At 34.0% G+C, this 72089-nt stretch overlaps 2 protein-coding genes across 5 annotated transcripts; both read left to right on the top strand.

Moving 5' to 3' along the window:
- The first annotated feature begins 7404 nt into the window (after window positions 1–7404).
- On the top strand, window positions 7405–12829 carry LOC114416847 (serine/threonine-protein kinase STY13-like). Of its 3 annotated transcripts, XM_028381891.1 has the most exons (8): window positions 7405–7630; window positions 7728–7773; window positions 8004–8259; window positions 8894–9026; window positions 9245–9440; window positions 10320–10444; window positions 11835–11993; window positions 12392–12829. In XM_028381891.1, exons 3-8 carry the CDS (start codon window positions 8045–8047, stop codon window positions 12677–12679), a joined length of 1116 nt encoding a protein of 371 aa, XP_028237692.1. In that variant the 5' UTR covers window positions 7405–7630; window positions 7728–7773; window positions 8004–8044; the 3' UTR covers window positions 12680–12829. The 3 variants fall into 3 exon arrangements, with proteins under 3 accessions (XP_028237692.1, XP_028237685.1, XP_028237701.1); XM_028381884.1 differs by having other exon boundaries at window positions 7405–7773; XM_028381900.1 differs by lacking the exon at window positions 7728–7773.
- Window positions 12830–33396: 20567 nt separating this feature from the next.
- Window positions 33397–40049, top strand: LOC114416867 (MACPF domain-containing protein CAD1-like). 2 transcript variants are annotated; one of them, XM_028381910.1, is made up of 7 exons: window positions 33397–34183; window positions 35039–35277; window positions 35362–35557; window positions 35661–35747; window positions 37555–37738; window positions 37854–38017; window positions 39083–40049. In XM_028381910.1, the coding sequence occupies exons 1-7, from the start codon at window positions 33926–33928 to the stop codon at window positions 39707–39709; spliced, it is 1755 nt and encodes a 584-aa protein (XP_028237711.1). In that variant the 5' UTR covers window positions 33397–33925; the 3' UTR covers window positions 39710–40049. The 2 variants fall into 2 exon arrangements, with proteins under 2 accessions (XP_028237711.1, XP_028237718.1); XM_028381917.1 differs by having other exon boundaries at window positions 33398–34183; window positions 35661–35738.
- The last annotated feature ends 32040 nt before the right edge of the window (window positions 40050–72089 follow it).

Below are 72089 nucleotides of genomic sequence, written 5' to 3' on the forward strand. Positions count from 1 at the left end.
TATTTTAGCTCTACAAAGGGATTTGGGAGAGAAAATATGTGGGGGACCAAAGTTAGAATATACTAATAGATGCAGGTGTAAATTGGAATAATTATAAATAAAGAAAAATCATTAACATTACATCAAAGATTAGCCCTGATAGGCTAAGTTCTCATCATTTCCATCTTCTGAATTTACTTCTATAATATTATTGGGTTCTCTAATTTTTCTGTCTTTAATTAATCGATTTAAATTCTTGTTTTTCTCATAATCTTTTCAAGTCAATTTTCTGTAACTTATTTTATTAATAAACTATTCATCCACCTAAGTACAAACAAAGTCTCTGTGGATTCGACACTCAGACTTCAGTTTTAACTTTACTACTTGGGACGAATTGGTAAACTTGCCAATATATCAACATGAATGCATCAAGGTGCTCCTCTAGATCTGATGTGCCATCATATCTTTTGATGTTTAATGGTTTTTAGGTTATGGGCAGAGGTATATCCATGATTCCATTCACTAACAGGTGTAGTATGACAGCATCATTGTTTAGAGTGAGAGATATGAATCTTGAATGAACTGGTGTTTCTTCTCTTGGATTGTGAGATGAGTATTGAGTACGAGCATGGTTGTGTCCAGTTTCACCATAAGTAGGTATATGATAAGATGGGGAATGTAGGGGTGTTGGTGGTGGTGGTTGTGGTTGAGTGGCAAGTCATTCTCTAAAGGTTGCATTCTCGAATCATAATTGTTGCAATTCTACATCATGTTTTTGTCTCATTGATTCTAAATCAACTTCATTTTTCTTATATAACTACTCCATTTGTGCTTTGATTTCTTGCATTATTGAGGTTTCCGCCATTGTTGATCTCACAAACGAACTATGATCATTTCTCATTGTAGTAACCATCTAGTTTCTGCAGCTGAAGGAAAATTTTTCCTTGGTCCCTCGGTGGGTGTCAAATGTTCTTACCAAGTCCACTAGCCGAGTAGCCCGATCTTTTCCTTCGTCTAGTGTTGGTATGATCTTTGATCTCCTTGTTTCGATGCAGTGGGGGTAACTGTAAAAGGGACTTTGACAAACAAGTTAGTTAAGTCTAAGGTGTTTATATGTATAGAAATGAGTAAAAATGTACCTTCTATATGGTTTAACCAAGTATATATGAAGTAAAGGAGGAGGTTACCTATCGACAATTGCTCCTTACCATTTTATCCCATACCTCCTTAGTAGAGATCATGTTTGGTCATGTTTGAGTATAGGACATATAACCGAGTACATATACACACACATACGCAAGCGCACACACACATACACACGTATTTTAAGAACAATTATAGTTATAATATGTTAATTAGGGACCAATCCATGTTTCTAGTTATGGGAGCAATTGGCCCACTAAGTAATTTTTTTACTTATGAATGTAAAAAATAAAAGAGAAAATAAATTAGTACTAATTTTATCCATTTTATCTTTTTTTTATCGGTAAGAATCAAATATAATGTTAGGAGATTTATTAACTCATGCATTATGCTCAATCAAGTGTGCTCAATCAAGTGAACTAAATCCGCCTGACATATTAGTTTTATCTTTTAAAATTTGTAGAAGCTTAGTTTTATAATATTTTTTATGATGAGATTGTGTATTGTAAAAGCTTATATTATTTTTTGTCAGTAAAGATATTATAAACTATTTATTTGCCCTCATTAAAGAAAATTTTTGGATCTATCACTATTGCTAATATACTCCATTTGGAAAACAAGTGAATATATGTTAATAAATCCCACAAGTATTTCTGTCGTGCACACTTTTTTTTTAGAATGAGTATTTTAACAAGTTATACATGAATATATTTTAAGATTAGTTATAGTTATAATTTACTCACATACTCTTTTTAAAAAACAAGTAACTGAACATTAGCAAACCTATATATAGAAAAGGCGATCAAGTAATTCTAAATTCTCATCATCAAAAGTTATTAAGCCAATTTTCATTATGAAAAAAAAATATTTACCTTATTTATTTATTTTATATTCTTTTTAAACTCAAATAACTATTCTACATAATTGTCCTTGTTTTATTTGATGTATAGATTATTATTAAACTTTCTTTAAGATTCCAATTTAATTTGATCAGCAAAGAATGCGAATAAAAAGCATTCTTAAGAATAGCACAAATGTATAAGGAGCAATGCATAACATCTAAATTAAGAATGCGTATTATTAAGTCATAAGGCGTACGTGTTTGAACTTGATTTTGAAAACTCAATGGACTTGCGCTTGGAAGCTAGTATTAATTTGTCCCTAATTAAGATAGGCATAAATAAGTTTTTGGTTATTGTAAGTGAGTGTTTTTTTTCTTTTTATCTGTGTAAGTTATTTTTAAAATTTTAATTTTTGTAAGTTTATGTCTTTTCATTTTTTATTCTGTAAGATATTTTGTTCATTTTTTATTCTCTAAGTTTAATTTTTTTTAAATTATCATCCTTATAAATGCAAACTTATGATTATAAATTAAAAAAATAAAATCTTACAGAGATCAAAATAAAAAAAAACCCCAGTAATTAAAATTAAAAAAAATAACTTTCAGAGATAAAAAAAAAAAAAAAAAAGCACTGCTTACATAGACCAAAACATATTTAATCCGTTAAGATATTATGAATTGTTCCTTACATTTGTGTTCTTCTGCTTTACATGATTAGAATAGTGCATGCTTCTACGCAATAACCGTAGCCTTCTGATTTCTTCTATGTTAATTGTATGGTAGGGTTTGGTGCTCAGCTACATAATTTCGAGCTGCAGGTTTCTTAACCACCTCAAACTTATACGTTGATTGGTTGCCAATATGTTAACACAGACAAGAAGAATGGTCCCTCAACTATTAAATATAATTGTGAAATTGAAAATCATGTTTCTGGACGTTAACTTATTGAAAGCCATTACACAAAAGTCACAAATTATTGATAAAGAAAACCATATACTTTTCTTTAGAAAAGAGTTCGTTAAACTTGTGTTTCGGGTTATAGTGCATGCATTGAATTGAATAGATCAAGAAAACAATTGAAAGTGATATGAAAATGAACAGTGCATTTTAGAAAGGATGATTCCGATATAATCACTAATTCAATTGTTATGTATTTTTCATCATATTATTGAGACAAAGTAACTATAATATAGTTGATGATTAATATTTATCAAAAAATTTAACTAATAGGAGCACACTTATAGACTTACCTAGATAGGAGGGGTGGGGTCGGGAAAGGCTTCCCTTGTTTTGTTTTTTTTAATCTAAATTTTTTAATATATACAATATATAATATTTTAATAATAAATTAATTACTTTTATTTGAAGAGTTTGATTATAAGAATAATAATATTTAAAGTGTGTTTGTTTCCTGGATTAAAAGCCTATTCACAAGAAATGTAAACATGAGAATATAACATTTATATGTTTTATTACAAGTTTTGAAAATTTATTCCCAAAGTATTATTGATTTTTAGGAATGTAGTAACTTTCTTTTTATTGTGTTTTTCTGTACTTTTATTCTCATGAAGAGAAATGGGATATTCTTATTGGAAATATAAAAAATATTCATTTAATACATGTGTAACTTTTATTTTTACTTTTTTTAGTTAAATTATTTTGAATCTTAACAAATAATCTCTGAAATAATATATGTAACAAAAAAACATCTTAAATATACTCAAAAATAACATTCCTAGTTATCATATTCCTAAAAATATAAATATGATTTTTGTAAATATAATATCATTCTATGAAACAAATGTCTCCTTGAGTATTAGTTATCTATTTTATTTTTTTTATTTTACTTTGTGACAAAATATTTATCTCTTTTTTATAGTACTCATTGTGAAAATAATAACATTTTTCCTCCTTTAAGACAAATATACTTCTTTTTTATCGTCTTCATTGTAAAAATAATTATCTTTCTTTTTTAAATCAAAATATTCAAGTGTTATTTATTTCTTTTTTAAATATTTTTTCCTTTTCTAATCTATTTTCAAGATATAAATATTTATATTTACAATCAAATGACTTTATTATCCATGTAAAAAAAGGTACCAAAAAAATGACTTCATTATCCTTCTTTATTGATTTAATAATAATTGATTTGAAAAATTAAATGGTATTTGCACTCAAAAAATATAACATTGAGACAAATAATTATTACTCCCTCCCCTGGTTTATTATAATTGTCGTGTAAGCAACGACAAAGCTTTGTAGGAGTGGAAGGGGGCATGGCCCCCCAAGACTTTTTTATAGTTTTATTATATATATTAAAAATATTTGTGTTAATTATTTTTAATAAAAAAGTATAATATTAAAAATTATCTATATTATATAATTTTTTAATAATATTTTCTAATACTAATAATTATTAATTTTAACTTTTAAACTATTTTTTAAAGTTTCTTAGTTATTAATTATTAAGTATTTTAAATCATTGAATAAACATAGAATAACACTTTAATTGAAAGTAATTTTTAGTTAATTTCTTTAATATTATTTTCTTATAGATATTTTTACATTAATACTAAGTTTTTGCTTTTGATAACATTAGTACTTATTGAACTATATGAATCAATTGTATTTTTATAATATATGTTTGTTTTATTTTTCAAACTTACTTTTTATTACTTTTATATTCTCATTTTGTATAGAAAAGTTTATATGATATAACTTAAACTTATAAATTTTCTTATTATTGGGCTTTTTCTTGTAATTTTTTTATGTAAATTTAATTTGTTTATAATTTTTATGATCTTCTGAAAAGTTTTGTCTTCAGGTTTTGCTATGATTTTGGAAAAAAAAATATGACCATTTTTTAAAATTTCTTGAAAATCCATTGAAAATTTTCAAATATTATGTCTATTCTCATATAAACTTTATTATATAGAAAATAACTTAATTTGTCTTGCAGATTTTTTTTTTAAAAATTAAACATAAATTCTTCATTTTTCATTTAGTAGTATAAAAGTAATAAATTCACAAAAATAGTTTAGCATTAATTCTTGTTAAACAACTGAAGAGTGTTATTTACTTCAAAAAAGAATGTGAAGAGTGTTATTAATAAAATAGAAAAAAATGTACTGATATCATAAAAATAATTAAATATGAAAAATAAATGTTTACAAAATATCAGTAAAACTTTAAAAATACCCATAATAGATAATATTACAAAAAATATTATTACACTTAATTTATATATTGTAAGCTTAATTATTTTGGTGCTTCTAAATTGTTTCGTCAAGATCTTCCAGTGCGGGTAAGAAGAAAAAATAAGTTCCAAAATAATTATTATTTTAAATTTTTAATGTAATATTAATTATCTTTTTCAGTTACATCTCTTATAATGTTAATGATAAACAACAAAAAGTAAAAATGAATTAATGATGATAAGGTTAATTTTATAAAATTATTTTATTTTATCTATTTATTAGTTTTTTTTATTTATATAAAATAACCTAAAACGACAATTATAATGGGAGACAAATGGAGTAATATAGGATACATACCTAATTTAGTTCGTGAAATTGTGAGTCGATGACAAATTGGTTCCTAGAAGATGAAAAATCTAAATTTAGTATTTGAATGTATAAAAAGTGCAACAAAGGATCTTGTTGTTAGGTTGATGAAACTATTTTATTATTAAGTTATAATGTTCAAGGATCAATTTTATAATAAGTTGTATTCTTTGATAACTAATTTTAGGGGTGTTTGTAGGCCGATTTGGACTGGTTTTGGCAAAATTCAAGACTCAACTCAATCAAATTTCATCGATTTGGTTCGGTTTGATTTTCACAATTTTTTTAAACCCAACCCAACCCATTCATGAACGGTTTGATTCAGTTTGGACCAATAAATTACTTATTTAAATTTTATTTTTTTCCTTAGAATTACTATTTTATATCATGATTCATTCACATATACAATATAATTAACACAATATTATCAAATGTTTGAAAATAGTAAAATTGTTTCATTTAATATCACTAACCTAATATTCTAAAATAGACTAATACAAGTTAAAACAAAATATTATTCGATGAGACTTACTCTGAATCAAACTTATTTCTTACAAACTAATTTCTTGTAATAAGCTTTAGTATAACCAAATTTGTTGCAACCAAATTTAGTGAAACAAATAAACAAAATATGATATAGTAATATTATAAACATGACTGCAAAAATAAATATGAAAAACAATGAAACAAATAACATATACTTAAAAGTAATACCTTAAGAAGTTATAACACTAGTAGTTCAGTTCGATTTTAATCGAATCTATAAATAACAATATTTAAAATCAAATCAAACAATTTTAAAATTTTTGATCGATTCAGTTCGATTTTGATCGAATTTATAAATTTAAACATGTGATCTAACCCGTGAACATCCCTAACTAATTTGACATTAAGTTATAAAATTTGAATCATTAATTCGAATTTATAAAATTTAAATCTGTATCCGTGAATGTCCCTAATTAATCTAACATTAAGTTGTAAAGTTTAAAAACTGACTTCTACATGATTTGTAAGATCAATATGTCGCATTTTTTATATATTCTAAACTTAAATTCAAATTTTTTTATCTTTTAAGAATCACCATTTATTTACACTTTTAAAAACAAAAATGGATATAAATATACAACATTGTGGTTCAAGTTTCCAAAAGTTTGAAATAATTTTATTTTATTTAATGCATTCAAACCCGCACGTGGCAAAATTTTGTGGATAAGAAGCTCGGAGCCGTGTAAGCCGACCTGAGCCGGCCTAACGGTGATGTCTGTCTCCACACTGACTCCACACCAACAGCGTCCAAATCGGCAACGTCACTTTCTCATGTCCACGTGTTTTTCTGTCATACGATAATGCCTCATTATTTAATTACACTTTCATTTTTCCTTTGTTTTTATTTAATTATTTATTTTTTCTTAAATTATTTTAAATGATTTAATTTGATCTTCAAATTTTTTAAAAGTTTAATTTAATCTTTAAATTTTTTAAAATTTAAACCAAATTAATTTATTTTTAAGAATTTAAAAATCAAAGCTTTTAAAAATGATCAAAATGACTTGTTTGATAATTTTTTAATTTGGTTTAAAAAATAAAATAAAGGAAAAAAACTTTTTTAAAAAACAAATGACTGAAATGAACGAAAGATAAAAAATAAAACATCATATTGAATTTTTTAAGATAAAGAATAAAAAACAAAAAAATAAGATAAAAACTTTAAATTAAATTTTTTAAATATTTAAAAATTAAATTAAATCATTTAAAATAATTCAGGAGTAACTTGATAATTAAGCTTTTTGTTTATTTTTCCAAATACATAAATGAAAAACGAACACTTGACATTTTTTGATACACTTTGAAGTTGAACCCTCTCTCGTCGGAAGAAAGAAGGAACATGTCCTCTTCGGAGAGAGAAAGTGAAAAACGAAAACGACCCCGTTTTAGATAGAGAAAGTAAACTAAAAAAAATTGCTGCTTACTTTTTTTTTCCTACTTTTTTATGCTGGTTTTGGTGACTTGGGGTGGTTTAGAAGAGTTTTAAAAACATAAACTGGGAGGCGAAATTTTGTGGGGTGTGTGTCAATTTTCTCAGGAAATTTTGTTTGCGTCTGTTGTAAGTTACTTTCTTCTTCTTTTTTTTTTTCTTTCCTCATTTTTTTTAAAAAAATTGTTTGATGGGTTTCTTTGGATGAACTTCAAACGGTGGCCAGCTTCTCAATGAAGCAAAGGTTTGAAAGAGGGGAACATGCTACATGGGTGAGCACAATATATGAAAAAGATTTGGTTTTTAATGTTTTTTGAAGGTGGGGGTGGCAGTGCATGATTGATTTTGGATGAAGGGGATTGTTAGCTGTTAGAAGAAAATTTTGGTTTTTTACTTTTTTTCCTTTTACTTTGGAGTTGTTGTTTATGTTGGAAGGAAGATTCAGGGGAGGTGGGTTTATTTTTTGTTTTAAGAGTTTTTTTTTCTTTCTAATTCTTGGTAGGTATTGAAATGAGGGACTTGGTTATAGTTTAAGGGTGCAGCATGAGTTACAGAGAAAGAAACAAAGGGAAAGGAGAAGAGAAGGAATATGAGAACAGTACTACTAGAGGATTGGATTCAAAATCAGTGAGTCACAACAATGGTTCAATAGAAGAGGAGCTGCTAACAATTGATGAGAATCTTCTGATTGACCCCAAACTGTTGTTTATTGGGTCAAAAATTGGAGAGGGGGCTCATGGGAGGGTTTATGAAGGAAGGTCAGTGAGGCAAAGCTTAGAATGTATTGTGTACCTTTAAATTTTCAATTTTTATATTTTATTTATTTATTTATTTGTCAGTTTATGTCAACAAAACATTTGCTCAGAAGAGCAGTTAAAGATGATCATTTTTCTTGCATGGAATCCGCAGCAGTAGTGGGACAATTGTGTAGGATTTTCACTATTATGTATTAACCTGTAATTCATAACTGTATAATGATATCTACTGGAATTATTGTATTCAGATGGTGAATAACAGCTGAAAAGTCAATGCTTGCTTTGGTTTAACTCATAGAGTGTTTGATCTCACATCCTAAATGTGGGTTTTCATGTCTACTGAGAAGCAAATAGTTACAGCTTCCTCATTTTGTAGCATAATTGCCGTGATTTCTAGTTTTGTAATGAGTTTCCAAACACGCGTTAAGTTCCAAACAAACATGGAGATTTTACTAAAGAACTTCTAACTCTGAACATTTTACTTTTGTTCCAATGATATCATTATTTGTGGTTACTGTTAAAAAGATTATATTGCTATTGAGTGGTCGATTCAACTGTATAATTTTGTATATACCCCTAGTGGTTTGCTGGCAGCTAGAGTCCTGGTTTATGTAGTTGTAGGTTAATAATTTTCCAGGTATAGAGATCAGATTGTTGCGATTAAAGTTCTGCATCGTGGGGGTACTTTGGAAGAAAGAGTTGCCCTTGAGAATCGTTTTGCTCGGGAAGTTAATATGATGTCTCGTGTCCACCATGAGAATCTGGTGAAGGTGAGTAGAGGCTTTGTTTGTGATATGTCTGCAATTTTCTTATTATCTATATCTGTATCTTCTTAGTATCATTTGTTTCACAAATGACATATATATGTATAGTATAGTTTGAAGTTTGAAGTATAAATGTTATGGTATTTTGGCATTTATGCTATTATAGGACTAATGAATGCCTATTATTGAAGATAAAGCTTTTATTTATTTATTTATTTTTGCAGTTTATTGGAGCTTGTAAGGATCCTCTCATGGTGATTGTTACAGAGATGTTACCCGGGTTGTCGCTGCGAAAATATCTGACCACCATACGCCCTAAACAATTGGACCCTTATGTGGCTATAAAGTTTGCCCTTGATATTGCTCGAGCCATGGATTGGTTACATGCCAACGGAATCATACACAGAGATCTGAAACCCGGTTGGTACCTTTTATGTGCATATAGTGCATTATTATCTGTAATGTTTTTTATCAGCTTAATCTTTGTTGTATATAACTGATTATCTGTAATGGCTAAATTTTATTTAATGTTTGTTGTTTTATTATGGATTGCAAGGATTTGGTTCAATTATGTTGCTCTGCTATATGTTGGTCTTTCTATTCAATACTGGAGGGCATTGTGAACTTTGTCCTGTAGTTCTTTTTTTTCCTTGTGTCTATACTCTCTGTTCATATAATGAAGCAATATTTTAAATTGTTACTCTTGGTACTTGAAAGTTAGTCATTCTTGTTATTGCAGGAACAGAAGAAAATTCCTCTTATTTAAACATCAGGATTTGCTTTAGGAAAATTCATACCTGAAAGTTGTTATCAATAGTATATATAAATCTGTCCAGCCACCAAACAAGTTCTACATGTCAACAACTACACTCTCACTTTTTACTTTTTATTTTATTGCATTTTAAAAAGCAATTCCTGTTTGCTTTTCCTGCCCGTGAATAGCTTGGGCACAGTATTCTAGTTTTTTATAGTGGTGGCAGTATGCCCTATATATTATCTGGTTGCTGCTTCTGTCCTGTAATGCTTTTTTTAAAGCCAAATTTCGTTCAAAGTTTTTAACTTTTTGTGAAACTTGTTTACTATCCTCTCTGCAAATCATGAAAAGGAAAGGAAACTTTTAACTTCATGTGAAAATACATACATTACCATGTATTTCTGGGTTGGAGCTTTTGCTCTATATGACAGTTAATCATAATAGTTTTTGACATTAATGTTTTAAGTTTGAAATATATGTCTATACTGATTGTTTCTAGTAGTCTGACTCACTTGAACAATTGTTTTCAAATTTTTACCATGTAGACAATCTGCTGCTCACAGAAAACCAGAAGTCAGTTAAACTTGCTGATTTTGGTCTGGCAAGAGAAGAATCTGTGACTGAAATGATGACTGCAGAGACTGGAACTTACCGTTGGATGGCACCTGAGGTGTGTTGTGCTGTGTGAATATGATTTTATCATTCCATTGACAATTATCCAAAAAATTTCACTGAAGGGTCAAATAAAGCTTGTATTTATTTGGTGCTTATTATCTTATCTCATCATTACTATTAGTGTAAAGTGATAATTTATTGTACTAATGTGATATCAGACAGTAAAGTTGTGCCTTGGTGACTTGTTGGTCATGGGTTCGAATCCGGAAACAGCCTCTTTGCATATGCAAGAGTAAGGCTGCGTACAACATCCCTCCCCCATACCTTCGCATAGCGAAGAGCCTCTGAGCAATGGGGTACGAAGTTTTAATGTGATATCAGACAGATTAGTGGCAGTCTTACTTTAAATCACCACTCATCAGGTTGCAGAGACCTGAACTAATATGCAGGACACTAGAAACTGGCAATGATATGCACAAGCAGTATTTCAGTTTAGATGTGTGGGGTTTTCCAGAGACATGGACTGAGCAGTTTATCAGTCTTTATTTGAAAGAGTTCATGTAGTTCCTCCTGAATTATATATAAACACTACATTGCATCGAAGTGGATGTTGACAGTAATCAGTAGAGTAATTATAGTTTTTTCATTTATTTAGTTGAGTCCATTCCACTGTTACCAACTTGTTTCTTTTAAATTTCTTTCAAGGAAAGAGCTCTTAAATCAAGTAAGTTCTTTCTCTAGCCATAAAAAATACATTTATCAAATTGGAATTAAATGTCCTGCTGTTAGTACGTACTTAGGATCCTTCAAAAGCATATATTTGTTCAATAAAATATATTTGGTAGTCTTTACTTTTGTGATTCAGTCCATTATGAGATGTATTCTGGATTCCTGTGTCATAGGCCTGTTACAAATGTCTATAGCAGAAGAGTCAAAGTTAGGCCCAACTATTGAGAGATTTGGCACAATAAAATTATTCCATTTTGTGTTACATTTTATATAGAGTTGTCAGTCGGCTAACTAACTCAACTGCTCAGTAACAAACTAAACTAACTAGAATTCAGTAGTTATTTTATCCTAACACCAACAGCAGTAGCATGTTGGTGTATGAGAGGTGGAATTCAGTTACGGAAGAGGATGAAATCCTAACAGAATCATGAAGGTGGCGCAGAGGCAGTGGATGGGAGGATGAGGGGATTTGGGAATCCAAGGGAAGTAAGGGAGAGTAACAGACCATAAGAAGATGGAGTGAGAGAAGGGAGGGGTTAAGGAAAAATTAGTAAAGGATTTGGGAGGGTGAGCTGTGCTAGTTGTGTAATGAGCTTGGCTCCCCCAGCTTCTTTTTTTTATATATAATAATATTTACATATTCCCAATTCCAACACTGACATGTAGGCAAGTTTATATTTGTAAAGATATGTTTTTGATAGCTTGTGTATTTACAGTTATACAGTACTGTGACATTGTGTCAAGGTGAGAAAAAGCATTACAACAATAAGGTTGATGTCTACAGCTTTGGAATTGTGTTGTGGGAGCTACTAACAAACCGCATGCCTTTTGAAGGAATGTCGAATTTGCAGGCTGCTTATGCTGCTGCATTTAAGGTATATAATTTGACATAACATGGTCATCATTTCAATTGACTGGTTGTCAAGTTTATGCAAATTAGAAATTCTTCCATGGATTTCTCTATTGTGATACGTGGATCACCATAATGGATTATGCCTCATTATAACTTGTGTCATTTATGCCCTGTTGTTGAAGGATTAAAGTTTTATCGTTTTTGGAACTTCTGACAAGATATTACAATGATGGAAAAAGTAGCCAAATTTTTTGGCACAAAGTCATCAAAATTTGTTATTCCATTGTCCATATTTATATAAAGAATACCCTTTTTCTGTATTTCTCTTTATTTTTTTTGTTGAATTCTGTATTTCTCTTTATAATCATATGGTATTGGATTTGTTGATAATCATAACATGGTTTACATTTGAGTTTGCAGCAAGAGAGGCCTAACCTTCCTGATGATATATCTCCTGACCTTGCCTTTATCATACAATCATGCTGGGTTGAAGATCCTAACATGAGACCAAGCTTCAGTCAGATTATCCGCTTGCTCAATGAGTTTCACTTTACACTCCAACAACCATCCCCTTCAATGCCGCTAGAACCTGAGAACGAACCTGAGGCTATAACAAGTAACGGTACCATAACTGACTTTTCTACCCGAAATAAAGTAAAGTTTTCGTTTATTCGGCACTTGTTTTCTTCCAAGAGGACCAAAAGCTAACTGTGAGAGTTGGAAATTTTTTTAAAAAATTCCTTTTGCTGTAAATAAAAGAGTTCTCATAGCAGCTTTTACAAGTAATCATTTAAGGTGTAGAATGATGTTGATAAACTTTTTGAAAGAGTAAGGAAATAGAAAGGTTTGTTTATATTATGCACTTGAGCTTGTTGTGTAAGAACAAGTTGGTTTAGATATTTGCCTCCATTCTAAGACATGTTTTTAATTACTGTGAAGCATTTCATTGTATATAGTAGTTGTATCCAAGGAGTGTTCATTAATTTGTTTGTGTTAATTGACTGAATGTCAATTTTAAAACTTATATGATTATAGTATATATGATGATGATGCACGTTGCTTCTTTGATTTGGATGTTACTGGTTTATTAAGTATACTAGAGTTTTAAGGAACATTAGTCTTTTGCAATTTTACCCATAACTAGAAAATTTTTATTTTCTGTTGATGTGGGTGGATGTTGGCTGAAGGTGAAGCTCTGAAAACGATTTGAAAATTATAGTATGAAAATGTTGAAAAAATATTGTTGAGGTCTTTTGTCACCTTGCTAATTCTCGAGAACATTTTAAAAATACATTAATCGCCATGAATTCTGTATAATCTAATTTATGCAAAATTGTCATGTCATGAATTATGCTTTCGAATTATATCTTTTAATCATTTATCCGTATATTTAAGTATGTATACATATGGATCGAGAAGCTTTTGTACCGCATTGTTAATGGTGTATGATTGGATATTAGTTGGAGGAGTTTAAAAATATTGTTTACTGTAATACATTTTTCTTAAATGAAAAAGTAATATATATTTTTTATTTTCTATTGTTTTCCTTAGAATTTATAAATGTAACTTCTAATTAAAAATATAAATGGTAGTAGAGAGCTGTTAGCATTACCAGTGTTTTTTCATTTGTGGATTATTGGTTTATATATATATATATATAATATTATTTTCAATATATTAGTTTATATTTCATTGTTACTTTTTTCAAATATTTGAATCTTTAAATAAATTCAACATCTTTTTATAATACTGATATTCTTGAAGTGTAATTCGTCTTTTTCTCAGGAAAAATAAAAGAGATGTTTGCACAAGTGTTGAATTGATAAAAAAATTATTATTTTTAGTTAGATATTTGTTGCATACTCTTTCAACATTCTTGACACTAATAGAAAGACTTCTCATATTTTACTGATTTTATTGTTAAAAGTTTTTACGAACGAGGATATTAGAACACATAGGTAAAAGTAATTGAAAAAAAGAAAAATGATTCTCATTTCTTTTAGCTCATTGTACAATGTACAATATATACAATAACAGATCCAATATTAGTCACAGAGCTTAGACAGAATTATAACAGAAAAAAGAAATTGATTATCAATAACAACTTAACCAACTAATCATGATGGACTAATCAAGCTAAGCTAACTATGGTATAATCCTAACTAAAGTTGGTTGTAATACTCCCCCACAAGTTAGATGCATAGATGTCTAGAAGGCCTAACTTGGACAAAAACACGAAGAATTTGTAGTGAGACACGGTCTTGGTGAAGATGTCAGCAATCTGTTGATGAGTAGGTAAGTATATCAGCTTGATAAAATCAGAGTGTACATATTGCCTTATGAAATGAAAATCAATATCTATGTGCGTAGACCTATCATTTGAAGTTGGATTTTCAGCCAATGCAATAGCCGATTTATTGTCACACATGATCATTGTGGAACCAAGAGTAATCTGGAACACACGAAGAAGTTGTTGCAGCCACAATAACTCATTGGTAAGAGAAGCTAAAGCTCTATACTCAGCCTTTGCTGAGGACCTTGCAACAGTGGGTTGCTTTTTTGACTTCCAACATATGAGAGATGAGCCCAAGTAGATACAAAAACCAGTTGTTGACCTTCTAGTATCCTTGCAATTGCCCCAGTCAGAGTTTACATAAGTTGTGACAGTGGAATTGTTGTTTGCAGAAAAGAACAAACCTTGGGCAGGAGTTGCTTTGAGGTATTGAAGGACTTGAGCTTGAAGGTGAGGTGTCCTTGGAGCTTGCATAAACTGACTAAGTCTGTTTATGGGAAAAATAATATCTGGCCTTGAGATAATCAAATACATTAACCTTCCCAGTAGTCTTCTGAATTGAGTAGGGTCTTCAAGAACTTCACCTGCATTGGCATCCAATTGAAGACCAGGATCCATTGAAATTTTTGCAGGTTTACAATTGGTGAAACCAATATCTTCTAACAACTCTAGGGTGTATTTCCTTTGGTTCAAGTGAATGCCTTTTACAGACTTAGTTATTTCCAAACCAAGAAAATACTTTAGATCACCTAGGACCTTGAGTTTGAACAACCCTTGCAACTGTACAGTGACTTCTGTAATTAGAGATTTGTTTGGGCCAGCTATGATGATGTCGTCCACATAGACTAACAGGAGAATCAGAGAATCATTGCTCCCTTTAGAAAACAGAGAGCCATCTGCAATAGATTGATTGAATCCTAGCTCGATGATGGAATTGGAAAATTTCTGGAACCACTGCCTTGATGCTTGCCTCAAGCCATACAAGGACTTGTGTAACTTGCACACTTGATGCTCCCCCTTTCCAGGATAACCTAAGGGTAGGTCCATGTACACTTCTTGAAATAAATCCCTATTTAAGAAGGCATTGTTGATGTCAAGTTGTGTGAGATTCCATTGTTTCTGAGCTATTATGGCAAGCAATAACCTGATTGTAGTCAACTTTGCTACAGGTGAAAAAGTGTCAACAAAGTCTACACCCAACTGCTGTGTGTAACCCTTGGCAACTAGACGTGCCTTATGCTTGTCTAGACTAACATTTGAATTTGTTCTTATACAACCACCTGCAGCCTATTTGCTTGCCTGGAGGTAAAGTGACAATGGACCAAGTCTTGTTCTCTTCCAAGGCTTTTATTTCCTCATTCATAGCATTCCTCCATTGAGGATACTTCACAGCTTGGTGATAGTATTTTGGTTCATAATGTTGGTCAATATTGCATATGAATGTTTCATAAGGAGTGGATAAAGAAGAGAAACTCATATAGTCAGACATAGGGTAGGTAGTTTGATGTATGTAAGCATCTAAGTAGGAGGGGGGATTAGATACACAAGTTGATCTTCTAAGGACAGTATCAGGTTGTGTCAGAGTGGCTGGTTCATTTTTCTGACTAGGCTCATTTGGTTCATTTGCAAGAACAGTGGGTTCAACTGCAGGAATTGGTTCATTTTCTGCAGTGACAGAAGGTTCACCTGCAGTGGATACAGGCTCTGTTTGAGGGTCAATTGTGTGTGTTTCAACTGTGAGTGTTTCAAGAGGTTTGGGCAAGACAATGTGCTCAAAGGGATCCTCAATGGTTGCTGGTTCACTAGCAGATGTGAAGGGAAATTTTTGTTCAACAAAAACAACATCTCTTGATATAATAAACTTCCTGTTAACTATGTTATACAGTTTATACCCCTTATAACCAAGAGGATATCCTAGAAAGACAGTAGGAAATGCTCTAGGTGAGAATTTGTTTCCCTGATGAAATGGTACAACAGCATAACACAGGCAGCCAAAGACTCTAAGGTATTCATATGGTGGTTGTTTTTTTGTAGAAAATCTCATATGGTGAACAACCTTTAAGAGCAGGAGTATGCACTTTATTAATTAGAAAAACTACAGTGTTTATACATTCTCCCCAAAAACAAATTGGAGCCTTTGATTGAAACAATAGTGACCTAGCAACATTCAACAAATGTTGATGCTTTCTTTCCACCACTGAATTTTGCTCAAGCCTATAAGGGCAACTGAACTGATGTAGTGTCCCTTGTTCACTTAGAAAGTCATCAAGTTTTAGTTCTTTGGCATTGTCAGATCTCAGTTGCTTTATAAGCTTGTCAAAACTTGTTTTAACAAAAACAAAGAAATTCTTGATCAACTGAGTAGCCTCATACTTATTTTTCATTAAATATAACCATGTAAACCTAGAACTATCATCAACAATAGTCAAAAAGTAATGTTTTCCATCATGAGTAGCATGTTGATATGGTCCCCAAGTGTCTACATGTATGAGATCAAATGGGGACTCAAAATAATGGTTATTTGAAATAAAAGAGAGCCTTCTAAATTTGGACAGGGGGCAGATCATGCAATCTTTAGAACTATGAGATGTCAAATGCAATGAATTTTTATTTGCAAAAAGTTTCAAAATCTTGTCAGATACATGTCCCAAATGGGAATGCCACAAAGATTGTTCACTAAGAACATTACAACTTGTAACTACATTATTACAATTTGAAGAATGTGAATTCACAAGAGCGCGTGAGGTGGCAAATGTGAGTGTGTGCTCTGTATAGAGAAGAAACAGATCAAGATGGAGATCACCTCTGCCAATCGTCTTGTGTGTTTGAGTGTCCTGGAAAATAACAAAGGTGTCTTCAAACAACACACCAATTTTAAATTGGGAGTGATCTTAGGCACAAAAATCAGATTGACATGAAAAGAGGGAATATAAAGGACATTATGCAAAACAATGCGAGAATTTATCCTAACAGAACCAGTTCCAACCACTTGAACTCTAGTTCCATTTGGTTGTTTTTCAAGAATTTGAAGTTAAAGAGAAATTCAGGAAAACAAGTAATGTGAGATGTTGCTCCAGAATCAACAATCCAAGCATTAGGTGCTTGGAAAGGGGAATTTAAAGTAGAGTTTGACATGCCTATGGTTTCAATACCTACAGTGTCAGAGGGGTCTTGCTGAGAGGCACCAGGCAACTGTGCCATTTGAGCTTGAAGGAGGGCAAGAATGTTATTCACTGCAGCTTGAAGGAGAGCAACTGTGCCATTCTGGCATTGTTGTTGAGACCAAGATTGACTTTGTTCTCTTGATACAACTTCAAGAATGTTATTCACTGCAGCTGAAGTATTCCTAGATTTCTTGAAGCTTAGAGGGTATCCATGGATCTTGAAGCATTTTTCCCTTGTGTGTCCATGGATGTTGCAATGAGAGCAGAACGGTCTATCCTTGCGAGTAGGTTTTCCTTTGGCATTGGATTGGGTTACAACACAAGCCATTTTAGCAGGAGGAGCAGAATTTGGTTGAACACCAACAAGCCTCTGAGTTTCATCTTGAAGCAATAATGAGAAGGTCTCATCAATATCCAGAATCGGTTTCATCAACAAGATTTGACCTCTAGCATGGGCAAAACTCTCGTTGACACCCATCAGAAATGACATGACAAATTCCTCTTTGATGGAAGCAAGAAGTGGAGCAACCCCGCCACAATTACAACTGTGATTGGCCTTGAGTTCACCTAGCTCAGCCCAAAGCCCTTTGAATCGCGTGAAGTAGATGTTGATTGAGTCCATTCCTTGAACACAATTGAGTAATCTTTTCCGCAATTGGAAGATTCTGGGTCCGTTCTTGATGTTGAAACGTTTCTCAAGATCGTTCCAGATGTTGGATGCAGAGGTTGAGTAAATGACACTCGCGCTAATTTCCTTGGTGAGTGAATTCAAGATCCACGATGCAACAATGTTGTCGTTTATTTTCCACATGTGAAGCTTTGTAGTATCACTGGAATCAGGAATTGGAATGCTGCCATCGACGAAGCCCAACTTGTTCCGACCATCGAGAGCCAAAATCATAGAGCGTCGCCTTGTGAGATAGTTCAAGCCGTCGAGGGACTTGGAAACGAGCACCAATCCTGGGTGATCCGTGTGGTGGATGTAGAATGGATCCGTGGTGTCGACCGGAGAAGGAGGAGTCATCGCCGGAGTTGAGCGAGAGGTGGTGGGCGTTACGAGGTTTTCTTCTTCCGATACCATATTAGAACAAATAGGTAAAAGCAATTGAAAAGAAGAAAAATGATCCTCATTCCTTTTAGCTCATTGTACAATGTACAATATATACAATAACAAATCCAATATTAGCCACAAAGCTTAAACAAAATTATAACAAAAAAAAGAAACTAATTATCAATAACAACTTAACCAACTAATCATGATGGACTAATCAAGCTAAGCTAACTATGGTATAATCCTAACTAAAGTTGGTTGTAATAGAGGACGTGCTAGAGAGATAGAGTTCCATCCTTCGGGGGCTAAATAATGACATTTCCTTCGGGGTTGGGACACTCTTTTATGAATTACAATATGGCTATGCTTTCCTATATTATGACACGAATCTGAGAAAACGAAAGAAAATGTTTTGTAGAATGAATCTCTGGGCACGATCCAATAAAAAATGAATTGAAAATTATATTGGAAATAATATTATACTAAAATTAAAAAGGTTATTACAGAATTAGTTATAAAGATATAATTATATATACCAATTTTTTAGTGAAATGAAAAAAAAATATTATAATGATAATAATATCTTATTTTAGTTGCAAGGTATTTAGAGAAAAAAAACATTTCAACAACACAATTTTATAGAAGAAAAATTATTTAAAACAAAGTAATTGAAGTTATAATAAAATATAATATTAAAAATATAATTTATTGTTTATTTGATTTTATGATATTATATTATTAGCTTAAATATACTGTCTATCCTTATAATTTGTCCATTTTTTATTTATTTTGGTCCTTGAATTTTTTCTTTTAAGAATGTCCCTAAAATATTGGTTTATTGGTCACTATTAGACTTTTCTATAAAAAATTGCTAACGTGGTTAACAATTATTGATTTCATCGAGTGTCTTGTCAATCAAAATGTTAAGTCATCAATGTCATGTTATGCAACAAAGCTAACATGTAAGTCATATCATCATATGTCAAATGTTACTATAGATAAAAAGCAAATAAAAATATAAGTTACAGAAAGTAAAAAAAATTATAATTTATAAGGGCTAAAAGAAAAAGAGAATATAATTTAGGGGTGAAAATAAGTAAAGTCAAGTCAGGATTTGCTAAGCCTAAACATAGCAAGGTTCGTACTTCGTAGTGATGAATTTGAGTATGACCTATTGTCGCAACTTATCTTTCGGCAAGGGTGTGAGGTGAAAAGCCAAATGAGCGTCTTCTCATGAAGAAAACGCGTGGGAGTCGTCACCAACGTTTATTCGAGGAAAACATTAGAAAAAAACCAAAAAAGGGGTCTGCGGATTTTAAAAATGAGGGCTCGGGAGTTGTTTACGCGCGGGCAAGGTATTAACACCCCACACGTCCATTACAAGGGACGACAATCTTTAATCGAGTGTGCAAAACATGACTTCAAAATTGTGTATTTTCCCTTTTTATGTTTTTTAATTTTTTGGTGTCGACAAGGGTGTTGTCCTTGCTCCTACGTATCCTCAGGTGCGATGAGGAACTCAGACCTACGTAGTTCTTTAAGTCTGAAAGTTTGTGTGTTACACTGACTTTATGTTTTTTTTGAAAGATTTGATTTTAATTGCGAACAAAAGTCGTTTAAGACCTTGGACCTCGAAACGGTGTTTTAAATTATAAAAGTGAAGAGAATCGTTAAGGCGTTGGACCTTGAAATGATCTCAACTGATATTTGATAAAAAGAAATTAGTTATGAGTTGGTTTTATCTTGATTTTGTTTATTAACCTTCAATCTTTTTTAAAGAGAACTTGTGGCACTAATGATCGGTTAAAACTTACTTTACAAAAGAAAAGCGATTATCGATGATAGAAGAAGGAGATGAAGATGCACAAAACAAGAAAGAGGACCCCTAAGGATCCATAGATTGTATTCAAATCCTTAAAACAAAAACTAACCGGATGACAAACGAAGAACGATGTAGAAGTTGATTATGGTCGCAATTCGGTAGCACCTCAACCTCATTTTTCTCTTCTTTCTTCTTCTTCTCTCTGATTTCTCTCAATTCTGGACCCCCTGGACCTTTCACTTAGCCTCCCTCATGCCTATTTATAGCAAAAGAGGGGACTTGGTTGATCAGCAGCTCGCCCAAGCGAGCTGTTGCTTCAACTTGAAGTAACCTTGCTCGCCTAGGCGAGCTGGTTACTTCACCCCTAGGTCTTTTGGGGGCCCAAGCGAGCCAGAGGCTAGCTTGGGCGAGTCAGGTTTCAGAAAAAGACTTAAAATGACCCTTTTGCCCTCCTTTTTTGGTATCTTTTGCATTTTTTATCAAAACATTGAATGATCGCCTGTTTTGTACTGTAAGTGATGTTCAACACCATAAGTCGACTAGTAAGGATCAAAAGATCAACAAACAATAGTCCTTGGACGAAATTAGGGTATGACACCTATTTACCTAGTCTAACCTATTTTGAAGGTCTAACCTAAAAGCCCATTTTTGTGGCTTGGTCTATTTGGATGTTTTATTATGATAGTGGTCATATTTTTTATTTCTCTAAATTTTCATTGTACAACCAATTCTTAGTTTCATTCTTAAATAATCATCACACCATCACTCATGGGTATCATCCAAAAAAATAGTAATAAGACCATAATGCTCATTGTCGCGATATGCTTAGTACTAGATCACCATTCATGTCTACACCACACAATTAACATGACTTAATAACCCATGGAAGCCACTAGTGAAATCCAAACACCACCCACCAAGATAGGTTCATAGAATTGCAATATTGAGTTGCAGTGGTGGTGACAAAGAGAAAATGCCCTGCAAGATTGTATGAAATTTATTCATTTTTTAGATGGAGTTGTGTGTGGTTCAGTTGCCTAATCAAATACATGTTGACATTGATTATAAGAGCCAAGAAGGGTGGAGGTTTTCTTAATTTTCTACTTCAAAAGGAATAGGTGGAAGTTGGACAGGAAGAAGGGGAAAGGATAAGGAATGAAAGAAAAAGGAAGGTTTCTTAACTAATTGGTTTAAGGACCAAGCCTGACCTAGAACTTGTCATAAGCAGCTACTTAGGTCAAGCTTAGCCTATTAGACTACTTAGGTTTATAGGGACAAAAATAGGTCAAGCAACTTGTTAAGGGTCGAACCTTCAAACAAGCTCGGCCAGTTAAGTAGATTTTTAGGCTATCAATTCTTCAAATAGGTAAAATTGAGTCATAAAAAATGGTCTATGACAAGTAAACAATTCATACTTAGGCTTACCCAAAGTCTAGCCTAGTCTGTCTTGTTTTCATCTCAAATGCCTATATTTAAGTTTTTTTTTTTATAAAAAAATAAGTTTATTTTATATTTATGCATTTATTTTATATTTACTATTTAATTTAATACTTAAATGTCTTTTTCATTCTTGCAAATATGTTACTTTTCCTATAAGTCCAGCAAGTTATATTTTTTGGTCTCTCTAAATTATATTTTTTTATTTGTAGTCTCTCTAAATTAATATTTTTTAATTAAACTCCTTGATAATGTGATATGCCTTATGATGCAACACTATTGATTTAACATAATCTAAAGATATGACATTGATTACATGACATTTTGGCTAGAATAGCATTGTCATATGTCATCATTTACTAATATGAAATTTGTTTATGTCAATAACCCTTGGTTATGTTACCATTTTTTTACGAAAAGGATTAACATGGACAAAAAATTATATTCTGTGTGTTTTTTTTTTAAAGAAATAAGGATCAATATATAATAATAAATAAATTATAAAGATCAAAATATATTTAAGTTTATATTATTTATTCAGTAATAATAAACACATGTATTTTTTTTGTTCTCCACATATTTAAGTTACATATAATATATTTATGTAAAAAAAAAAACTTAGTGTCTTAATGGTTCTTGTGTGTATTTGAGCTGCGAAAAACTAATGGAGGGATTTGATTATTGTCAAATCACCTAAATATTTAACATTGATGCAATTAAAACATAGGAATCAAAATTAGATAATTGTGATATTTGGAGGAGAAAATTATAATTAATTCTAAATTTATGAAAAAGAAAATTAACAATTTTTTGATAATACTGAACTTAAATTTAATTGTCTATACATTTAAAAAAAGATTAAATTATTGACTAAAATTGTTATGAATAATCTATTTGTGATTGTCTATATCTTTTATTATCTTTTATAATCTTTCCTTATTTATATTTATCGTTTGTAACTTTCTTGTTATTTTTTGTATCTATAAATAGGCTACTCCTATAAGAAAGAAAATACACAATTCTCAAACTTTTGTATTCTGTTTTGAGTTATATTTTATTTAACACATTATTAGCATAATTGTGTAACGACCTGCCTCATCGCTACGATATCCTTAACTCTAAAACGCGTAATTTTAATTTTTAAATGAAATTTCCATTAATTTGATAATGAAAATGATAGTAAATTTTTCGCGATATACATTCATCAAACAACGTACAAACACTTAAATAAACACACACACACACATACATACATACATACATACATACATATATATATATATATATATATATATATATATATATATATGTATGTATGTATATCTTAAACCATTATGTACCATTCACATGACAAAAAATAATTTAGTTTTTACATGTATCTAAATCCGAGATTTACATGCCCAAATAAAAAACAATCGTGGAACCACTATGGAGAAGTCGATAACAAAATACAACTCTCTTCCAAAATAATTCCAATGTCATCACATCAGCTTGACGGCTCTCACTGTAACATCCCAATTTTTCGTAAATAAATTTAAAAATATTTTTAGAAAAAAATAAATAAATAAATAAATATAGAGCAAATAATAGGCTGAGTACCCTAGGTATAAATAGTTATGTTAAGTCAGCTGCCTCCTTTTGGCCTCATTTTCGTTTTTCCCCTTCTCCTCTCAAAACCCTTTCTTTTTCCCACAGCCCATCAAACCAGTCTCAGAAAAACGACGATCTCGAACCCGTTCACCGTTGGATCGTCGTGAAATTTGAGTATCATGTTCGCAACACAATTCCGAGCATTCTCACCGTTGGGAATTTCGATATCATGTTTGAACTGAGAGAAACACCCTTCGCATTGTAGTTTTTTTCTTTCCCGCAGAAACCCAGAGCTGTCTTGGTAAAACTACGATCCCGGTTTCGTTAACCGTTGGATTATTGTGAAATTTGGATATGTTGTTCGAAATTCAGTTCCGCACGCTTCCACCGTTGGGATTTGTGAGATAATATTCGTGGAGGGAGAAAAAGGAATCACATGAAGACAGCACAAGTGGAGGTTTCAATCTCTTCTCCGTCTCTCTGACGTTTGAGAATTCTATCGGAGCAGTCGGATGAATAATTGAAAGAATTTCCGGGAACCGCTAGAGATGTTGCTATCGCTGGCTGAAGACACGTGAGCCCGCTTAGAGGTAAGGGATGAGTTATTCACAGTTGGGGATTAGTGAGAACATGTGTAGGGATCCTTAGAGGATTAAATTGGGGTTTTATTTTGAGATGTTTATTAAATTGCAATTTTTCCTTTATGATTATAAATAAAATATTGATGTCCTAATGAAAATTGCTTGATAAATTGTGCTCTTGATATTTGTATATTTCGACCTATGATTTTGATATAATTGTGTAATATTAGTTAAGGGGTTTTAGTCCTAATGTTGTGATAGTGTTTTATATAAATTGTTATATTGAGGATATGAAATGATGATTCAAATTGTGAGTATGTGATGAATTGTAGAAGAATATGTTGCTTTGAGATTATAATATTGTTATTGAGATTGAGTATAAGTGTAAAGTTGAACATGTGTTAATTTGTGAGATACGTGTAAACATGTGATGGTGGATTGTCACACTATGAGAAGTGAAATTGTGAATGAGTTCTAGTTGTGGATAAGTGTGTAGTTAACACTTGATGTGAAATTACTTGTGTTGTAAGCTATGAATTGTACAATAACCCGACCAGTGTTATCTTGAGAAAAGCGTTGATGCGTAGTGTTAAAGAGAAAATGTAGGTTTCCTATTTAGGAGCCAGTGTTAAATCATAGTGCGATTGTGTTGAACGTGTTTAAAACACGAGTGTAAGGTCGTGGGTATTGTATAATTCATGAGCAGTGTCTGCATGCAAAAATTATTTTAGGGGTTGGACCTGAATCAGGAGGGAGAGGCCCTGACGGACTCTTTGGAGTGTAGGCCTTGGGGGTCACCGGGTTTGAGTGCTCCTTTAAGCCTATGCTGATCTCATATGGTTGGAGCATTCTCGCAAAACATCGTGACCCTGACTGGTCTCCCTATGATCTTACTTAGTGAGAGTGACCTGACAAGCCCATTGTGTGGTGTGTCTTGTTATGTACTCCTAAGCGCCCCAGGGTGGTTTTTCACTGACATGGTACCACATTGCATATAGGCTTGAGTCTTAGCATAACTGTCGCATACGCTTGCTAATTGTTTATTATGAAATTGATGTGTTATTATGTCTTGATCGGAGTGTGTGATTTCTGTGTATAGTGATTGATGATTGAAAGGTGTAATTGATGGATGAAAAGTGTGATTGATGAATGACAAAGTGATGAAATAATGTGAGATATGCTAAGTAAATTGTATTTGGCTACTATATGTTGTGTTGTTTCTCTCTAGTAGTTAGCAATGTGATAACTCACTCCCGGTTTGCTGTTTGTGTTTGGATCCTGTGATGATCTTGAACTTTGTGTTCGGGGGAGCAGATGAATAGGTGGATGACTATGAAGAACCTCATGCTAGAGGACACGGGAATACAACGCTCTGATAGGATGTGACATTAGGATATAGGTTCTATATTAATTGTTTGAAGACCTTGTTGAGTCGAGAATACTTTATTATTTATTTGGACAAGTTTGAATATGATGTAGAAGAAAATGAATGTGAGCCTTTTTCTCCTTTGAAAGACTTGTTTAAAAAAAATGTTTTAAAAATACTTTTAATTAATATTTGAATTTTTTTTTATTCCTTATTAGTATATATGTGAGGGGTAGAGGGTGTCACACTCACAAAAAGAATCTCCCTTTATGTCATCTACAACTGTTCATCAGCTCCCACAAATGAAGGTTTGCGATCATCATAGGTATCAACCACACGGTACAAAATTGTAAGGGTGAGTTTATTATAAAAAAAACTAACAATTATTAAATGACCATAAGTAGCAAGAGAAACAATAATAAGTATCATGATCATACACAATTATCCATCAATTTAACATACACTTAACAACTATTTATCAACTTTTCCACAATTCCAATCAATCATGCTCAGTATGATGCATGCATCCAACCTCAAATCTCAAATGCAATATGGCATCATTTGTCAGGAAATAGGCTGAGTGTGTCCACCTGACACTCACACTCAGGAAAACTAGACAGCAAGTGTCAAGGTCACCCTGTCGTGTGTAAGAAACTCCCCCCTCCCCCCGCATGGTGATCAGCCCAAGTCACAAGGGAGTTCCAAACCGAGTGACATGCCCCGAGGTACAAGTATTTTCCCTCATGAAAAACTACAAGTGCTTACTAATAAAGTTTATATTATTTCCATACATTATGAAGTATGACACATGGACACCATCAATGCACTGACCATGGATAATTAAAGATTCTAAGCTACCCCTTCACTCCAAAGATGCTTAAAACTCTTTAACCACTCTATAATTCCCCCACTAGGGATATCCAACTTGGTCACTACACCCCCCATGTACATACATAACATACATCATCACGATGACATTATCAACATCAACAATATCTCATCTCAATGTCATTATCAACATCAACATCAACATCATCCCATCTCAATGTCATTCTCAATATCAACATCATTTCATCTCAATGACATTATCAACATCAACATCATTTCATCTCAATGACATTATCAACAATAATAACATCATCTCATATTAATATTATCATAAGCACCAACATCATCTCATATCAATTATTATCATCAATAACAACATCATCAGTAATCACATTCCATGCATACATATATACATACATACATACATACATATAAATTTCATGCTTGAGATTCACGTTCCCTAGGTCTTCAAACAACATAAGTCTAATAAAACGATAATATCATTTATTAATAACAGATGTATCTCATCCTATTAGTCAAAAACATTATCTTTCTTGAAAACCACCATGCATAAGGACAGACATACATTCCCATAATTGGGTTCCCTGACCCCAATTATGGTATCAACGCCATAAATTATAATAAACTCTCATCACCTATCGTGAGCTCTCTGTTAAGTCCTCTCTACGTCGCTTAGAGACCTCTCACGTTCATGTTCGTTGGTCCAAATGCATAGTTCTATATACCAAATCAAAGGCAATTTAGTATAGATTTCAAAAACAAGGTTAATATCAAAATTCAGGGTTAAATACCCTTATCAAAATAAAAAGGGACTAAGGGGTGTTTCGAGTTCTACTACAAAGAGATGTCATTTTGAAATTCTAATCAAGCCAATGTGACCGTGGTTCAGCGAAGGTCACGAAAATAACATCAATTTTATAAAAATGTAATTTTTAAAATGTCTTATTTTCAAGGGTTTTTCAAAGGAAGTGTAAAAACATCATATTACGGTACCCAAAACACAAAAGATACTAAGAGAAGTTCAAACTAACTAGGAGAAAAACATAGAAGTCAAGCTTACCTCAGAGATATTATGAAAGAAAGGATTGAGAGCTTGTTTCTCTATCAAATCCTTGAGGTGGATTTTGAGGATTCCTCTCTGATTAAAATGTTCTTCTTCGTGCGGTGATCCGACCACAAGCAACGGTGGCTTGTGATGGCCACCGGTGGTCGTGGGTGGTGGATAAGAAGGTGTTAGTGTTTGGGTGAGCGTTTGGAGAGAAGAAGATTGAAAAATCATGTTTTTCACACTGAAGAACATATTTGTAATTTGCAGATCTCGCTAAACAAAATTCAACTTTTGGCGTTGAGTGCGACATTTTGCGTTGAGCGGAATTTCTCTATTGGCTAGAATTGCACTTAGCGCGCTTGTCTCACCAAGAAATATGTCCAAAAGTGTTATTTTCGAAATTCCAACGGTCAAAGCGTGAAGACTTGGGTTAGAAATCTACATTCCAAATTTGAAGGTGATCCAACGGTTAACGAGTCTGAGATTTTGGTTTTACTGGAATAGGTTTGGATAAAATTTGAAATTTCACAATTTCAACATAGGTCAATCAAACTCCACTTAACCTAACATCCACTTCAAGCAGTCATAGATAGCTAATTCAAACAACACCCCAACTCATCCAAATCAATTAAATAATCAAATAATACAAGAAATACAACACTCCAACGATTAACAAGTCTGAGATTATGGTTTTACTGGAACAGATTTGGGTAAAACTTGAAATTTCACAATTTTAACATTGGTCAATCAAACTCCACATAACCTAACATCCACATCAAGCAGTCATAGATAGCTAATTCACACAACACCCAAACTCATCCAAATCAATTAAATAATCAAATAATACAAGAAATACATTAAACATCGATTTTTAGTTAATGAAATTTTAGGGCGTTACATGTTATCTTTCTTTCACGGGTCATCAACAATTCGTATTGCAACTTGCAAATAAAAATCATGTAAAGAAATCGGTTGGAGAAAATTGTTCTTTTAAATTCATATTTCAAGGTTAGGTTTTCCTCTTTCCAATTTTGTAATTCATACTTTGAGCTTGGTAGAATATTTGTGTTCTATTTACGTAATTGTGAATTGATCATTTAAGAGTCTTGAAAACTCTACCATAGAAGAATTTCTTTTAGAATATTCTTCTTACCCAAAGTGAGAAAATAACACAAAAGTGAAAATAAAAGAATAATTTTTCTCACTTGAAGTGAGGAAATAATGTTGTAATGGTTGAGGCCTATGAATTTTATTATAATTTGACATTATGCAAGAGAAAGTCATATTCTTTTGAGCTCTCATTTCAAAGTAAGGCTCTTCACGTCTCCTTGGTCATATTATTCATAACTATGATGTGTATAGTTATATTGTTCACATAAATGTGTATTGAAGAGACTATCAAATAAAGAAATTCTAAAAATATTTTTATAAAAGGTTATACTGTTGTTTGGCATGACTGGTTGGGTCATCCCATGTATGTTATGATGAGAAAAATATTTGAAATTTCATGCGAACACCCATTAAAGAGCCAACAGATTCTTCAATCCAATGATTTCTCATGTACTACATGTTCTCAAAGGAAGTTGATAATAAAAGTATCACCAAGAAAAAATTGTAATGAGTCCATTTCATTTTTAGAACGAATATACGATGATATTTGTGGACCAATACCCCCATCATGTGAATCATTTAGATATTTAATTATTTTAATTGATGCATTAACTAGATGGCTACATTTTTTCTTGATGTTAACTTGCAACCAAATGTTTGTGATATTGTTCACTCAATTATCTGAGTTTGAGCTCATTTTCAAATTATTTAATTAAGAGAATTTGTCTTAATAATGATGATAAGGTTAGATCTCATGGTTTTAATAAGTATTATATGACTATTGAAATTTATGTTAAACATCATGTAGAACATGTTATATACTCATGAGATCAAAACTTTTAAGGTTTTTCATGTTATATCCTTTCAATCAATGGTTGATGAAGTTCTGAAGGTCCAGATTGATGGCTTCCTGCATGATATCAAGATTGTTGAAGACCCCAACTTCCGTTGTTGTTCTATTGGCAACTCCCAATCGAGCTCTAATAGCTCTTTAATGGTGGATTTAGATATAGAAGCTGGTTTTATGCTAGAAGAGTTTGACAGTGACAATGGTATTGTAACTCTTTTCGAGGGCCCAAAGGTTTGGAATTCAAATTTTGAAAATGAAGATTCTATTGTTCAAAATTTGAATTCTCCAATAACCTTTTGGGTCATTCCCCTGCACCATCCTCAACCCAAACAAAACCCTTTTTGGGCTCTCCATCTCTTGAGCCCATTCTCACTCACAAACAACAATCTGTCAATCCGCTAGCCTCTTCTTCCTCTTGTAGAAGAAAGCTTCATGATGATGAATCAAGTATTTTTGATAATGACAAAGATGATGACAAAAAGCCCAAAGAATGATTTCAAGAATGAGTCAACAAGTTCAAGATCAAGTTTAATTTCAAGTTTCATGAGAAGAAATCAAGAAGATTCAAGAATCAAGAGAAGATTGATTTCAAGATTCAAGAGAAGATGAATTGAAGATTCAAGAGAAGAAATCAAGAAGACTTCACAAGGGAAGTATTGAAAAGTTTTTTCAAAAAACAAACATAGCACAATTTTGTTTTTCAAAAGAGTTTTCTCAAAATTTTCTAAGTTACCAGAGTTTTTACTCTCTGGTAATCGATTACCAGTTTCTTGTAATCGATTACCAGTGACAAAGTTTGATTTCAAAAGTTTTCAACTGAATTTGCAACGTTCCAATTAATTTCAAAATGGTGTAATCGATTACAAGATATTAGTAATTGATTACCAGTGTATCTAAACGTTGGAATTCAAATTCAATTGTGAAGAGTCACATCCTTTCGTAAAAAGTTTTGTGTAATCGATTACAAGGATTTGGTAATTGATTACCAGTGACAAGTTTTGAACAAAAATTAAAAGATGTAATTATTCCGATGGTTTTCAGGTTTTTTAAAGGTTATAACTCTTCCAATGGCTTTCTTGACCAGACTTGAAGAGTCTATAAAAGCAAGACCTTGATTAGCATTTCAATAATCTTTGACAACCTTTACAAACAACTTTTCTACATATTCTTTTACAACCTTTGAATCTCTTTGAACATCTTCTTCTTCTTCTTCTTCTTCTTTTGCAAAAACTTTCTTAAGTTTTCTGGTTTTCCAAACCTTTAAAACAGAAGTGTGCTATATTTTTCATTCTCTTCTCCCTTTGCCAAAAAGAATTCGCCAAGGACTAACCGCCTGAATTCTTTTTGTGTCTCTCTTCTCCATTTTCCAAAAGAACGAAGGACTAGCCGCCTGAATTCTTTTGTGTCTCCCTTCTCCTTTGTCAAACAATTCAAAATGACACAGTCTGAGAATTCTTTTGATTCTTCCCTTTCCCTAAAACAAAAGATTTCAAAGGACTAACCGCCTGAGATATCTTTTGTTTCCCCTTCACAAAGTTTCAAAGGACTAACCGCCTGAGAACTTTGTCTTAACATATACATAGTGTTTGATTGTTAACACAACAATGGCAAGAAAATGCAACATCAACATCCAATATGAGTTTAATAACCCTGCTTTAGAGGTGCATGCACTACTAAGTCTCAATATCACCACCAAGAAGGTGTAAAAGACTCCCCCTCGATTCAAAAGGTCCTCAAACTCCCCTTCCTTGCTGACACTAACGTTGACATGTTTGTTTAGGAAGTCCCCATTGCTTCAAATTTGTGGTAGAGACCCCACTGTTAACAAAATGGAGGCCTAAATCGTTGTAATTCACCCAATCGCCGACAAAGGCAAGCCAAAACTACCATGGGGAGAACAAGGCCAAAAATAAATCAAATGCTCTTGTTTTACTTAGGGATCACATTTAAAAATACAATAACTAGTGATGTGGACAATCATTAAACACATGGGTTCAGTTTTAACTGACCTTAGCTATCGGCCAAACTATTGCATATTTTAATTTTAGGAGGACTAAACTTGTACAATTTTTTTTAGGAATGAAAATCAAAATTTTTGAATTTTACAAACAAAAAAACATATTTTATCCCTAAATTATTCTAAAAATTGAAGAAAAACATAAGTTTCTTTATAGAGATTTAAAAAAATTGATCCCTTCAATTTTTTTTTGTATGCTTTTAATTTCTATAAAAGTAAAATATATCATTATTTAACTTAAAACTGATATATTTCAATTTTACAAGAACTAAAAACATATAATTTTTTTTTTCACGAGAACTAAAAAAATACAATTTTTTAATGTAAGAACTTAAAAATGAACATTTTTAATTTAATGACATTGAAAACATGTTTTTAGTCTAAAATAAATAATAAAAAAGATAAATAGTCACTTTTGTCCATCAATGTGTAGTTCGCTGACAAATGGACATCTGAAAGATGAAAATGTAAAATTTAGTCCTTGAAAGTGTAAAAAGTGCGACAAATATGTCATACCGTTAACTTCCGTCCGTCACCGTTAATAAAATAGTCTACGTGACACGGAGAGACAAATTTGTCAATGAAATGATTGCCAATGTGGATTGCCAGCATATGGACATATTTGTCATAATATATTTTTTTGACTTTTTGTCTTCCCACCTCACTGACAAATGCGTCCCTGAAAGATAAAAATGTAAAATTTAGTCCCTGGAAGTATAAAAAGTACAACAAATATATCCGAACGTTAATAATAGATTGTGACTAATTATTATTATTATTATTATTATTATTATTATTATTATTATTATTATTATTATTATGTATTTATAATTTACTGCTCCTATTCGTTTAGTACTTATGCAATATATTTTTTAAATTTCCTTTTAATATATATATTTTTATTATTTTGATTTCCTTGTCAAACCTTAATCTTTGCTGTTAACAAAAACTTTATCTTATATCTTATAATTTTATCAAATTTCTACTAAATTTCTCACTTTTAATCTTTAAAATTATTTCATATCACAATTCCAACTTAAGTGCCCTCATATTTAGATTGAAAATAATATGTCGAGAGTTTTGAATTTATTTTAAAAAAAATTTAATCAACTATTTTTTTTAAAAACTCACAATATTTAAACTAGATAAAGTTAAAGTGGAATTATACGTCTTTTTTCTTAATCAAGAATATATATATATATATATATATATATATATATATATATATATATATATATATATATATATATATATATATATGAAATATGAAAGAATCCCTTAGATAAACCTTATGTGTTTTCATTCCAGACAACACTTATTATATATAATATGAATAAAATGAAAACAATTACTAACAAATAAAGAACCCAAATAAATTTAAATAAAAAATACAATAATGCTCAAACTAATACATAAGTTAACTTAAAAAAAAAACTAATACAAAAATTTATTCTTTGCTGTAAAGTTGTATCTCTTGCGGATTTAGGGACTATAACATTTCATTTGACATGCTATGACAAAGTACGTAATAAAGATTAATAATTAATTAAAGAAACAAAAAATTTCAAGAAATAAAAGACTTTCATTTTTTTAAATGGTAACTCAATTTTTTTATATCATAAAACTAAAGAATTTTATTTTATTTTGGAAAATAAGTAGTTACATTGATTAATTAAAAAATTGATTAATAATTTGATAGATGGATAAATAGATAGATAATCAAAATACAATAGTTCAAATCTTAAGCTATATTTTACTGTTTTTTAATTCCTTTTTCTATAACTTTTCTCTTATACAATTCATTATTATATATTTGTCGCATTTCTTATCTTTTGGAAGACTAAATTTTGCATTTTCATCTTTTAGGTTTTCAGTGGAATGAGAAGACGAAAAGTTAAAAAAATATTATGAAAAATATGTCCCTACACGTTGACAATTATTTCAGTGATAAATTTATCCCTCCATATCACCTAGACTATTTTATTAACGGTGACGGACAACATGAAATATTTGTCGCACCTTTTACCCGTTGAGAGGCTAAATTTTGTGTTTTATAGCCCATTAGGATTAAAATGACTATTTACAAAAAAAATAAAAAAATCTTGAAACAAGTGCATGAATTCATACTTGGACGCACATACTACGACCAGGGATGGACGGTCAAGATGTTAGGCAAAATAACACGCAAACGTTTCGATGGAAAGTAAATTATGACAGAAAACTGAAGTCAATGCTTCTTTGGACAGACAAAACCACAGAGTCTCCCAAGGTAGAAGCCTACAAAGAAAGAAAGAAAGAAAAGAAAACTACACTGTAAGATAATGTCAATGAAGAGAGAGGTTTCTATTTTACAGAGAGAAACTCTTTAGAGATAGAAAGTCAGTGACAAGCACCAGAAGAAGTGCCTAGCACCCAAAAACGACACCAGATTCTGGATAAAAATCTAATCTTCATCGCTCTTAGATCCATTGAGTTTGTTCTTGCACATCATGATTTTCCCTGGGTCAACAACCGGTTGAGCACACAGAAGAAAGAGAAGGGTGTGAAGAGATGGGTTTGATCATGACCCTTTTGATGAGTCACATGCCCACCTAGCTCACTAGTTTTAATCGCGTTCTTTTTCGTGTATGTTATGAAATTTGTTCATGTGGGTCATGCTAATTCCCTTCGATCGACGAGATAATTCACCTTCTGGTTCCATTCAGAATTGGGTTTTCTTTTTATTGCGTGAAATAAGAGTTTTTTTTTTGAGGGGCTCAGTGGATTTTGATGAGCCATGGGGGAGCATGTAGCAGCGGTGCACACTGCTACTAACGCTTTGCAAGCATTAGGGAGGGGTTTTGATGTGAACTTTGATACGAGGTTGCTTTATTGTAAAGGAGTTTCAGGGTCTAGGGTAGTTGAGATTGATGAAGAACACCGTAGGGAGCTGTGGTTGTACGAGGATGTGGCTGTTCCCGATGTTTCCAGGGACATTGGATGCTACCAGGAGGCTATGGTGCGTCAGAGTTCTGGGGTCCGCAGTTTTAAAGAGGTAAATTTTGCAATTGAAAATTTTCCCTTTTTTGGAATTACTTTTTCTTGCAGTCAGGGTTTTGTTGCATTCCTGATATTATGGGAAATTGCAGACAAATGTGCCGATGAGGCCACAATTGCGACCACAGAGATTTCAAAAACCTTGACATTATGGCAAAAATTGCAGTCATGGACCGTATTTTAAAACCTGGAATTTTTTTTCCTGAATGTAATTTAGCATGTTTTTTTTTTTTGTTCAGTTATGCTTAATTGTTTGTGCCAGTATAGGGGACATATCTTTGGGGTGTTTGATGAATTTAACAGCGGTTATGAGTTGCTTTTTATGATTGTGGACAAGAGATGGTCCTGGTGTAATGAAATTGAGGTGTGGAATGGCTGCTAGCAATGGATCTGTGAAAACCCTCAAAGTGATTTTGTTGAGGATGGTTTTATTTGTCATGTGTAATATGGGATTTGTAAGGGAGGGGAGGGTTAAGAAATGGTGCTTGAGCATTTGTCAATTATGTAGGCATGTAGCTTAAACTAAAATAATTAAAGGAGGACCTATCTTATGATAGATAGCTTGTGCCAGCCTTAGCATGGACACTGATGTTAGCAATAGCAGAGAATGGTTCCATTAGAAGATTTTCTTGTTCGGCAGAAATTTCCAAATCATATATTCATATGTACTACTGACATTTATCTTTTATGCTATCTTTCGTTTTTATAAAAATCTTTCATAATTCTCAGGTTGATTTCCTGATATTTTTTGCATGCATTAAGTTTTTGAGACAAACAAAATATTAAAATTTCAGATTACACTGTACTAAGGAAATGTTTTCTCAAATTTATGATTGTACTGCTATGGCTGCAGATGGTGGAATACTTTAATGAAAGGGCAAATGTATCAGGGAAGTTTCCTATTGGGAGTTTTAATTCTGCATTTAGCTTCACTGGTTCAAAACATGTTGATGAAGCAGCTACAAAAACCTTGTCTTCAGATGGGTTTTACATTCCTCTTGCAAAGGTTCAGCTTCAAAAATCCCACTTAAGGTTGCAAGGAAATGTCAAAAAGGCTGTCCCAGTCAATTGGGACCCACTGTCCTTGGCAAGGTATGCATATACAAGTTATCTACATAATGCTGTAACAAAGATATCTTAAGATTGCTTCTGACTTTTTTTATTACATTTTGGCAGTTTTATTGAAAATTTTGGGACTCATGTCATTACATCAATAACTATGGGTGGTAAAGATGTTATTTATGTTAAACAACACCATACTTCTCCTTTGTCAAAGTTGGAGATGAAAAACTATATTCAGGATATTGGAAATCAGAGGTTCTCTGACATCAACAGCCAAACAAGTTCAGGGCAAACAAAATCTAAGGATAAGGCTAGTTCACCTCAATACCACTTTTCTTGTATAAATTTATATTATTCGGGCTCATGATAGCTATAAATATAATGCTTGATTATTTTAATTACTTTTTTTGCAGGGTGTTGATCCCTTTTCATTCAATAGTCAAGGGGTTTATCCCCAACCCACGACTGCAACATATCCTATTGGGAAAGAAGTATGTAATGTATGTTTTACTATTATGATTTTTTTTCCTGAGCTGAATGGAGTCGTGAGGTCCATGTAGTGGACCTCATCTTGTGGGATAAGGCTTTGCTGTTGTTATTGCTGTTTTGTTACTATTATGAAATATTTTATTTATAGGGTAGTTTTTACAATTATATCCAAAATCATGGCCATTTAAATGTTGATGAACCATTTTTCTAAAGTAAAATGAGGGTATATAGTCTTATCATAATCTATAATGTCTTTAGGCATAGAAGTATACAATGCCTGAGGTTCTACCCCATTGTGGGTTTCACCAAGAACCTCTAACATGGTTATTTCCCCAACAATTGAACATGATTTTCAATTTCCCCATCCTTTCCAGAATTCCTAGACATTGATGTACAAAACCAAAAATAAGTGAGTTAATAGCTGCAATGCATATACCCGGTCAATAGTATTGGCAATGATACTGGTATACACAAGGGTACGAGTATATGACATTTCGTGAAAACTTAGGATGGGGTTATGACATAATCCAACATGATTTATATATACCATCTCACTAAACATTTTACGCACACATCACATAAAACATCTTAAATTTGAAAAAAAAGATATAGTTGGCCATTCCTTTTCCACAGTTTAGGGAGAAAATTGAAGAGAATATTTATTATCATTAGCTATTGTTGACCCAATAGAATACCAGAGTTTATCCATTGCAGTATTTGACGTCTATTTACTAAAGTATTTGATACTAATACAGTTACACATGCGCCACCATTACATAGATGTTATAAAGTATTAGTGCTTCCTAGGTAATAAATATTTTGTGTTTCTTCTTCCTGTGCTTTTGTTGTGATCTATCTTCCCTTTTGTGTTATTAAGATTTGAGAATGTGTAAGCAAATGCATTGGGATGTGTTGTATATGAGATGGATAGAGCTCAGGTCTGTTGGCCTTGGTCCTCTCCCCGAGGTCTCAAGTAAGGAGGGACTTTGTTTAGCAATTAGTAGTCCTATTGAGCATAAAGAGAAATGATAGGAAGAGGAGTGAGAAAAACATAACTAGCATACCTTCGAAACTGGAGTTTTGGTATTTTGTAGGTATTGAATGGTTAACTGAGAGGATGGTTATCTCCAGTGGTGATTAGTAGTAGTAGTTGCTTTGAGACTTTCTCCTCATTGGGTTTTAAGGCCCTTCTGAATAGGCTGCTGGCCTGTACACTACAGAATCATTGTATACTCTGCCAACTACTGATCCAATGGGAATAGCTTCCTTCATTTCATTTGATGGATTTAAAACTTAAATCTGACAATGCTTCTTTGCTTCGGTGTGCTAAGCAATGCTAATAGTAATTCACTGGTGAATGGTGATAAAATTTCACTATTTTAGAACCAGAAGCATTGGCACTATGGCACAACACTCTCTCACCATTAATGCCCAGGATTTTTCAGCCATGACTGGGAAATCTGATTTGGTCCTACCTTTGTTTTATTTTTTCTTATGTAATCTCTTGGAATTTGGTCCTGCATAGAGCCTGGTATTTACTTTTTCTTCTCGTTCTTTCTTACATCCCCTTGATATTTGTTATATGACCTGCATCACATAGCGCATTGAACTATGTATAGGGAACTATGGGTCAGCATGAATCTGTATTGGGAAGAATTCATAATTGTTATTAAGAAAAATACTTACATGTCTTTTATGTTTATCGATTGTTAGTAGCTGGCTGTTCTGTTGATATCTTTGTCTATTCTGTCTAGAAAATAAAGTCTTAATCTAGTCTTCTTTCTTTTCTCTTAACTTCCTTGAATACTTATTGGTCAGGATGTCACAGTCATTTTTAGAAGAAGAGGAGGAGATGATTTGGAACAAAACCACAGTAAATGGTTATCAACTATCAAGTCCTCCCCAGATATCATTGAGATGACTTTCTGTCCTATAACTGATCTCCTTGATGAGATACCTGCCAAGGAGCATTTGACTCGTGCCATTGGTCTTTATCTTGAATGTAAGTCAGTTTATCCTTTATTTTTTATTATTTAGAATTTTTTTTCCATTTTTAGGAGTATAGTCTAATGTCTGTTGCACATTTCTTTTTCCTTATATCTGAATTTTACGCACAGATAAACCTCCTATTGAAGAACTTAGATATTTCCTAGAGTTTCAGATTCCTTGTGTATGGGCTCCTTTACAGGACAAGATTCCTGGTCAACAAAGGAAGGAACCTGTATGCCCATCTTTGCAATTCAGCATAATGGGCCAGAAACTTTATGTCAGTCAAGAACAGGTAAAGATCATTTGTGGCATTTTCCTTCGCTTTGAAACTTCTTATCCCATGACAATGATTCTTTTAAAGAAATGTAATGTATTTATTGTTTGTGGGCACATAATTACATATAGGGCAGTCACTTGGGGAAATTTGGTTTGTTACTGTGAGTTGCTAAGCAAGATATAATTCTAAGAATTGATCAGTTGGTGCCTTAGTAAACTGTCTTCAAGTCTGGGGAATCAAATAAATTGAGACTTTTGTTTTTAAGTATTTATGTATTTGAATGAAATGATTTCTTTTTCTAAATTCTAATATGTTCTTTTGGATATGTGTAAAGTGGTTCTCTGGATTATGTTAGATTGGTCTTTTTTCTTTAACTCCAGTAGCACCCTATTTTAGTTCAAGTTACTACTTCAATTTACATGACTGAGTACTCTTTTTCATTATTTCCTGTATACATGATTTTAAGGCAACTAATACCTGATTGTCATCCTTTTTCAATGTGGTTCTGTTCATTGTTAAAATTGGTGTTGTCTATGTTGTCAAAGCTTGAAAGATAAGAACTTACAGTATAAAAATTCATTTTTCTATTACAATAGGTTGAAGTAGTATAATGTCTTCTCTTCATTAATGTGAAGTTCATCACAACACTCTCTTCATTTATATGTACAGACATGATGAAAAACTAGCTATTGATGTCATATAATCTTTTATTATTTCATCTTCAGCTAACGTCCTTTTTGTGAATATTACACAATAGTAATTTTTGGTTTAAAACATGATTGCCCGCTATACTTCTGCATAATATCATAAACTTATAATCTTTCATGAAATGTATTACTAAGAAAGATTATCAGAACATGCTAATAACCTGTGTCCAGTTGCATTTATGCTTGGAAGGTAAAGCATCCAGAAAAATTTGTACACAGATTCAAGAAGTTTTCCGTGTCACATTGGTGTTTGGTGGCTAAATTTATATACATATTGGCTACTTGGGTTAGTGAGGAGCCTCCAGAGTGTAGTGAAAGGTGGCACATATCTAATGAATTTTACATTAAACACGGTGGTTCTCTTTGAGTGCAGATTACAGTCGGACGTAGGCCAGTAACTGGCTTACATCTTTGTCTAGAAGGAAGCAAGCAGAATCGGCTGAGTGTTCACGTTCAACACTTGGTATCCCTTCCGAAAATCCTTCACCCATATTGGGACAGCCATGTCGCTATAGGTGCTCCCAAGTGGCAGGGCCCTGAGGAGCAAGACAGCCGGTGGTTTGAGCCTGTTAAGTGGAAGAACTTTTCTCATGTGAGCACGGCACCAATTGAGAACCTTGAAACCTTCATAGGAGACTTCTCTGGTGTCTACATAGTTACTGGAGCACAACTTGGAGTGTGGGATTTCGGATCACGGAATGTATTGTACATGAAGCTCTTATATTCAAGGTTACCTGGATGCACGATCCGAAGATCGCTTTGGGATCACATCCCGAACAAGCCGCCAAAGACTGTGAATGCTGGAAACACCTCCAACCTTGATAACTCAACCCTTAAAGAAAATGCCACAGGCAACAAGTTGGTGAAGTATGTTGACTTGTCTGAGATGACCAAAGGACCCCAAGACCCTCCTGGCCATTGGTTAGTCACTGGTGGAAAGCTTGGTGTTGAAAAAGGGAAAATTGTTTTGAGAGTGAAATATTCATTGCTTAATTACTGATCCTACCTTCCAAGTTTGTGTATGAAGATGTGCATGCAGTGGTGACCTATGCTACCAGAAGCAGAATTGTTTTAGGTGCCTATAATTTGCCCTTGTTGTCCATGTAAAAACATTTTGAGGATTGATGAAATGAGTTGAATAGGAAGCTTTTGCTGTTAGTGGATTATGATTAGTGGATGTATGTTTTGGTGGTGGCAAATGCTATTTGTTTCCATTGCCACTGATGATGTGATGTCCATATCTCATAGGAGTTAGAACCTGTTTTCACCATGCCCCATTTTAAAGTAATGTTTATATCCATATAGATTTGAGAATACAAAATGACAAAATCCTTTGCTTACCCTTTCTCTATACAACAAAACAAGAGGGTGACAGAAAGGGGAAAAAGGTGGTTAGTGAAGTTGATCATTCTTAACCTATCGTTTTCTTTGTGGGACTTTCCTTAACCAGTTATGCATCTATTTGCATATGCTTGTGAGTTGGCAACTAACATTACTATTCTGAAACATTACGTGGCAAAATAAAACTTATTCACATTCAAGAATTAGCTGGGGTTGACATATACTGCTATGTTTAGATTAAAGTTGACAAAGTACTTTTGTGAATTTTAATGCACAAAATGAAGAATGTAGAATTTGTTAACTCGGGAGTAAAAGCACTCGAGTTCTACTAATTACATTCTAAACATGTACATGGTTAGCACTGTTGTCAAGCTTATATAAAAGTTTACAATACATCAATTAGGTTTTGTCAAGGATATTTTTGTAAAGGAAAATTAAGAGAAAAAAAAAAGAACTAACAAGAGGCAGAAGAGTAAAACTGGGAGTGTGGATAGTATGGCCCCTTACGTTTTGTCCATGATGATACTCATGCAATGGACCCTTAGCTCACTGACCACACTTGATTTATGACTTTTCTTTTTTGTTGTATATGCTACATTTTTCGTATGGGTTTATTACTTTTCATACTACACTTTATCAACTTGTAATATTGACTTTATTCACTTTATGCTACTTAAATTTAGATACTATTTATTTTTTTCAAATTGTGTAGCATATGTATATGGTATTTTAGCTTTGAACTGGTTATAGTAAATTGCAAATTCATATTTCTTTAAATAAAAATAAAACTATAACAATATGTTAGCAACCAAATTATTTGGTCATTAATTAGAAACTAATAATGTATTTCTGAATGATGATGTGACCCACATGAATTATTCACTTTATTAATGATTACTTTTTGTTGAAAGATTTGATTAGTTATCTTTAATGAGATTTTCTCCTTCAATCATTTTTTTTAATTCACAACTCAAACCTAAAATTTTATTTTAAAAAACCAAGCTTAACTCTATTCGGACAAACAACATGTTCGCACATACAACATATTTTTTAAACATTACCAATTGATTTTGAGACAAAATATTCAACCATTTAATGATTGATTTAGCAAAGTAGTGCTTAGTCGATAAGTTGGTCACCAAATTCTAATGTACTAAATTTTTTATGTTAGCAGGAGATTATTTCATCACTAATAACTAAATTAGTGATCAAATATAATTTTTTTTAGCAGTATTTGTCTTAATAATTATGGTTTTGGCAACCAATGACCTTTAAGTAAATAATTTAGCGACTAATTATTATCATCCATGAATCGAATTTTTGATAACTAATTAACTATTTTTAGTAGTGAAGTACATCCTCATCATCATTAGTAATTTGGATATTAGAATAACTATCTTGAATAAGAGAGATAATTTTTAACAAGAACATTTTTAATAGTTTTTCTTTTGAGAATATTTTTAGGAAATTTTCTTAACATTGTATCTTTTTTAATCTATCATTTTTATCTTTATTTCTAAATTGAATTTCTATCAATAATTAAAAGTAACACCTTATATCACAACATAATTCGCTTACTATAAAAGAGATATAAATATAAGATGAATTGGATGGTTAAGTGAGAAGAAAAATCACGTATTTGATCTTCTCTATTAACAAAAATAAAAATTAGAACAAAATTAACATTTGCCAATAAAAAATTGTTTATTATAAATTAAAATATAATTTATATATTTAAAGTATTTATTTATTATAAATTTTAACTATATAAAATAAACTTTTATCCTACACATTGCATACTAAAATGTTAATTTAAAGATTAAATACAAAGATGAATTTTATTCCACATAGGTAAATGTGGATACTATATATATATATATATATATATATATATGAATTCAAGCTGAGCTTTACTAAGTTTTCTAAGGCCTAATTTTCACTTATTTTTCAAATATGAAGGTTGAGATTTCTTTTTTCTTGATATAATTCATTTTTAAGGATGGAATAAATATTATGCACTTGTACCAAATGTGTTAATTACAAGTGGTGTTTTCGGATGAATGTTTATGAGCACATCATTAGTAATGAGTTTCTAAAATGACATGTTATTTAGATCTTTCATGGTGAACAAGTTGGCTCTTCTAGTTCTTTAGGTGCATCTTAAGTAGAAGGGGTGTTTGATCATGATATAGATACATTGGTTCATGATGCATTCACAATGCATGCAATTGATGAGAGTGATGATAGAAATATAAATATGGAGGATGCACTACTAGAATGTATAGATTTAACATCGCACAGTTAACATCGGTTTTTCAAAAAATCGATGTTAACAAGAGCACGGTGTCATTTTCGTAAATAACTTGAGTTAAGTAACATCGATTTTGAAAAAACTGATGTTAACTAGTTAATGTTAACATTGATTTTTGAAAACACCGATGTTAACATTAATTCGTTAACATCGATTTCTATGAAACCGGAGTTAAGTTTAGAACATTAACATCGGTTATTCAAAAACCGATGTTAATATCGATTTTCTAAAAACCGAAGTTAACATGAGATCGTTAACAATTTTTTTTTTATAAAATCGATGTTAACATGAGATTGTTAACATCGGTTTTTTATAAAATTAATGTTGACTAATATATGTTAGCATCGGTTTTCTTTAAAAATCGATGTTGTGTTATCCATCAATTAAAACCCCAAACCCTATTTCCCCCCGCGTGTTCAGTCTCGCAAACCCTTTCTCCCTCACCATCCGCTTGCAACCTTGCTCGCCACTGCTATTTGCGACCTATCGCCGTCGTCTCCTCCTCACCATCATCATCGCTGAACTGCTCCACGAGTTGGGGTTCGTCACTGCCGTGAGTTTGAGCATCCATTGGAGTCCGACATCAACGATTGAGGTATGTGGTTGCTTCTATTCTCATTCTTGTGACCTTTTGCAAGCATTTTGTTTTTCAACAGATGTTTTTATGTCACTGGGTCTTTGAATGAAATTAGAGGAAGTCATTCCAAGGCTCTAACAGAACCTAGCTACTTTGATGTTACTCCTTCATTATATGTTTTGATGTTTGAACTTATTTGTTATTCTATATAACTATCGACTAGTCATTAGATGCTGCACACAGGCCATTGCTGCCACTGTTTGGCTTTTGCCTTGCTTTATCACTTTGTTAGGCCCAGCCGCAATCGCCTCTGTTCACTTTTCCATAGTTGGCTCCATTGGGCTGTGTTATAATTGTTAGTTTTTGTTAATAGAAGGGATTGAACCTGTGATCTTTCTCTACTTTCCTTCCTTCTTAATCACCCAACTAACCTTATATCTCCTTTTATGGCTATATAGTGATGTTATAGATTTATTAAACCACATGCTTAGGTTACTTGGCATGTGGTTTGTGATACTAATATAAGAATTGGACTTACAAAAATATGGAACATGTTCTAGATTGGCATGAACAACGAGTGTAGGAGAACAAGATTAGTATCCCTGAGTTGACTAAATTCAATATTGAGGGGGTTTTATTTTCATTTAATTTTTATTTTTTTAATTTTCAAAATGCAAGATTGCTCAGAAAGCTGGTGAAGGGTGGTATAATGTACAAAGAAAGGTTTACAATAGAGGGAAAGGGTAGACAAAGATGAAAACATAAGAAGAATATGAGAAAACATCTCCTAGTTGTTTTTATTTTATTTTTAAAAATAGTTATTTTGAAAATAAATTTTAGAACTTAATAGATTTTGGATGAAAATTTGTGTTTTTTTAGTATAAAAAAGTGAGAAGAGAATTAATGTGTGGAACATAAGTAGCCGAAAATCTAGGGGCAGACCATTGTTTTCTTCTAGTTGCTAGATGTAATTACCGTAAAGTTTCAGTCTTTCAGATGTTAATTATTTTTTCTAGTTTGTTTGTCTTATAATGTATGTATGCATTTGATGAATGACCCTGTATTGCAATTGTTGAAATTATAGAGTATCATTCCGATGGAGCCATGTGGTGTGGGATATTGGATTCAGTTATCAAATCTTATATGTTTTCTGCCATACAAAAAAAATGTGAAAATGGGGTTAAGACTGTTTGTCCCACGATTAAAAAACATAAATCCCAACATTTTCTCAAACAAATAAAACGTAGATACCTTTCTTTACATCAACATCTTTAGAAATGGAACCATCTTTGACTCAATTTCATCATACCTAGTGGTACATCAGCAACAAGAAAATATCATTGTAATTGCATATAAGCATAGAAGGGGTGTGCGTATGTGTGGCAAGAAAGTGAGAGAACCTTTCTTTTGATCACTGCACAGTATCACATTGTTAGAAAGGGGTATTTGTTAGAAAGTCCTCTAAGTCGTTCAAAACAAAATACTATTACTCTAGAGAATATGCATGTCCATAATGCAGAAAAATGATTCGAGGGGAATCATGCAATGAAGATACTCACAGGTGCATCCAAAATAGTGAACCTTGCTGTCTTAGTCTCAAAATGTGCTCTTCCAACTTCAACTGTCTTTCGCTGCAATGATCATAACTTTACCCTAATTATGAATTATAATCAAATCCATATAATTAGAAAGGAAAAAAAGCAATAACTACATCAAATGGGATAAAATCGTTAATTTTTATTGGCAAACTTATTCATACCTTTACCCTTTGCTCCTCATTTGTGTTCAATATATAAGCCATACACCTAGCATATCAATTTCAAGTAATTAATGAAATAGGTTAATATTAGGTATATCACTAAGCTATAAGATTCTCCCCACCCCACCCTTTTCTTTCTCTTAAAAAAAGTGTAAATTACATAGACTCTCCCAGATGTTTGCTCTTATGACACGATACCCCTCCAATTTTTTTTTTTTACATTTTTGAGTCCCTGAGAGGGGACTGTTGGTGTAATGAAAGCCATAAGGTTCAAAAATAGAGAGGTATCAAGTGTAATAAGGGCAAACCTTGGGGAAGGATCTGTGTAATTTACTTTTTTTTAAAAAATAGAAGCTAATCAAATAGTCATTGCTTTAATTAAGATACCATTAGCTTGAAAAACAAAATAACATCTTGACTTCATAGTACTACAGGTCTACAGTTATGAACTAGTGGGAGAACATGCAAAATAAATAATGAAACAAGTTTACCCACTAATCTTGAGAAGCATAAGAACATAGTAAGTAATGAACAATTACCAAGTGTAAACAACTGGCTCTAGAAGATAGATAAATGAGCATGACACAAATTTCATCAGGACAGATAGAGATTTCACCTAAATATTTATAGTTATTTAGTTGCAAGGAGATAAATCCTCAAAAGACACAATGCACATTATAAACCACAGATAGATGTGACAGTGTGAGACAACCATAAGACAAACAGTCTCAACTTAATCTAGAAAGTCAAGTACAAAAGAAACATACATTTAAAATTCCACACAAGTCCTAATTGAATTTTCTATTTGGATTACTTTACCATCATAGAATTTTTTTTTCTAGTTCTTCAAAACAAACTGCAGGACACACTACCTTTTTATTTACTATTTTTTGTTTGTTGAGCAATAAGGAGTTATACCATTGGACTGGAGCCTTCTTCTGCAAGCAACAATCATTGAATGGTGATTGTTTTCAAAATATGAATCATACTAGTAGTGACTTATGTGGGTTAAGAATCACACTAGCCCCAACTCTGTCCTAGAGATGTAATCTTGCCATAATCTTTGTCACATACCCCTGTTTTTGCCCTACATGCAGTCTGCCCCCAGTCTAAGTCCCAGATGTAGTCCAACAGCCACATCTTTGGTCCAAGATACTACCACCAGTCACCATGTTACTGTTTTATTTTTTTTCTCATGCATGTGTAATCTTTAATTATGATAAGCTTAAAGCTTAGAGAGCTTAAGCTTGAAGAGAAGTGTTACAATATCTAGAAACATATATAATATTTTTATTGAATCATATAAAGTTTAGAGTATCTTAGATGATCACTTATGAGTCATTTCCATATATCATTACATTTCCTTATTTAATTAGTATTAGAACTTACGAGCATAGAATAAGTATAATTAACGTTAGAGCTTTGCATTTTGTACCACATGGTATGCCACCAATATAGATAAGAGAATGTTATTCTTATTCATGGTCTCTTCTATCTCTATTTATCTCCATTATAATATTATTATCGATGAACACATTTGAAAATGCAAAAATAGTTCTTTGACACTAGGAGTTTGTCATAAAGGGCCTCAATCCCAGGGTCTCCCTTGGCAAAACCATGTCAACCAAGTCAAGGCTGACCATGAAGAAACCAAGTTGATATATCCAAGTTGTTTTTAACTATTTCTTAGCTATTTTTTAGCTATGACCATGCCCAACTTTCTGATTTAACTATTTTTTAGGTGTTTTTTTTTAGCTATGAGCATGACCAAGTTGATATATCCAAGTTTGCCATATATCTGACTTACCATTCAAATATTTAATTTGTAGGCACGATTTATGTTGTTGTTTGTATCGTCATCACGACATTTGTTGGTGGACATTATAGTGATCATCATCACAGGTACGGAAGTTTTTCATCAACTTTTGATGCTAATTTTTGTTACCAATGGTTTTCAACGTTGTTGTCTATGCTTAATGACCAATGCTTTATATAAAAGTTTTTTTCATCATGAGTGAACCTTATATTCCTGTTTGAGATTGAATACAATGATTATTGTGGACAGTTTGCATTAATCGTTGTATTGAATCTTGAATTGTCTGTTTGGACAGTTTGGGAAGAGTCATATTTTTATGGTAGATTCATGCGTTAAGGTTATGATTACTTTGTTGAATTTGATGAAATTTCGGTACAATGCATTTCTAGTTGTTCTCTGAGTGCATACTTGATTGTCGGGGAATTAATCTCACCGCTTTCATGTCATGTACTTGGAGATCAATGCGAAATGCTGCCAAAATTTCGTCAAATTTAACAAAAGAGACTTAACCTTGACGTATGAATCTACCATAAAAATATGTCTTCCTGAATGGGATAAGCCCACACCTTTAATGAAAAAAGTGAGATTTTCGTGCATCGAATAACTTTGTGAGTATCACAGAGTTATTATTTAGATGAATCAAAGTTGGATGAGCGAAAGTCGCATGAGCCTTGCATATAAGGAAAGCATGGAAGATTTCTTGCAATTTGTTTCTGAAAGAAGTCGATCAGATGAGGGAGAATTTTTTTTTGTTCTTGTATAAATTGTTTGAACGGGAGACGCCAAATATTCGATGACATACGGGAGCATCTGTTGTGTGATGGGATTAAGAAGAATTATAAAACGTGGATATGACATGGTGAATTGACAGACATACAGAGTGGGTCCCAATCTGATCCGTTTGATGTAGAAATAGGAGATCGCTTAAAGGATATGATTCGTGACCTTGGACAAAAGTCTTTTCAACAAGAACATGCACCTATGTATGATACATTGCAAACTGATTCAAAGAAGCCTTTGTATCCAGGGTGCAAGAATTCCTTGAAGCTGTTGTCAGTGGTATTAAGTTTGGTTAATGTGAAGGCCAGATATGGGTGGAGTGACAAAAGCTTTAGTTCACTGCTTCAAGTAGTACACAATATTCTTCCGAAGGAAAACACATTGCCAAAAAGTTACTATCAAGCCAAGAAGATATTGTGTCCAATGGGTATGAAGTATCAGAAGATTCATGCTTGCCCTAATGATTACATACTGTACAAACATGAGTTTCATGAAATGCACAAATGTCCTAGGTATGGGGTATCACGGTACAAAGTGAAGGATGATGACGAGTGTAGTAGTAACGAAAACTCAAAGAAGGGGCCCCCAGTGAAGGTGTTGTGGTATCTTCCCATTATTCCAAGGTTAAGTGTCTGTTTGCTAATGGAGACGATGCAAAAGACCTTACATGGCATGTAAATGGGAGAAACTGCGATGGAATGCTCTGTCATCCGATTGATTCCTCCTAGTGGAAAAAGATTGATCGTTTGTATCCAGATTTTGACAAAGAGACAAGAAATCTTAGGCTTGGACTAGCCACTGATGGAATGAATCCATATGGCAGTTTAAGCACTCAACATAGTTTGTGGCCAATTTTGCTAGTAATTTACAATTTGCCTCCTTGGTTGTGCATGAAACAAAAATACATGATGATGTCTATGTTGTGAGCCGTCATCATAGATAACTTGACATTCTATGATGCCCGCTATGACGACGGTTAACAACCGACGTTGTATGTGCTTTATAACCGATGTAGAAACGCTATTATGTAGTAGTGATTATCATAACACCACATATGATATCATCCTTCTACCATTTAAAACTTTTGCATTACAGTCACATCCAGGATACCATGATACATTAGTTACTAACTAATAAAATATTTAAGAATAAATGTGCTAGAACTTAAAAAAATTATTCAAAACTTACTTATTGATGTGTAGTAGCTTCAACTCTGTCATCAGGATTGGTCTTTGCAATTGAAGATAATTTACCCTATATAAATATTTAGAACATCAATAATTACTAATTTATTATACTTTTATAGTATTTAATTATTATTCATACTTACCGAAAAAGTTTTCACTTTGAATAAAATAGATGTCGTATTTTCTTCAATTTGTTTGTCAATTCTTTCTTGGATTGTTCTTCGAATTTCCTGGATTTGTCTCTGACTTTCTTCAAAGTGTGCTACCATTTCCTCTCTCATGTTGCGCTCTTGTTGAAGTTGGTTCTCAACCTCTTTTAATTTCATCTCTATAGATTGACGCATTTGACACTCATTTGTAACTTCTCCAAAGCAGCCTCTTTAACCCTCATCTATAGAAAGTTCAAGTCATAATTATAATTCCCATTAATAAACAATAAATTAATGACAACTATAATTTATAATTCGCATAAAAAGGCCATACATATACTTCCTTAGATGCTTCATCTACCCATTCTCCCTTTCTTGTACGAGTTATTTTGCCAAAATCTTGAAAATTAGGCTCCTTTTAAGTCTCATGATCTCTCTAAAAACATATTTCAAAACACAAATTATTATCACATTAAATTAAAGTATATATGCCATGAACAATTTACAATTAAACAATAATAATTAAAAATAAATTTTCAAAAGTTGACGGCCTGAAAAGATTAATTTCCTTCCACATGTGTGATTATTAACTTGTTTTAATTTATTTAATTTATTTCTGGTACTAATTTCCTAGTTTGATACAAATAAAAATATAATTAAAACTCCGACCTTTATAACTACTAAACAATTTTAAAAAGTATATTTAGAATAACATATCTTGAAATTAGAACTTGAGAAGTACTGTACCAAATATTCCCAATCTTCATCACAGAGTCCTTAGATTTATTCTCCAAAGCTTCCTCGGGTGTTTCATATTTATGGAAATGTCGGTGTATTTTGCATATGTGGTTTCGGTAAAGTCTTTTGGTTGTATCAAGGATAACCTCCTTAGTATGTTCGGTACTTGTAGAATCAATGTCAAGAGTCCTATACATGATAATAATTTGAAATTAATATAAAAATGTTTTTTAATAGGAAAAAAGAAAATTGAGAAACTGTATAGAAAAATAAAATTTACTAGAACACGTCGTTTTGAGTATTATATTGGGACGTAGGGAGTATTATATTACTTAAGTAACACGTCGTTTTGAATTTTGAACTAATATAATTGACATATTGCACTTTTAATGAGTTATTTGAAATTTCATTAGTTTCAAAAACTAATTTAATAACACTATACACTTTTAATTAATACTAAAATAGTGGTTTAGTCCAGAAAAAAATAGCTCAAATGAATGATGATAAGCTTTTGTCACATCTTCACTGTTTTGAATTCCAAGCACATCTGTATATGGTGAAAATTTGTTCGAGTAATAAAAAATAAATATATTCATCTTTTACTCATGATTTTAACCAACCACAAAGAATAAATATATCGATCTTCTACTCATGATTATGAATTCTTTTTTGTTAAACTAACAATGTTTTAACTTTTAACTAGGAAAATGATAAGATTAATTTAGAAAATAATTTGAACAAGTAGCAATGCATTTAGAATGTTATACAAGTTAAAATATTTTCAGAAGTAAGGATATAGTCATTTTTTGAAATTGAAATAGAAAAACCTTTGATACAATTAGAAGACTATGTGAAACAAATATCTTTATAAGTAAAGATATATAGTTGATGAAATTGAAACAAAAAAATTTTGATTATGTTTGCAATTAGAAAACTATGTGAAACAAACATTTTCAGAAATAAAAATATATCATTGATGAAATTGAAACAAAAAATTCTTCGGTTACATTTACAATAAAAAAATTGTGCAAAATTAAAAGTATAATTGTTCATGTGATCGAAATGCAATATGAAATGAAGAAAAATAGAAGAGTAAGAGTCAGGAAAACAAATGGAGACTGAAAAGAGTTTAAAGTTTAAAGAAGAAATGTAGAAGAAGGGAATGCAATAAAGTAAATTGATTAAAGGAGAATGAATGACAAAAAAGATAAATTGCGTTAAAATATGAGTTCCAACATACACGTTGTTTCTAGAATTGATAATTTTTCCTCATGCAGTGTGATGATGCAAATGGAACTCGTGCAAATGTTTTCCCCAAGGAAAGATGGCTACCAACGTACCTATTTATAGTTTTTTCAACTCAACGATCGAATTACAAGATTTATACACTTGTACAACTTATTCAATAGACTATCTAAGACGTTGATAATTGCCTTCGTTTCTTCTGTTAGAAAATCGCTGATAACTATTTTCGAATGCACTATCGAAAGGCATGTGTCTTCAATAAGTTCTCATTTATGTATTCAAATGATTTACTTTTAGAAACTCTTTTCACAAATCAAAATAACTAAACACTTAGAAACTTTTTAAATGTTTCATCAAGACAAATCTTTTTTTTTTTTTTTATCAACTTTTACATTTTGATTGTCCATTAAAATGAACATTACACCTCCAATAAACTTCTTTTCAATTGTTCAATAGAAATGATTACACCTCTGATAAACTTTCTTTTGAATTGGTAATCAAATTCTCATCCGTTCATGCAATCGAATGACTTCCAAATCTTACTAAACAATATATATCCAATTGAGTTTAATGTCAATACTTAATCATAACATCAACTTATAGAAAATCATTTTCAATTCAATCATAATATACTCATCTTCAAATCACCAATCGAAAACAATTTTTTCACAACAAATTGAATTAGCCAAATTTTGAACATGACATAGAATTTCTACACTTAAAAATTTTACCGAAAGCCTTAACAACACCCCTGTGTAAAGGAAGCATTCCCTGCTTAGGGAAGCAGGCTCATGCTAACTAAGCACGGTCAAGCTTATGATCAAATTTTTCGCTATATCTCTCATGGTAACAATCACGAGCATGCTTGAAGGATGCATGATCAACTATGTTGCTCGAAGCAAGACTGTGCCAGGTGTTGCACTATGAAAAATTAAGTATTTGCCTACAAATAGAAAAAATATAAAGAAGAGCCAAACACCCACTATTAGAAAATACACTTTCAACATCGGTTATTTACGACATTCTATATCGGTTTTAAAACCGATGTTGAAAGTATCGATGTTGAATGTATTATTGTTAACATCGGTTTTTAAAAATCGATGTTAACATAAAAATGCTAACATCGGTTTTCTAAATAACCAATGTTATATATAAAGAACTACAACAAAATAAGTGTATACATGATGAACGTTGACATTGATTTTGATATAAAACTGATGTTAACTAATAAATTAACATCCGTTTTTTATGTATAACCGATGTGAACATCCATCATCTATACACTTATTTTGCTGTAGTTAGTTATATATAACATCGGTTATTTATAAATAACCGACGTTAATGTTTGTATATTAACATCGGTTATGTATAAATAACTGATGTTATTAGAAATAATCAACATCGGTTTATTGAAAAACCGATGTTAAGGTGTATGTTGACATCAGTTTTTCTAAATAATCGATGTTGTTTACTATATTAATATCAGTTTTTATTAATAATCGATGTTGTTTTCAAGTTTTTTTTAATATAAACTTTCTGTTTTTACAATAAACTCAAAATTGTACCTGTAAAATGCAATTTCAGACCCAATTCATAGCAAATAAACATTTTATTCTGTTTTCAAGCAGTTTTAATCACAATAAACAATGAATAATTGATTTATTATTAACAATTATCAACAAATGAATTCAATGTTCAAATAACATAGGAAATGACAAAAATGTTAAACCAAAGTAAACTAAGCTAAACTTAATGTCCCTAAATCCTAGCTTTGAGCTCTAACTTGGAGATAATACTGTGCCCATTGGATCCGAAGCGCCTTTAATCTCTTTGGCTCCAATAGTCTAGGATCGTTAAAATACTGCATGATGAAATAAATGATAAGTTAATAATATAATACAAATTATAAAAAAATCGAATTTGTTTGAAATAAACGTACAACTTCCCAGTTATTCCTGAAACTTCCTAATATGATGGTGGACATCCAGTGCATGACATAATAGCCACACTTAGTGCTTTCTTTTTGTCTATTACACTAAATACATAATAAAATTTGGATATTAATTAAACAATTAGTGTACACACACATAAGAAGTATATATAAGTGGAAGTTTTATGTAAATGACGTACCTTGATGATAATCCACCTAGCAACAACCTTTGATTTAGGCTGTGGAGCATCATCAAGACCTTTTAAAGCACTGTTCCAAACGAGTAACAATTAAAAACTGGTGTTGTTGAGGTATTTCAATGCAAATGTATTGAAAAGAACATTGACCTGTTAATTATCCCCTTAAGGTAGTTATCTGGCCTGTTATACAATGAACAAAACCAGAAAACTAGGTGTTCCTTGGGCAGGGTGACCACCATCTGCCAGTGTCTGCTGCAGTGGAGACGAATATGGGTTAGTATATTAGTAAACATTAACTAAATTCATTTATTTTGTGACTTACCCATTCAGGTAGGCTCCAAGGTAGACATCATATTTTTAACTCTGCATCCAACTCTTTATGTAACTTTCAGCCTCAAACTACGATTACCCAGACCTCTGAATGGACTGTAGCTCGAGGAATCCATACAGATCAAAATTCCCCACTCGCATACTTGTTTTAGTCAAATGCCTGTTTATGTTAAGTCAAAGTTAAATATTTATGAATTAAAATTAATAACTTAGGTAATTAAAAGTAATCTAAAATGACTTACAGAATCCACAACTGTAACACTGATATACTAAGACATTGACCATCGTGTGCGATTTCGGAGAGGTCTTCGTGCTTTATGTAGAGCGGGAAGTCTGGATTAAAGACCCCAAACACGGTGGCATCCCATGTAACCTGGTAAGGCCTCAAGAAAAGCTCTGGGATGGTCAATGTCATCAGATAAAGCAGATCATCGACCTCTGGATCCGGCTTTTGAGGTGGTTTTGCCGGAGACACAACTATCTGTTCATGAAACAAAGTTAAATGGCCTAATTTGAGGCATTCTAAATGAATTAATTCAAAAAGAAGAAACATATAGTAAGAGTAAAGTATCTGCTATGATAAAGGCTTGACCAGATGTGTCGGCCAAACAAGGAAGGTGTGAATTGCCTGCCCCACTAAGGAAACCTCATCAGTGGGTACAGGAACGAGAGCATCTGGATCTTTAACCTCTTCCACACCCACCTTTACTTGGCCAGGCAACAAAGAAGTGTTATGAATAACAGTGGATCCCTCATAAACTCTTCCCAGGGAAGGATTTGCTTCGATGTACAAGCCGCACCTACCTGAGTCACCCGTCTCAGGATCGTTTCCTGAGGGATCAACACAACTCTCCTTTGTGCTTACTCGAGGACCTGAGGGACCAACCAGAGGCTCCGGAGGTAGTGCAAGTCCCTGAGATTGCATCTGGGACTGAAACTGGGATTGCATCTGGCTGAACGATGCCATGAGCTGCCGAGTCACTTTTTTTGTGATCGACTCCTCTAGCTGGTCCCTGATTTGTTGGGTCAGCTGTTGCAATTCTTTAGGAGGCAGCGAGGAATAGCTGCGGGACATTCGTGGAGCCGATCCAAAGTATTGCTTGACGGTGACACCGGCTCTAGCAGCACGAACACGTCCAGGGTGCTCTGGACGTCCAATAGCAACGGTGAGAACATCCTGACGTCTATGGGGGATGAAGGATCCCTGTGATGCCTACTCCTCAAAGGAATCCTACACAGAAAAGACACATTTGTACATGGCATTCACAAAATAAAGAAATATAATTATAATGGTTAGTTGAAAATGATTTACGATCTTCTCAGCGATTTCCTTTGCGGCCTTAATCGTCATCTCTCCTGTTTTCTTAGTGTGGGCCATCTTCCACTTCACGTGGCATCTGATGGGGGATGGAGGGTCGATGACGCCATCAATGCTTCTTGACTGTGCAACTTCCTCCAGCTTCTTCTTGGTCTTCTTAGCCAGGAGCTTCTGCTCCAAATATTCATAACCCCCACGAGAAAAAACGTGGGGGGCAGTGTTCTGTTTCTGGATGGCCTGTGCCTTTTTCCGCACATCCTGCAAAAATAAAATAATAATCTTTCAAATTGCTAGAATGAATTATAACAAGTTAATGTTCTTTGAAAAACAACTTAAATGGCAAGGTACATACCTCCCAAAAAGGGTCTCTGCGAGTCTGGCAAAACTAGGACCATTTTTCCTTGCTTATGCCGTATTTCTCACAGACAGTGTCGTCTACACCGTCCTGATCGGCTGCAAGGGCCCATTTCCTTATGAGGTCTGATTTAAACTGCCTCCATCTCTCGCCGATAGTGTGAAGTAACTTCTTTTTTGTCCTATCATCAGAAGCCTCTGGGATTTCAAATTCCACCTGACAATAACAAATAAGGTTTATTTGTTACAATAATGTATTTTTTGGCTATTAATTAAAGAACATCAAATAAGAAAAGAAAAATACCTGAATATCCTCCCAAATCAAGTCCTTCTGAGCAGTAGGGACCTCCTTCCAGTTCTCGTACGTGACGTCCACCTTATCACGCGCCACAATCCCCCCAAATATGTTCTTAATTTCTTCTTGTGGAGACCGTCGGCCTTGCCGGTAGCAGGATCAATGTGGACCACTGGTCTCTCAGCACCAGGTGGTCTAGTAGACAAGGATCGTAGATGTGTGGCTTTACGTGTCCGCTTCACGGCAGACGGTGAAACTGATGTGTCTGAAGGAGAAGGAGGAGGAGGAGGAGGCGAGCTAGGTGGAGAAGCCATGATCCTTTATACAAAAAAATCAGGGTTAATAAACATTACAAAAAATAACTGTATAACTTATGTAAATCAATCTAGCAAAATCAAATATATGAATAGAAAATTACATTAGACGATGTTAATTAATTCTCCTTCATCATGATCATTACGATTAGCATGAATGTCGTCAGCTTCTTCTTCTCTAACAACGTTAGGAGTGATTTGTGTGGACAAAGGACTAACATAGGTGTCCATGTGTGAATCATCATCTTCTACATTAACACCAATTGTTTTGCTAAGTAGAACCACGCACCACCTTTCATCACAAGGGTCTTGCACATAAAATACTTGTCTAGCTTGTTCTGCCATGATGAAAGGGTCATTGTGGTAACCAAGTTTCTTTAGGTCTACCAACGTAAATCCTATATCATCGGTGCGTACACCGGTGTTGCTGTCAACCCATTTACATTTGAAAACACAAACAGTAAATTTCACATAGTTAAGCTCCCAAATTTCATCAATGAACCCAAGTAAGGGATGGAAGGTACACAGGGATTGGCATCATGCATACTTGCGAAGTGTTGAGATTTAGCCCTTTGGGTCACCCCGCTGTTCTGCATTGTACTTTTGTCGTCTTGTGCTTTTGTGTAAAATGAATACTTTTTTATGTCGTATCCTTGCCAAGTTATAACATTTATTTTAGGCCCATTTGCTAGCTTTCTTAATGTTTCTGAAGCATTTTCATATGCAAAGATTGTATCTTTAAACCAATCATAGAAAGTCTTGTTATACTTTTTCAACACCCAATTCTTTGACATTTTTGGATTATTCTGTTTGACTAAAGCTTCATGCTTAAGTATGTATGGCAAAACTTCATTACTTTTGTTCAAGATATACAAGTGAGCCTGTAACAAATCTTCTAGACTTGGAGTGATCACATGCAGTCCTCTTGAACCCTTACCACCCACTATGTCATCATGCTGAGACTCAGGAAGGCCAACAGGTTTAGCCTTCTCAATGTATTCTGAACAAAATTCAATGGCTTCTTCTGCAATGTACCTCTTAACAATAAATGCTTCTGGATGATATAAATTCTTTGTATACCCTTTTAAGATCTTCATGTATCGCTCAACCGGGTACATCCACTGCAAATAAACAAGACCACAACATTTAATTTCTCTGACAGATGCACAATCAAGTGAATCATGATGTCAAAGAAAGCAGGGGGAAAATACATCTTCAATTGGCACAGTATAATTGCAGCCTCATTTTCCAGCTCATCAAACTTGACAGGATCAATGACTTTGCTACATATGGCATGGAAGAAAAAGCACAGGCGAGTTATGGCTAACCTGACTTTGTTTGGCAAGATGTCTTGTATATCCACGACTAACAATTGTTGCATCAACATGTGACAATCGTGAGACTTTAATCCTACAAGCTTAAGCTCCTTCAACTGCACAAGGCTCTTAATATTTGAAGAGTATCCTTATGGAAACTTCACCCGATGAAGACACTAACAAAAATTTATCTTCTCCTTTTTGGACAAAGTATGACAAGTTGGGGGCAAGTAAATTTTCTTCCCATCAGACCTTGGATGCAACTGTGATCATATCCCCATCTCAGCTAGATCTTGATGGGTATTCAAGCCATCCTTCGTCTTGCCTTGAATGTTAAGGAGAGTCCCAATCACATTGTCACATACATTTTTCTCCACATGCATAACATTAATACAATGTCTAACGTCTAGATCAAACCAGTACGGAAGATAAAAGAAAATGGACCTCTTCTTCCATATGCAAGTCTTACTTTTATCCTTCTTTTGGGTCTTTCCAAATACAGTATTCAGGTGTTGAACCCGTTGGTATACCTGCTCACCAGTCAACGGTATCGGCACAATATCGTGCTCTTGACTTCCATTAAAAGCTTTTTTCAGTCGTCTGTAAGGATGATTGGGTGTTAGAAAATGGTGATGCCTACTTTAGACTATTTTTCTTCCATGTTTTAGTTGTATATAGCTTGTGTTTTCTTCACAGATGGGGCATGCATGATGACCCTTAATACTGTAACCGCTGAGATTCCCATATGCTGGAAAGTCATTAATGGTACAAAAAAGCATTGCACGCATTTCAAATGTCTCCTTGCGAAACGCATCAAACACTAAACCCCCCTCGTCCCACAACTTTCTCAGGTCTTCAATCAACGAACTTAGATAAACATCAATGTCATTTCCTGGTTGTCTTGGGCCTGATATCATCATAGACAACATCATGTATTTTTGCTTTATGCACAACTAAGGAGGCAAATTGTAAATTACTAGCAGAATTGGCCATGAACTGTGTTGAGTTCTTAAGGTGCCATATGGATTCATTCCATCATTGGCTAGTTCAAGTCTAAGATTTCTTGGATCTTTCCCGAAATCTGGATACAAACCATCAATCTTCTTCCACTGCGAGCAATCAGCCGGATGACGGACCATTCCATCAGAAATCCTTCCATTTGCATGCCATGTAAGGTCTTTTTTGTCGTTCTCATTAGCAAAAAGACGCTTAAACCTTGGAATGATTGGAAGATACCACAAAACCTTCGCTGGAGGGCCCTTCTTTGAGTTTTCATCAGAACTGGTTTCCTCTTCATCCTTCACTTTGTACCGTGAAGTCCCATAGATAGGGCATTTGGACATTTCTTGGAATTCATGCCTGTACAGTATGCAATCATTGAGGCAAGCATGAATCTTTTGATACTCCATACCCATCAGACACAATATCTTTTTCGCCTTATAGTAATTTTTAGGTAGCGTGTTGTCCTCTGGAAACAGATTGTGCACTACCTCAAGCAGTGAGATAAAACTTTTGTCACCCCACCCATACCTGGCCTTCACATTAACCAGACTTAACACCACAGACAACAGGGTTAAGGAATTCTTGCACCCCGTATACAAAGGCTTCTTTGAATCACTCTGCAATCCTTCATACACAGGGGCATGTGCTTGCTGAAAAGACTCTTGTCCAAGGTCACGAATCATGTCCTCCAAGCGATCTCCCATTTCTACATCAAACGGTTCAGATTGGGACCCACTCTGCATGTATGTCACTTCACCATGCCATATCCACGTCGTGTAATTCTTCTTAATCCCATCACACAATAGATGCTCCCGTATGCCGTCCAGTAGTTGTTGTCTTCTGTTCAAATAGTTGATGTAAGGACAATAATATTTTCCTTCTTCATTCAGTCGACCTCTTTCTTAAGCAAATTGCAGGAACTGCTTGATGCCATCCTCATATTCTAGGCTCATGCGACTTTGATTCATCCAACTTTGATCCATCTAAGCAATTCCATGCATGAAAATCTCACTTTTTTTATTTATAGGTGTGGCCCTATCCCATTTAGGAAGACTATCTTTTATGTTAGCTTCATATGTCAGGGTTAGCATTATTTTGAAAATTTTGACTAAATTTCGGCATCATTTCGCATTGGTCTCCAAGTACACGACATGACATCGGTGAAATTAATTTCCCGATAATCAAGTATGCACTCAGATAACAACTTGAAATGCATTGTAATGAAATTTCATCAAAATAATAATAACCTTAACGAATAAATCTAACATAAAAATACCAGTCTCCCCAAACTGTCCAAACGGACAATAGAAGACTAAATACAATGACTAATGCAAACTGTCCACAAGAATAATTGAGGTTCACTAAGCATGAACAACAATTGTTTATATAGCAAATTACATTGATGACGATGTGTGTGTGTGTGTGATTAGGGTTTGTGTGTGTGTGTGTGATGAGGGCGTGTGTGTATGTGTCATGAGGGGGTGTGTGTGTGTGTTTGTGATGATTGTGTGTGTATGTGTTTGTGATGAGGGTGTGTGTGTGTGTGATGAGGGTGTGTGTGTGTGTCATGAGGGTGTGTGTGTGTTCGTATTTGTGATGAGGGTGATGGGGGTGTGTGTGTGTGCAACGGCACGCCGTGTTACGAGCAACTTTTGTGGCCAACATTCCATCAAAAGTTTAACTCAATTAACCAAAATGATACTTCAACAATATTCTAAAGAAGCAATTATATAATTTCTATAGTAAATTGTGACATAATTTAGAAACAACTGGAAGCATAAGAATACTAAGTACATTTAACATTCAGAAAACTATATGCTACAAACTACTATGCTCCAGCAAGTGGACGAGTAATTGGATTTCAGACTTTCTGCCTCTGCTCACAATTTCTAATAAGAAATTGAATTTCAGCACAAAGTAGGTGGGCTATTTGTTAGAAATTGAGAAAGAGACATATATAGGTAACATAAATTAATTAGCTTTACATCCCACAAGGGTTTTTCGATCAAATTGATTTCATTAGTGAAGATGGAGTTTAAGTAATTAACAAAGTGGTCTAGGGGGGTTACTTTCAAGATATATGTGGCTTTGCACAACTGTATAAGGCCCCGATTGAGTATGAAATTAATCTTTCTTTCCAAAAAGCATCCGAATATCTCTCTCTAATGTATAGACTAGAGTACAAAATGAATAGGTATAACATAGTGTGTGTGTGTGTGTCTCTGTGTGTGTGTGTGTCTAAGTCACCAACTTGACCATCATCGGTATAACATAGTGAAAATGACTTGTATCTGCACTTCTCTATCTACATGAGGAATGGAATGAACAAGTCATTCACAGGAACATAACCTCTTCAGCAGTGACTCTTGAACCTGACATGACCCCAATACTAGGTAGTTTTGCTGTGGCTGAGTTTTTGTCAAGGAATGAGCATGGCCATCATGTAATTAGCAATAGGAACAACCTGAGGCTGTGGATTTTAATTAAAGTTAGGAGCTGTGGATTTAAGGCTGTGGTGCCCAAGACTAGGTAGTTTTGGTGTTGTGGTGCTTGAGAGTGTTAGTGGACTTAAGGCTGTGGATTTTAGGCAACCTGAGGTGCTAGTGGTAAAGAAGGTTCATCAATTTGAGGTAAGAAAAAGGCCACTTGAGGCATTAGCAGATATGGGACTAAATGGAGAGTACAATTTGAAGGAGTTAATGACATTGGTAAGCTTAGGAGTTGCACGCACCCGTTCTGACCCAAAATTAAGACCAACCACTAGACAGATAGTAAGCATTCTTGGTGCGAAGTTATGGAAATTTATTGACAATGTAGGTGGGTTCAGTCAAATTGAAGAAAAAAGGGTAGTACTGGGCAAAGTACAATGAAAGAGTAGTTTTATATCAATACAACACATTTGAGAATGGGATGGAAAATGCATACATGTGTCTTTCTGAGAACTGAACAACAAAATTATAGTGATTGATTATGGGATGGTAGCACATGCATGGTTAGACCAAAATCAATAAGCGGCAGATTTCAAACTGTTCATATGAAATAAAAATGTTGTTTAGGAGTGAGTACTATATATAATAAGTGAGCTTGTTTCCACTTTAGGACTTTTTGGAAACGGGGATTTGGATTTTGGATCATCTATATTAACGGGTGCATGTTGAAAAGATAGATTAAATAATTATAATATAATAATTTATATTAATGATTGATGTTTTTTTAATAATTTTATACTTGATAGTAAGCATTCTTGATGGCAATGACAAATTAATCATAGGAGAGAACATGGAGAGCAGGGAAGATTGGAGAGAAACAAATACTTGCTCTTTGTCACTGGTTAAGACAATTCAAGGTCTAGGAATACAATGAAAAGTTGCACAGACACCAATGAAACATGGAGCTAGTCAAGCTGCTCTTTCAAGGTTAGGAGTGAAGCAGCACATAATTAAGACCCTGTATAAAGTACAATCTACAAAATCTCACCAACCCCCGCTAAGCAAATCCCGAATTTAATTTCCCACTACTATAATACCATTCAAATTTGATCGTTGTTGATGAAGGCATGCTAGACACACCACATGATTACTACGCCAACTATAAAAACTGAGTTTTAAGCCTGGGATCCTTGCTTTCAACCAATTCCATGAAGCCAATTTTATTTGATCAATTAAATGGTCCTAGTGAGGCAGCATACTATTAAAAATTATATCGTTCTTGTTCTAGCACACATAGTTGACTTTTTTTTTACTAAGTTGGCATGATGGTGTAAACTTAGTATTGGGGGGTGGGGGGTGTTATATTTATCTTCTTTCAACAATAATTGACAGCAATAATATACAACAACAAACCATTTTGGAAACAACAAAAACATAGCATGCAGAATAACTAATCAAGGCAAAACGAAGAAGGCAGAATAACCAATCAAGGCAGAATGAAGAAGGCAGAATAAGCAAGCAAAAACACACCAAAAACACTCTGAAGTAAGGATGTGGTGGCACTAACCTTCTAGAAGTAGTTTGTCTCCAGTAGCAATTCGTTTTCAAATTTGTTTCTTTCCTCCAAAGCACTACCTGCCAAAAGTTGTTAAGAATACTAGATAAGTAACTTGTAGTTCAAAAATAATAATTGAGTTGCAGACTAAAATTTAGGGGAACAAACAATGTTCAAAATGGGAATGGAAAGTTCCAATTTGGATCACCTCACCCACTGGGTAAGTTTGTGCTATTGCAGGAATGAATATGAGTGACCAAAATTTGGGGTTTTCAAGCAGTTAGCGACAATGAGGTTTTTAAGGTTTGCCACGTGTGAGAGGGTTTTTATTTTTTAATTGGAAGTGGAAATTGTGAATGTGAATAAAACAATCACAGTTTAGGGTGTCTGACATGCAATATGAGGGACAAATTCCAGAAAGACCAATGCCAAAAATGAAAAATTGAAGCTAATCTCTATAGAATTGTAGTTCTTGTGACATTGATAAGCAGCAAAATTGAAAATGTGATGTATGTCAAAACAGTTCTGAGATGCCTTGGAGCACAACATATTTATTCAGGTGAGTGTACACATAAATTTGGATTGTTATCTTATATGAAGTGCTAGTTAACCTTTGTGATCACTCTTTTTTTCTCTAGCAGAAAATCAAATCACATAAGGCAATAATCAGAAGATGAAGAGGAATATAGGTGCTTAAATGTTTCAATGATTATGCTTCCTAATATACATATTGTGGTGCGATCCTCTCTTTTGATCATCATTGCTTTTATGCGGAATAAGGTATATGAATTGTGACTAGAGCAATCATAGGGGTTATATTGATAATACTTATCACTACATGCTTCATGTCTAGAAGATACTTCGGATCAGCCCCACCAAAAAAAAAAAAAAAATCCTATGTCCACAATTATTTTAAACTTATGCTAGATAGTATCATAGATTAAGGTTATTATGCTCATGTGTCATGAACTATTTTTTTTTACAGTAACATTTAGAGACGTGTTAAGGAAAACTGCATGTCCCAGAGTTCCTATTACGGAAGTGTATGCGACCACTAACCATCTGAATGAAATGAATATCATTGGGAAAGGAACTTCAGGTGAGATTCTTTTTTCTCACCTTATTGAAAAGCTGGTGGTGACAAAAAATTATTTAACCTAATCATGAATGAGTCTAGACAAAATCGCAAAATACAATAAGATAGTTAAATCTAAATTTCCTAGATGCCTAGGCATAATATAGATACATATTAATGTGAAATAAGAGCTACAGGAATTGGATAAGTGTTCCTAGAGTTAAAAACTTAAAATCTTGGTTCTTTGCCTTGCCCAACCAATTGAAGACACCCACTTATTTATTTAAATTGTCCAAGCTTGATTGAATCTATATGTATAAGGAAATCTTATTAATGGATTTCAATTTTATGTAAGGTCTATAAGGGTACAATGACAAATAATCTGAATGTTGCAATAAAGCACATAATCAATGATGATGGAAATGTGGACACTTTTGTCAGAGAAATTACAAGCTTATCTCATGTCAGACACCCTAATATCAGCAGTTGCAAACAATCACAGTTTACTTGGTGCCAACTTAAAGTGGAATTAAACAAGGTATAAACTTAAAGTTCATAAAAAAGTTAAATAATGCTCAAAATAGGCAATCCTAGCTTAAATTTTACCCTTTCCTTGATGTCACCCAAAGTCGGCAAGTACAACTTATAGAATTCCTCTCTGAATGCATCCACAAACCTAAATAAAGTTTAGAAACCATCAAGAATAAGACAATTAGAATCTGTTTGATTTGTATAAATTTAAGGGACAACAAGATACATCTACTATATTATAGTATTTTCACTTTTAAAGGACTAAAGACGAATTATTGACCACAATAGATATATTAGCATTTGTATATCACTAACTCGTTGTTACTTAGTTTGTCTCTCAACTTGCAATTACAACTTCATTGCAACTCAACATTTGTGTAGGCTTTAAATACCTGATACAGTTAACAATTGTATGGTGGATCAAGCTTAAGCTTCTAAGTTCTAACAGGGTGATAGAGAGCAGAATTGCTGAATGTGAACCACAAGTATAAAGTTATTATAATACACTGAAGCTCCATTAAAAATTGAACCATGAGTACATAATTATTATACTACATTGCAACTGCATTAAACATGTTATTGTTATTAACCAATTTCAAGACCTAGAGGACCCCTTCCCTTATTTTTGAGAAAACTACCTTAATATAATCTACTTCTGTAATTAACTAAGGAGTTGAGAGAATCTATCCTAGAGTCACCATTTCTCCTTTTAAGCAGCTCTTGATGTCAAATGCCCAGGCTTGCTAGATTATATTATGTCATTTTGTATTGTTTTTTCTTCGAAAATTTATGTGGAACACTCTGGTATAAAGTTTAGTTGGTTTCAGTCTGAGAGACCTGGATTTCAATTCATTACCTCCATGGATTGAGTCAATTAAACAATTTTATACATTTTTTCTTTCATTTTATGGTCTACCAAATGCCTAGGAGGAGAAGCATTTCAACTGAAAAGTTTCTATCTAAAGAGGAGAGCAGGATCCAAGCACAAACAAAGCCCTCTAAGGAACAACATAAGATTCAAACGCCTACAAAGAAGGCCAATGCTAATGGAACTGTGGAGGAACCAGAAAAGTCTAGTAATCTAAGAACTTCCATTGGAAAGAAATCAGCTGAAGTTTCTAACAGCGGACTCCCTGGAAACTTGGTCAAAGTTACTCTAAGTAATAGAAAAGTGATAGATGCAAGTGTTCAATGGGCTTCACCCTTATCATCTATTTCGAAGATTGGAAGGGTATATCCATTAAGAACTCCTTTGCTTTCACGTTTTACTTCTTTGATTCTTGGCTGTCATAGAATATATTTGAAAAAAATGGTCTCATGAGTTACACTGAAACAACTCAAATAAGTATCATGTTAGATTCATGAATACTACTATATAATAAGTATGCCACTGTCGCAACCTACCCTTCGGCGGGAGGGCGACGCGTGACTCGCGGGTGCGTGTTCCAAGAAAGGAATACGCGCGGAGTCGCCACCAACGTTTATTTGAGGAAAACATTGGAAAAACCGGAAAAGACGTGATCTACGAACTCTAAGTGAAAGGTTCGGGAGTTGTATTTACTCACGGGGAAGGTATTAGCACCCCACGCGTCCGTCACAAGAGACGGCAGCCTTTAATCAAATATGCAAATATGACTTCAATTTATATTCTTTTCCCTTTTTACGTTCTTATGTGTTTTTTATGCTTTTTTATGTTTTTATCTTTTTGTGGTCGACAAGGGCGTTTCCCTTTGCTCCTATGTATTCCTCAATTGTGATGAGAAAATCAGACCTACGTAGTTCTTTTGTGAACAAAGCGTTTTGGTTAAGTTATTTTTTATCCTTTTTTGCAAGATATGTTTTTATTGAATAAAAGGTCATTTAAGGCATTGGACCATTAGACAATCTTTCGATTCTTTTGAAAAGTGAGAAAACATTAAGGCATTAGACCATTAATGATTTCTTTATTTTTTGAAAGAGGTAATAAAGTTACATATTGATTTTAGGCTTTTTAGAAATCTACACTTAACCAATAAAAGCAGAAAAGACCATTTCAAGGCGTTGGACATTTAAAAATGGCTTTTTTAGGCGATGACAAAAAGTTTGGTTTATGAATTTATTTTAGCCTTAGTTTCACTTTGGTTATTAGTCGATTCGATTAAGAAAGAGAAATCCCAAAGAAAAACGTCCGATTGATTTTTTTGATTTATTTTACTAAAAGATATTTTTTATTATTATATTATTATTTTACCTTTTTTTTTTGTTTCCAACGTGGTTACGACATGACTGAACGGTCGGATTTCATTTTAACAGAAATTAACGGATGTTACAATTCAAATGATCGGTGGAAATTTATTTTATTTTTTATTAGGGGAGAAAATGACGTAAGTAAATGACTAAAGCACGTCGAAAGGGGGTACGAAAAGTAAATGAAATGAAAATAAAAGCACGTGAAACAAATGAGGACCACTAAGGGTACATAGAATGAATTGAAAAGTTCGATTTCAGGAACTTACCGGTTGAAGATCGAAGAACGAACGAAGAACGGTTGAAAATCTTCGCGAAATCACCCACGGAAACGTTACGGAAGTGCCTCGACTTCGATTTTCTTCACGGAAACAATTTTTTTCACTAATTTTAAGTGAATCTCAGATACCACGAGGGTTGAACCTTTTTATTCTTCCCTCCTTCCCCTTTTTATAGGAAAAGGAAGGAGATGCTTGCCACCCAGCTCGCCCAGGCGAGCTAGGTTGCTTCCTCCAGAAGCAACCGCCTTCTGGAGGAACATCCTGGAAGGCCCAAGTGGGTCTGGTTGCTATTTGAACCCCCATTTTTACTAAATACACCCCCTGCCTTTTTTTGGTGATTCTTTTTCCGTGAAGTTACGGAAACTTATGAATTTTGTAACGATACTTGTTTTCTTTCCGTAATGTTGCGGAACCTTATGGATTACGTAATCATCCCTTTTTTGCCTTCCGGAACGTTACGGAACTTTACGGATTGCACACTAACACTTCCTTTTAATTTCCGGCATGTCACAGAACTTCACGGATTGTGATACAACGCTTTTCTTTTGGCTTCTGGCATGTCTCGGAACTTCACAAATTGCCTAACGATGGGTGCCAAATATCAAAGTGATCAAACGAGGGTCACATCCCAACAACGGATGGTCCCCGGACGAAATTAGGGTATGACAGTTGCCCCTCTTTACTTGTCTTTTTATTGGAGATAAAAGGGAAGTAAAGATAAGACACTAATTTCGTTCGAGTGAAACACCATTCGGCCAGTGAACCTTCCTGCCAGCGGGACCTGCTAAAATTTTAAAATGATCAGTACCGACACATCATCCTGATACTGTCGAATTTGTTCCTCTTGGTTGATACAAGACGCAGAATGACTATAATTTGTCTCTGCATGTTGTTGGACACGATCGAGCCTGGGCGGCGAGACACAGAATGACCATAATTTGTCTCTGTGTGCCACCGGACACGATCGCCTCTGGATGGCGAAAAGGTGCGTGGAATGACCATAATTTGTCTCCGCCCACCTCTCGACTTATTGTCCCCGAATGACAAAGGGCGCAGAATCTGTCTCTGCGTGTTTATCACTCGACTTGCTGTTCCTGAATGGTAAAGGGCGCAGAATTCGTCTATGCGCGTTTATCACCCAATTTGCGAAATCTGAATGGCAAAGGGCGCAGAATTCGTCTATGCGCGTTTACCACTCGACTCGCTGCTCCTGAATGATAAAGGGCACATAATCTGTCTCTGCGCGTTTACCACCCAACTTGTTATTCCTGAATGATAAAGGGCGCAGAATTTGTCTATGCGCGTTTATCCACTCAGCTTACTGCTCTTGAATGATAAAGGGCGTAGAATTCGTCTATGCGCGTTTATCACCCAATTTGCGAAATCTGAATGGCAAAGGGTGCAAAATTCGTCTATGCACGTTTACCACTCGACTCGCTGTTCCTGAATGATAAAGGGCGCAGAATCTGTCTCTGTGCGTTTACCACCCAACTTGTTGTTCCTGAATGATAAAGGGCACAAAATTCGTCTATGCGCGTTTATCCACTCAGCTTGCTGCTCTTGAATGATAAAGGGCACAAAATTTGTCTATGCACGTTTACCACCCAACTTGTTGTTCCTGAATGATAAAGGGTGCATAATTCGTCTATGCGCGTTTATCACCCAATTTGCGAAATCTGAATGGCAAAGGGCGCAGAATTCGTCTATGCGCGTTTACCACTTGACTCGCTGCTCCTGAATAATAAAGGGCGCAAAATTCGTCTATGCGCGTTTATCATTCATCGAGCGTGCGGATGACCGTAATCTGTCTCCGCATGTCATCGGGCCCACCGCCTCTGGATGACAAAAGGCGCAGAAGACGATGTTAGTCTCTGCGTACTATCATGCTTTGAGTCTTAGAGATAGCAAAAGAAAGTTTTAAAAGTGCGGATAACCACTTGGGTATCTCCGCATGTCACGTGACTCTAGGGTCAGTATGACAGAAATTTTCTGCGCGGAAAATGACGTAAATCTCCGCGTGTCAACGGGCTTGTTGGCCGCGATTGACAAAGGGTGCAGAAGACGACGTTAGTCTCTGCGTGCTATCATGCTTTGAGTCTTAGAGATAGCAAAAAAAAGTTTAAATGGATAACCACTCGGGTATCTCCGCATGTCACGTGACTCCAAGGTCAGTATGATAGAAATTGTCTGCGCGGAAGATGACGTAAATCTCTACGTGTCAACGGGCTTGTTGGCCGCGATTGACAAAGGGTGCAGAAGACGACGTTAGTCTCTGCGTGCTATCATGCTTTGAGTCTTAGAGATAGCAAAAGAAAGTTTAAACGGATAACCACTCGGGTATCTCTGCATGTAACGTGACTCCAAGGTCTATATGACAGAAATTGTGGGGCGGCTGACAAAAGCGAGGCTCTTGCTCCTACGTATTCTCAATGAGGAACTCAGACCTACGTAGTTCTGGATAACTTGTGAGACAAAAATAGTCTCGGTGTTTTCTTCACTAAAATGCGAACACGCTTTAGTAAAGAGACAAAACTTCCAACCAATTGGAGCAACATATGCTTTTTGGATAAAAAACAATGTGTCTACCGAGGAAGGAGAGCCTGCTGATGAAATTTTCTCATGACCATTAATGAGACTTTGGATGTTAGCATTTCGCTTCTAAATGACCATTTAGAGGAAACACTGGGTCCAACAAAAATAGAAGAAAATTACTCAAAGTGTATCAATCTCACACGGGTAAGTGTTTCATCTTAATTCTGAACCATAGATATGTCATGACTTGATTTTGCAAATCATTTCCTATCAAATCAAAGATTACATGCGTGATCATGGATCAATAGGACTTTTCTTGGGAATGGGTTCTTTTGGTTCTTTTGGTGGGAAATTTGGCTTTGAGTGTTTGGGCCTTTTCTCCCCTCTTTTTTTTTGTTTTTGTTTAGTGTGAGGCGAACAAGTCACCGATGCACAGGATTTTGGTTGGCAATCAAAGGGAGAGGACCACTTTAGGTCATGGTTTCCTTTCTTTTTTTGTTTATTTGGTGACAATTTTGTATTGTTCAGACATTGTCTGGTCCAAAGACCTTTCTGCATATTTCTTTTGTTTTTCTTCCGATCCTTGATCGGGAATTTTCTTTCTTCCTTTTTCTGTTTTCTCTCCCTCTTTTAATTGGGAATTTTCTTTCCTTTTTTTTTGCTTTCTTCCGAGGGCAAGGCTTATGGTAAGTTGGGATTTTGGCTCAAGGCTTGTAGAATGGCTGGACATGATATATGTCAGGGTTTGGTTTGGTTCAAGGATAAAAGGGATGCCCCATATTATTTCCATGACACAAATGCAAAAAATGATGATTTGGAAATTTTATGCAAAACTAGTCATGCATGCACCTATGTGGATGCTCAAGTGTCAAATTTTTATGGTCATGTGATGCTAGGGCTCAGGATTCATTTCCTCTATTTAAGTCAACCCAGTGCTTTCAAAACATGTTCTTTTATCAATCCATGCATTTATCCGAGTCCATTTTGGGTGTTCGGGAAAATTTTCACAGCATTCACCCTTCAGGTGTATACACATTTTCTTTCAAAAACTGGTTATGATCAGTGAAATTTTTTTCAAAGAAAAGTTGGAAGTCATCTCTTTTCAAAAGCATGTTGGTTTTTCAGCTAGACAACTTATTTTTCTTTTTTCTCTTTTCCTTTTTATCATGTGTTTATTTCTTTTCCTTGTTTGTTTTTGTTTTTTTCTTTTCATGAGGTATTTTGCTACCTAAACATGTGTATATTTTTGTGAGGTATTTTTGCTATATACATGCATATCCAAGGTATCTTGCTACCTAAACATACATACATACATATATATATATATATATATATATATATTTTGTGAAGTATTTTTTTGCCACATACATGCATATCCAAGGTATCTTTCTACCTAAACATACATATATAGCAAGGGGTGGTGAGGGCGTGCAGCCCTCTGAAGGCGAGGACACGTTGTCCTCTGGTGGCAAGGACGTGTAGTCCTCTGATGGCAAGGACGTGTAGTCCTCTGAAGGTGAGGACATGTATTCCTCGGAAGGTGAAGGCGTGTAGCCCTACGAAGGCGAGGGCGTGTAGCCCCCTGAAGGTGAGGACATGAAGTCCTCTGAAGACGAGGACATGCAACCCTTTGAAGGTGAGGACATGTAGTCCTCTGAAGTTGAGGGCGTGTAGTCCTCTGGAGGCGAGGGCATGTAGCCCTCTGAAGGCAAGGACATGTAGTCCTCTGGAGGCGAGGACGTGTAGTCCTTTGAAGGTGAAGGTACATGACCCTCTGAAGGCGAGGACGTGTAGTCCTCTGGAGGTGAGGGTGTGCAGCCCTATGAAAGTGAGGGTGTGCAACCCTCTGATGGAGAGGACGTGTAGTCCTCTGAAGGTGAGGACGTGAAGCCCTCTGAAGGTGAGGACGTGTAGTCCTCTAAAGGCGAAGACGTGTAGTCCTCTGAAGGTGAGGACGTGAAGTCCTCTGAAGGTGAGGATGTGTAGTCCTCTAAAGGCGAGGACGTGTAGTCCTCTGAAGGTGAGGACGTGAAGTCCTCTGAAGGTGAGGACGTGCAGTCCTCTGAAGGCGAGGACGTGTAGTCCTTTGAAGGTGAGGGCGTGTAGCCCTACGAAGGCAAGGGCGTGTAGCCCTCTAATGGCGAGGACGTGTAGCCCTCTGATGGCGAGGACGTGTAGTCCTCTGAAGGTGAGGACGTGTAGTCCTCTAAAGGCGAGGGCAAACAGCCCTCTGAAGACGAGGGTACTAGTACCCAAGGGTCCACCCTTATGAGAAGGCAAGAGACTGACTCATTGAGAGGGCTGATCATCCCAAATTCAAAAGATTTGGACATTAGATGTAGGAAATATATGTAGTTAACATGATGTTTAGGGATGCAGATGCATGCAACCTTTGTTGTGAAATTTGTTAAATGCGGACTTCATATGAAACAATGCAATGTAATGGAAGGTTGTACAATGTTCATAACATTCTTTCCCTATTTTGTGATTTTTGATTTTGATTTAATTTTTTGGAAAACACAGATTGACTGTCCTTTTGAAAGAGGTGATAATTCATGCAACCTTATCCTATCTTTTGCAAATCTCTCCGGGGACTCCCTCAGAGTGTGTGTTCTGTTGATTTAGTCATTTGACCATTTTGGAGTGACGGCAATGAAGTCGTTCGATGTTTAATCAATCCATTGAAATTCCAGGGTTTGTCCCCTCCCTTTTTTTTTGTTTAAAAACATCGACGGGTGAGAACTTTTGATCTGCCCCTATGTTCACTTGAGGTTCATGCACGATGCCCCTCATTGCCCCAGTGTGAGGCTTTGAGGTACCAATTGTTATCTTTTGCCATGACCTTGTAGCTGGGAACCTATTAGCTGAAAACTTCTAATTTGCCCCTAGGTTCACTTGAGGTTCATGCACGATGCCCCTCATTGCCCCAGTGTAAGGCTTTGAGGTACCAATAGTTGTCTTTCGTCATGACTTTGTAGCAGGGAACCTATTGGGTGAGAACTTCTAATCTACCCCTAGGTTCGCTTGAGATTTATGCATGGTGCCTTTCATTGCCTAGTGTAGGGCTCTGAGGTATCCATCGTTGTTTTGTTTTCACAACCTTGTAGCAAGGAAGAATGAAAGAAGCGATTGATTCTCGAGAAATAATTGAAGGATTTTTTTCAGTTGATGGATTAAGTCAAATGACTCCTATTCTTGATAACTCACTTCTCTCTAAAAACGACAAAATTTCCAGAATGATAAAATGAGGTCGCATGAACGTCTATATTTTTACTTGAAAACACAGTCAATCAAATGCTTTTTTTTTCTTTTATTTGTTTTGAACTTTACTCGTTGTTTTACGGCACCCCCACCAACGTGCAAGACGAGTAATCTCTAATTAAACGGTCTTGGAAGTCAACACTCAAGAGCGCAGGTCGCTTGAGCAAACCGACCAATGGCTTGCACTCACATTTCGATGGAAGTTGAATAAGCAAAGATGTGTTTGTGAGAGGATGAGAGAGACAAGGATGTCCATTTTATCCATATTATTTAGCATTGTAATTGTGGTTTATAATAATGGCATAAACTTGAAAATCCTAATGAGTCATTAGAGACATCTAACAACAGCTTTCAAAACTGCCCCATGTGTGGTGTCGTTTGTCAATGTTACGATTCACAAGCGATTCTCCTCAAATTTCAGCCAACCAGCATCAATTAGACTTTGCACCTTACGCTTTAGGGCCCTACAATGCTCAATGGAATGCCCCGGGGCTCCTCCATGATATGTACATGTTGTGTTCGAGTCGT

Source organism: Glycine soja, chromosome 1 (assembly GCF_004193775.1).
Source record: "Glycine soja cultivar W05 chromosome 1, ASM419377v2, whole genome shotgun sequence".
Lineage (NCBI taxonomy): Eukaryota > Viridiplantae > Streptophyta > Magnoliopsida > Fabales > Fabaceae > Glycine > Glycine soja.

Bases quoted from the DNA above. Each gene is read 5' to 3' on its own strand.
- LOC114416847 (XM_028381884.1), top strand. From the start codon at position 8,045: ATGAGTTACAGAGAAAGAAACAAAGGGAAAGGAGAAGAGAAGGAATAT. The intron at 9,441-10,319 runs GTTGGTACCTTT...TTTACCATGTAG, and splicing joins ACACAGAGATCTGAAACCCG to ACAATCTGCTGCTCACAGAA. The intron at 11,994-12,391 runs GTATATAATTTG...TTGAGTTTGCAG, and splicing joins CTTATGCTGCTGCATTTAAG to CAAGAGAGGCCTAACCTTCC.
- LOC114416867 (XM_028381910.1), top strand. From the start codon at position 33,926: ATGGGGGAGCATGTAGCAGCGGTGCACACTGCTACTAACGCTTTGCAA. The intron at 34,184-35,038 runs GTAAATTTTGCA...CTATGGCTGCAG, and splicing joins GGGTCCGCAGTTTTAAAGAG to ATGGTGGAATACTTTAATGA. The intron at 38,018-39,082 runs GTAAAGATCATT...CTTTGAGTGCAG, and splicing joins TTTATGTCAGTCAAGAACAG to ATTACAGTCGGACGTAGGCC.